This window comes from Salmo trutta, chromosome 17 (genome assembly GCF_901001165.1).
Source record: "Salmo trutta chromosome 17, fSalTru1.1, whole genome shotgun sequence".
Lineage (NCBI taxonomy): Eukaryota > Metazoa > Chordata > Actinopteri > Salmoniformes > Salmonidae > Salmo > Salmo trutta.
The window spans coordinates 30,101,454-30,172,950 of record NC_042973.1 but is presented as its reverse complement, the minus strand read 5'-3'; the positions used below and the strand labels follow the sequence as shown (position 1 = coordinate 30,172,950).

Genomic DNA, 71,497 nt, shown 5'->3' with positions numbered 1-71,497 from the left:
ACCTGTTTTAGCAGTGGTGGAAAAAGTTATAAATTGTCATATTTGAGTAAAAGTATAGATATCTTAATAGAAAGTTACTCAAGTAAAAGTAACCCAGTAAAATACTACTTGAGCAAAAGTCTAAAAGTATTTGGTTCTAAATATCCTTTTTTTTTAAAATCTTTATTTTAACAGGGAAAACAGACTGAGACCTGGATCTCTTTTACGGCTGTGCCCTGTGTAAACATGTTGACATGTACAGTTTTAGGCATACAGACAAGAACATTTCAAACAACAAAGACACAATTCAAAAGAAACAATTCAACAGAAACAATCACAGACAACCTCATATTGATCCTCCATAACATTTTTGAAATGGGCAAGGGACACCAGAGTGTCTAACTTAAGTTGGATCTGCAGTTTGTTCCATAAATAAGGTGCAAAGGAACTAAAGGCAGTCCTACCCAACTCTGTGGAGACCGCAGGAGTCTCTAATGTAATCCACATCTGTGATCTGGTTTTAAAATTAGTATATCTAGTGGAAATTAATGATGATATATATGGAGGTAATTTTAAAAGAAATGCTTTATAAATAAACAAGAGAGCATGTTGCTCTCGCCTCACAGATAGAGATACTTAAGTATCAAAAGTAAAAGTATAAATAATTTCAAATTCCTTCTATTAAGCAAAGCAGGTGGCACCATTTTATTGTTCTTTTTTTATTTATGGATATCCAGGGGCACACTCCAACACTCAGATATCATTTACAAAAGATGCATTTGTGTTTAGTGAGTCCACCAGATCAAAAGAGATGACAATGTGTTTTCTTGATAAGTGCGTGAATTGGACAATTTTCCTGTCCTGCTAAGCCTTCCAAATGTAACAAGTACTTGTGGGTGTCAGGTAAAATGTATGGAGTAAAAAGTACATTATTTTCTTTAGGATTGTAGTGAAGTAAAATGAATCTGCTCATCATGCTTCCTTATGTTTGTGTTAGCCTTATTTGTCTTCTGATGTGTTATTTTTTCTGTCAATCAATGGAATTGTAGACTTGTTAAAATGTTAAATAGGCAATACAGTGGCTTGCGAAAGTATTCACCCCCCTTGTTATTTTTCCTATTATGTTGCCTTACAACCTGGAATTAAAATAGATTTTTGGGGGGTTTGTATCATTTGATTTACACAACATGCCTACCACTTTGAAGATGCAAAATATTTTTTATTGTGAAACAAACAAGAAATAAGACAAAAAAACTGAAACCGTGAGCGTGCATAACTATTCACCCCTTCAAAGTCAATACTTTGTAGAGCCCCCTTTTGCAGCAATTACAGCTGCAAGTCTCTTGGGGTATGCATGTCTTTATAAGGTTGGCACATCTAGCCACTGGGATTTTTGCCCATTCTTCAAGGCAAAACTGATCCAGCTCCTTCAAGTTGGATGAGTTCCGCTGATGTACAGAAATCTTTAAGTCATACCACAGATTCTCAATTGGATTGAAGTCTGCGCTTTGACTAGGCCATTCCAAGACATTTAAATGTTCCCCTTTAACCACTCGAGTGTTGCTTTAGCATTATGCTTAGAGTCATTGTCCTGCTGGAAGGTGAACCTCCGTCACAGTCTCAAATCTCTGGAAGACTGAAACAGGTTTCCCTCAAGAATTTCCCTGTATTTAGCTCATCCATCATTCTTTCAATTCTGACCAGTTTCCTAGTCCCTGCCGATGAAAAACATCTTCACAGCATGATGCTGCCACCACCATGCTCCACTGTGGGGATGGTGTTCTCAGGGTGATGAGATGTTGGGTTTGCGCCAGACATAGCGTTTTCCTTGATGGCCAAAAAGCTCAATTTTAGTCTCATCTGACCAGAGTACCTTCTTCCATATGTTTGGGGAGTCTCCCACATGCCTTTTGGCAAACACCAAACATGTTTGCTTATTTTTTTCTGGACACTCTTCTGTAAAGCCCAGCTCTGTGGAGTGTATGGCTTAAAGTGGTCCTATGGACAGATACTCCAATCTCTGCTGTGGAGCTTTGCAGCTCCTTCAGGGTTATCTTTGGTCTCTTTGTTACCTCTCCAATTAGAGAGGTGAGTTTTGGTGGACGGCCCAACGGAGTTTTGGTGGATGGCCCTCTCTTGGCAGGTTTGTTGTGGTGCCATATTCTTTCCATTTTTTAATAATGGATTTAATGGTTATCCATAGGATGTTCAAAGTTTCTGATATTTTCTATAACCCAACCTTGATCTGTACTTCTCCTCAACTTTGTTCCTGACCTGTTTGGAGAGCTCCTTGGTCTTCATAGTGCTGCTTGCTTGGTGGTGCCCCTTGCTTAGTGGTGTTGCAGACTCTGGGGCCTTTCAGAACAGGTGTATATGTACTGAGATCATGTGACAGATCATGTGACACTTAAATAAAGTCCACCTGTGCGAAATCTAACTAATTATGTGACTTCTGAAGGTAATTGGTTGCACCAGATCTTATTTAGGGGATTCATAGCAAAGGGGGTGAATACATATGCACGCACCACTTTTCAGGGGTTTTTTTTATTGAATTTTTTGATAATTTTTTTTTTCATGTCACTTCACCAATTTGGACTATTTTGTGTGTCCATTACATGAAATCCAGATAAAAATCCATTTAAATTGCAGGTTGTAATGCAACAAAATAGGAAAAACGCCAAGGGGGTGAATACTTTTGCAAGGCACTGTAGAGCAACAATGACATGAGGTGTCCATCAGGAGGCCTACCATGTTCTGCAGGTGTCTAGTAAGACCACATTCAATGCAGTCCGTCTCTCCTGCATCTTGCGCATGACCCTCTGTACACAGACACAGTTCTCTGGACGGTATGGTTGTGGAGCGTCTATGGCCACCAGATAGTTTCTCCCTAAACGTTCGTACCCATGACCAGCATAGTAGAACAGGGCTGTGGGGGATATCATTGTGTTAGTTGTATATTTTGTGTGTATTTCATTTATACACCAAAATAACTATTAGTTATTTAGCATTGATCGCTGTTAATTAATCAGATTAAAATCAAATCCGTGGCAAACGCATGTTACATGGCGTGAACAGGAAAAGCAGTCTCTCATAGGCATAAGAGTAAATTCAGAGCACCCGAAAAGTATACTTCAGCTCAGCGAGAGGTACAGATCTAATATGGCATCTGTCAAACAAGGCTCCATGTTTCATTTTAGCAATCATATACTGTAGAATATCACACAACACTGACCCTGTCCTTTATCAATCAAATATTATGTTGCTTGTGCTCTATATATTATGTGTAGGGTTGCAAAGGGAGGGTATATTACTACCAGTCAACTACCAGAATTTTGGTATCCTTCAAGGATTTTATGTAATATATCACAAAACATCTAGTGGCCCTTTTGGGTACTTCAACTTTGTACAGGCGTCTGTAATTATCTCTGTCCCTCTGTGTGGCTTTATCACTTAAAATGTTAATCAAATAAAATATAGAAATATATGTATCATCATGAAATATCCTTTATTTTTTCATACACTTTGATTTATTTTACTATGTCAGTATGTATTTGTTGTCGATGTTTCAGCGTCAAACTGGAAGCAGTTGTGAAAAAAGTCAATAGTTGGAAGAGTTAAAATAATAACTTCAAATAATGCCATTGTTGATAAGATGCTTTTTTCATTAATTAGGCATTTTCTCTTGAACCATATGGTGTATCTAATAGAAATGTATGGACAATATGGACACTGATATAAAAAAAAATGATACTATGTATGAATCATTTTTTTTTAAAGTTATTCAAGTATAAATCACCAAAGTTATGATAGATTGCCATAGATTTTCTGTTAATTACCAAAATGACTGAAGATTCCAGTAACTTTGGTAAACTACCGGAAGTTTTGCATCCCTGTGCAGCTGAGTTGGGTAATTTCATGTAGCATGTTTTGAATCTGTAAATTGTGCAGGTCCTTAAAGCTCCTAGAAAATCCAGATCGCTACTTTTCAGATTGGTTTTCATATTAAGCTGACCTCGTTTTCAATAACAGCCATACAACACACAAACATGGATTATTAGATGAGACAGAAAATGTCAAACTCTTACAAATGTTTACATGCCACATAAAATGTAATGCTCTTATTTGACTCAAATATTAAAAGCAATATAAGCTGACAGTTGTTAGGTTGTTAAAGGCCCTTTACAGGTGCTAAATAAATCTCCCAAGTAGAAGTGCTACAGGCCTCAGAAACAGCAAGTGGTGGAAAAAGTACCCAATTTTCATACTTGAGTAAAAGTAAAGATACCTTAATAGAAAATGACTCAAGTAAAAGTGAAAGTCACCCAGTAAAATACTACTTGAGTAAAAGTATAAAAGTATTTGGTTTCAAATATACTTAATTATCAAAAGTAAATAGAATTGCTACAATATATAGTATAAATCATTTTAATTATTATATTAAGCAAACTAGACAGCATCATATATATATATATATATATATATATATATATATATATATATATATATATATATATATATATATATATATATATATAGAGAGAGAGAGAGAGAGAGAGAGAGAGAGAGAGAGAGAGAGAGAGAGAGAGAGAGAGAGAGAGAGAGAGAGAGAGAGAGAGAGAGAGAGAGAGAGAGATTTTTTGTAACATTTACTGATAGCCAGGGACATGCTCCAACACTCAGACATCATTTAAAAAAGAGGCATGTGTTTAGTGAGTCAGCCAGATCAGAGGCAGTAGGGATGATCAAAGATGTTCTATTGAGAAGTGTGTTAATTAGACAATTTTCCTGTCCTGCTAAGCATTCAAAATGTAATGAGTACTTTTGGGTGTCAGGGAAAATATAAAAAGTTGTCAAAAATATAAAGTCAAGTAAAATACAGATACCCCAAAAAACTACTTAAGTAGTACTTTCAAGTACTTCACACCACCGGAAACAGTTATACATAGCAAGGCATCTCGCTCCAAACACTACAGGCCCAAGCTTCTCCTTTCCACCTCTTATCTGCCTGCTAAACCACACTCTCACACCAAGCTACTAATAAGATCTCTAAACAGCAGCATAGAATTATGCTAGATCAACCGAAACGGGCAGAATATGTTTAAAGGGAGCTTAACAAGACTACGATGTCTGGTTTCAGCTTAACAGAGAAATATTTTTGTATGCATTTACACATTTTCAGTGAAGTGTCATCGTTAGCTTTCTAGAGTCTCTGAAAAACCCTCATTCAAAATACATTCTCCCTTGAAATGTAACCACCAGAATACTGTACAGTATTGAACTCACCATACACGCCCCTGTCAAGCAGGAGAAGGAACTTGTCAATGGCCGCCAGCATCTCCTCCCTGGTGAGGTCCAGTAGAGACACCACTCTGAAGCCCAGCTGCTGCAGCAGGTTGGCCATCTCATGGACATCCATAGTGGGGGCCATCAAGTCCGGATGGTGGGAGTATTTGAGGTTACCAATAAGCAGGGCCACTTTGTCAGTCGCTGGACGAAAAGACCATAGTGGAATTTGTAATCAGGGTCACCTTACTGTACTTTGAGAACAGCTAATTAAATATACTATAGAAACATGGAACCACACATATCAGGAAATACTGGTACAACAGTTCCCCACTTCAATGACACAATGCTCAAACCACATTCTAAAAATACCTCAAACGGATACTATATTTCCACTGACCCATACCTGTGAGTTGATTAGATGGCACTGAAAGAAATGGAAAAATAATAAAAGGCAAAGGTTATAATCAGTGCATAACCTAACACTTCACACTTCAATCTGTTAACATAACAAACAAGATCGAAAGCAATATGAGAGTGTAAAAGGCCTCCTAGTTTTCATTCAAACTGGTTGGGTCAAATTCATAAGGATTTTGAAATATGAATGTTGTTGATGTGCCAACATGTAGAAAACACATACAAAGAGGAACCTACATCCAAAGGCTAGTTCCTTGACCACTTTTTAGAGCCTGAAAACTTCTAGTACAGTCTTTAACAAAGGGGAAGTACCTTAAATCGTCAGCGGAATGGAAAGACCCACTTGTGGGAGGGATGTGCAGAAATCTGAACTTACCGCTATTCCACTAGCTCAGTGAAAAGTGTGGAATTACTTTCCAGTGAATTATGTGGTAGACTTTGTCAGGGAATATATAAAACGCTAATAGTAAAGCTCATGCCACTGAAAACTTAAAATAATTGCTGCTAGTGCTTTGTCATGTGCTACTGTGAGAGTTTCATATTCCCTATTGCACATCTGTTTATAATTACAGAGCAGCATTCATAAAAGACTCGGCTATATGACATCATCATTCACATTATGTTCAATTCATGTAAACATGATTTCCTTTTTGTTGCCCAGATGCCCTTCAAGTAAGATCCCACTTACATTTACCTATTTCAACATCAGCTGCCTCTGTCCATCTCTCCTCTTGAACATTGGATACATAGCAGAGATATGTTCCTCTATGGTCTGACTCTGCATTCTCTATCTACAAGGGACACAATCAAATGCATTCACATCACTGGCTCTACTCATACACATAAGACTTCTCTCCTAGAATTTAAACCTCATGTTAAATATTAACTAAGTTATTCTAAATTACAATGTTTACATAGGACCAGTGGTGTAGTGGAGGGTAAACACAAGTAAACGCAGTTAACCCACTTTTTTTTTGCACGGCACTTATCACTCACTTTCTGGGGGAAATTGCATTGAAAATATAGGGAGAGTTACTTTTTTCGCCTCGACCAGAGTTTTCACACCAATGTTTTTACCACTACATCACTAAATAGGAGTGGTGAAGCATGGTATCTCAGCCAGCAAATGATATGACAGAGTAAACACGATGACCTCAGTGCAGGAGTAAATAAACACTGGTGTTACATGCAGTGTGTCCGTGGTCTTGCCCAACAGAGGATGTCCATTTCTGTACCACTGGTAGTGAGGGGTGGGAATGCCAAAGGCAGTGCAGCTGAGGGTGAGTCTCTCCCCTTGTCTGACAGTCTGGGGTGCAGGGTGTACAGCGATATGGGGCTCCCCTCGCCATGCTACTGGGAGACCTGAAGAAAAAAATTAAGAAAAAATGCAATAGCAATACATTATAGGCAAAATAGTGCTGTAAATTGATCAAAGAGGATTTAACAATCTGTATTACAAACATGTTATTATCTTAGAACTGGTAACTAATATAGTGGATTCCTATACCTGGTTTAGCAATGTCCAGGACCTTTACTTTGACCCATTCACTGAACACACAGTTGCAGAACTGGTCATTCACGCGACAAATGTAGAGCTGAGACCTCTGGGCTGGGACAATCAGATCTGCTCTGGTCCCACCAAATACCTAAAAAACATTAACCATTTCATTGGATATATACTGTGTTACTCTATGAATTGACAACATAATACTGTGTCAGACAAGAATGACAAAAAAATCCTCAACAACCACATACCTCCTCTTTACTGGACTTGAACCACTGGTAGTTCAGGATACCAGTTCCCTCTGCTCTCACACTCAGAGTCACCTTATAGTTCAGTGGTACATACACAGAAACAGGATGCTGCACAATGACGATGTCTGAAAATGTAAATTGATAAAGTGATAAGTGATTAAAGGGCCAATCCGCAGTTGAAACTATAACAAAGCCAACACCCTGCCTCTGTGTTGGTAAAAACCTGAGGGATGGGCCATAGACAGAGATATGGATGCAAGGGCTTACCATCCATGATATCAGCATTAGTGTTTTTAGGCTATGCAGTGTTTGTTAATATTTACAATGTTTACAAACATTGGAGTAAAACAACCTTATATTTTGGGTTCTGATGAGGTGTGACATTTGAACTAAGCTCATGAAGGTATATTCTTCAAGAATCACTATGTATACATCATTAATTTATAAGTCTAAAAATAGATAGCCCCTTTCACAGTTACTGTAGGTTAAGTTATATAACATAACATTATTTTGAATAACAAAACATAATATTATGTCAGTGTACTGATCAAATGGAACATAGTTAACTTGCACAATAAATAGGGCAAATACACACCTCTGATCATGCTTTTCATCACTTCAAGGTGAAATAAGAACTTCTGAACCTCAAGTATGATCTGTTCTGGTCATCACTGCACTGTGCTACCTATTAAGCAAAAGACAGAATATGAGTATCAGTTGTGCCAGAGGTGAGTGAACGGGTATCAACTAAAACAAGTCAAGATCCAGCCAAAAATAACAGGAACATGTCATGGAGATGACGTCTGCTAAGGGCCACATGGAACAAATGTGCATACAATGTGCGCACAACTGTTACTAATAGATTTTCTCCCCACTTCCCATTTCACAACCACGCATGTGACAAACACGATAACACAAGGAACAATGAATCTATTTCAAGAGAAATTGAGACTGATAGGTAGGTTAGCATATTTGCAAAACAATCTGTGCTTTAATAAAAGGTCAGCCAAATTGGACATCTTCCTGAAAATGGCTTACTACAGAGTAGTAACAATTATAGGCTACTATCAACATTTGCAAGTTTATCAATGGCTGTAAAATTAGGGCCAAATAATGTATTTTATAGTCTACAGCTCAAATTGTGACTCTAAATGATATGGTCTCTAATTAAACTAATAAGATGAATAGCCTATAAATGTCTAGAGCAGGGTTGACATGCCCACAGTTTTCCAGACATTTAGTTAATTTGAAAAAGATGTCAAGGGTGAAAAATGAGCAGGTTTTTGGGCTACTTCTAAATTCAACCCACGCCGTCATGGCATTTCTCAACAAAAAAAAGAACATTATTTCCCTGTGACCTGCAGCTGCTGACTACCAGGCAGTGAGGAAGGCTGTTGCTGAGTGTGTGAGCGGTGGGGAGGGGAGGGGAGGGCCGGAGGGGGGAAGGGGGGGTGTTGAGAGAGCACTGCAGCATGTCCTGACAACTTTTTACCAGTTGTAGACAGGCCAATTTCATTATGGAGACACGTATTTCCAACCCTTTTTCCATAAAACATACAGTGTTAATGTGCAAGAACTGATGCACATCAAGAAATAACTGCGACACAGCACTGGGAAACGACTTTAGGCGCACTAGTGCGCATTACATGAATTCGCTCAAAGGTGGTTTAAACTGCATGCAAGGAAAGGGTTTTACGCATGCTCAGTTCTTGGGTCTCGACCGCTGCGCAGTTGGAAATTTTAAATGGAAATTATGGAACTCCCTTGTGTGCTTCTGTTATGGGGAAAAGTCCACAATGAAACTCACAATAAACGTGGAGAATGATACATTTGCATCTGTTGGTCATCAAGTAGCCTATTAATGTCTATGCCATTGTAGGTTACTTGCCTACCACTTGATACAATAAATATGTTGAAATGACAATATCACTGGAGACATTGCTAGTTTTTATTGTTTTATTTCACTGTAGAGCCCTCAGTACCGCTCAAAATGCCTTAGATAGCTCTTTCGTCCCACTCCGCACACCTGCGAGACCTAACCTAGTTTAACTGATGCCACCAGAGACAAAATCTCTCTCATCGTCACTCAGCGCATAGGTTTACCTCCACTGTACTCACATCCTACCCTTGTCTACCCTTGTCTGTACATTATGCCTTGAATCTATTCTACCACGCCCAGAAATCTGCTCCTATAATTCACTGTCCCTAACACACTAGACAACCTGTTCTTATAGCCTTTAGCCGTACCCTTATCATACTCCTCTATTCCTCTGGTGATGTAGAGGTTAACCCAGGCCCTGTAGCCCCCAGTTCCATTGCTATTCCACAGGCGCTATCATTTGTGGACTTCTGTAACCATAAAGCCTTGGTTTCATGCATGTTAACATCGAAAGCCTCCTCCCTAAGTTTTTTTTTTCACTGCTTCAGCACACTCCGCCAACCCTGATGTCCTAGCCGTGTCTGAATCCTGGCTTAGGAAGGAAATTCTGAAATTCCCATCCCCAACTACAACATTTTCAGACAACATAGAACTGCCAAAGGGGTTGGAGTTGCAATCTACTGCAGAGTTCTGTCATGCTATCCAGGTCTGTGCCCAAACAGTTCGAGCTTCTACTTTTAAAAATCCACCTTTCCATAAATAAGTCTCTCACTGTTGCCACTTGTTATAGACCCCCCTTCAGCCCCCAGCTGTGGCCTGGACACAATATGTGAATAAATTGAGCCCCATTTATCTTCAGAGTCCGTAATGAGTCTGCAGTCAAACAGGTACAAAAGTATCTATATCCACAGTAAAATGAGTCCTATATTGACATAACCTGAAATGCCGCTCAGCAAGGAAGAAGCCACTGCTCCAAAACCGCCATAAAAAAGCACAACTACGGTTTGCAACTGCACATGGGGACAAAGATCGTACTTTTTGGAGAAATATCCTCTGGTCTGATGAAAAAAGAAATAGAACTGTTTAGCCATAATGATCATTGTTATGTTTGGAGGAAAAAGGGGGAGGCTTGCAAGCCGAAGAACACCATCCCAACTGTGAAGCATGGGGGTGGCAGCATCATGTTGTGGGGGTGCTTTTCTGCAGGAGGGGCTGGTGCACTTCACAAATAGATGGCATCATGAGGATGGAAAATTATGTGGATATATTGAAGCAACATCTCAAGACATCAGTCAGGAAGTTAAAGATTGGTCACAAATGAATCTTCCAAATGGACAATGACCCCAAGCATACTTCCAAAGTTGTGGCAAAATGGCTTAAGGACAACAAAGTCAAGGTATTGGAGTGGCCATCACAAAACCCTGACCAAAATCCTATAGAAAATGTGTGGGCAGAACTGAAAAAGCATGTGCGAGCAAGGAGGCCTACAAACCTGACTCAGTTACACCAGCTCTGTCAGGAGGAATGGGCCAAAAATCACCCAACTTATTGTGGGAAGCTTGTGGAAGGCTACCCGAAACATTTGACCCAAGTTAAACAATTTAAAGGCAATGCTACCAAATACTAATTGAGTGTATGTAAACTTCTGACCCACTGGGAATGTGATGAAAGAAATAAAAGCTGAAATAAATAATTCTCTCAACTATTATTCTGACATTTCACATTCTTAAAATAAAGTGGTGATCCTAACTGACATCAGTCAGGAAGTTAAAGACAGGGAATTTTTACTAGGATTAAATGTCAGGAATTGTGGAAAAACTGACTTTAAATGTATTTGGCTGAGGCGTATGTAAACTTCCGACTTTAACTGTATATAGACTTTTCTATTGTGTTATTGACTGTACATTTGTTTATTCCATGTGTTACTCTCTGTTGTTTGTGTCGCACTGCTTTGCTTTATCTTGGCCAGGTCGCAGCTGTAAATGAGAACTTATTCTCAACTGGCCTACCTGGTTAAATAAAGGTGACATTTTTTTTTTTTAAATACAATTGCAAAACAATGTGCCACTTGTGTTGCCTACCTGGAGCTGGAAAATTGATTTAATAAGTAGCCTATAACTTCAGTTTATTGTTGTTGTAGCCTTGTGTTATTATTCAATTATTAATGTCTATGTTTAGGTAATTCAATTGGAAGTTATTGTGACCATGGTCACAGCTCTATCAGCATTTTCTTTGGCCATTAAGCTGTTGTTAGAATGCATTAGATTGATGGTAACATTAAATCAGATTAGGCTACAGGTAAAAAAAAAAATGCTGGGTGTTGCTGACAAGCATATTCAGTTTATATTCATATTATTCATAGTTGATTTCGTGATTGAAAGACCCCCATCACAGTGGAGGCTGCTGAGGGGAGGACAGCTCATAATAATTTTGGCTGGAATGGAGTCTGTGGAATGGTATCAAACACATAATAGACGTGGTTTCCATGTGGTTGATACCATTCCATTGACTCCATTCCAGACATTATTATGAGCCGTCCTCCCCTCAGTAGCCTATTACAGTAGGCTATTCGTCAACACAAGCACTTCTTACCTCAAAATTGCCTCACTATTCATGTTGAAAGGCTGGTCATGGCTCACATCAACAACATCATCCCGAAAACCCTAGACCCATTCCAATTCGCATACCGCCCCAACCGATCCACACATGACGCAATCTCAAATGCACTCCACACTGCCCTTTCCCACCTGGAGAAAAGGAACACCTATGTGAGAATGCTGTTCATTGACTACAGCTCAGCATTCAACAACATAGTGCCCACAAAGCTCATCACTAAGCTAAGGACCCTGGGACTAAACACCTCCCTCAGCAAATGGATCCTGGACTTCCTGAAATGCTCCTGAGTGGCGCAGAGGTCTAAGGCACTGAGGTACCTTATTGCTATTATAAACTGGTTACAAATGTAATTAGAGCAGTAAAAAGTAATGTTTTGTCATATCTGTGGTATATGGTCTGATATATCACGGCTGTCAGCCAATTAGCATTCAGGGCTCAAACCACCGAGTTTAGAATTACAATTCTAAACTGGGTGGTTTGAGCCCTGAATGCTGACTGGCTGAAATCTGTGATATATCAGATCATATACCACGAGTATGACAATACATTGCATTTGTAACCCCACCTCTTTAAGGAATACCTGGGATAGGATAAAGTAATCCTTCTACCCCCCCCCCCCCCTAAAAGATTTAGATGCACTATTGTAAAGTGGTTGTTCCACTGGATATCTTAAGGTGAATGCACCAATTTGTAAGTCGCTCTGGATAAGAGCGTCTGCTAAATGACTTAAATGTAAATGTCTTCGTTGAAAATTAATGCTTGACCTGGCAACCCTGGTCAAGAGAATCACAACACATTCCTGTTTGCACACTCAGCCCATATGTTTTGTGTTATGGTGTATCAGCTCTTGGAAGTCAAGAAAATACATATATGTTATAAAACACAGAGGTATGCTTACATTAAACTAAAGTCAAACAGGCAAATAGTATGGTATTGGAAAATGTATCAACACATTTATATTGCTAGAGAGGGTTATTGTGTAGGCTACCTGTATCAATGTAGTGTACATACCTGAACTGCGACCAAACACCATGCACATGCCACACTGTCTGTAACAGCATTGATCCGATGGCATTAAACAAACTAGAGTAGAGAATGTAAGATGGCCTTTACAAACTATAGTAGAGAATGTAACTCTTGTAAATCCTCAAAACTTTATATCAACAAAAAACAGGACATCCTTTTCCCGGAACAATGATACCCACATATTACCGTACTGTATGTAGTATATGAGGCAAAATACTTTTGGATATCCTTCCGCAAAATTTGGGAATTGGAAATCTATTCTAAATACAGAATTGACTCCAGGGCACATTTTATACATTCACATACGCTTATAGCTAATTAAATATTTTCTGAAAGGCAAAATCATATCGTAATTCAATTAGCAGAAATAATGATCCAAAACCAGATCCATCCACAATTACGTGTGGGTCAAAATAGCATAGCACAGACCTTACGGTATTGCAAGGTGGATTAAAATTTGATTTCACTTATGAAGAAATTGCTCTCTTTTGGGGGGGGGGGGGGGGTGTTTTTTGTTGTTGCTGAAAACACCAGTATATATAGGACATATACAAACAAACCAACAAACAAACAGGAACAACATATATACGCTATATGCTAGGGGGTACAATAAATTACAGATTAGGCTATACACAGTGGTGGGAAAAGTACCTAACTGTCATACTTGAGTAAAAGTAAAGATACCTTAATAGAAAATGACTCAAGTAAAAGCGAAAGCCACCCAGTAAAATATTACTTGAGTAAAAGTCTAAAAGTATTTTGTTATAAATATACTTAAGTGTCAAAAGTAAATGTAATTGCTAAAATCTCCTAAGTATGAAAAGTAAAAGTAAAAGTATGAATCATTTCAAATTCTTTAAATTAAGCAAACCAGATGGCACAATTGTCTTGTTTTTTTTATTTATGGATAGCTAGGGGCATACTCCAAAACTCAGACATAATTTACAAATGAAGCATGTGTGTTTAATGAGTCCACCAGATCAGAGGCAGTAGGGATGACCAGTAGGGATGTTATTTTGATAAGTGTGTAATTTGGCCCATTTTCTGTCCTACTAAGCATTAAAAATGTAACAACTACTTTTTCAGGGAAAATGTATGCAGTAAAAAGTACATGATTTTCTTTAAGAATGTAGTGAAGTAAAAATTGTCAAAAATATAAATAGTAAAGTACAGATACCCCCAAAAACTACTTAAGTAGTACTTTAAAGTATTTTTACTTAAGTACTTTACACCACTGGCTATACAAAGGCCTTAAAAGACACATTGACTGTTTTTACAGCTTTCTTATTCAAATAATCTAGAATGATCTTAATGTACTATTCCAACTCCTTATAGAAAACATGGAAGTGTTTTTTTATTAGGTATTTTCTGAATATGACATTTTACCATTAGCACAATTACATTTAAGAGGTCAAATAGTTATCTTTATCCTTATTGTAGTTAAGGAAACCAAACAGCACATTCGCCCATAATAAACAAAAGTCATCAAGCATATTAACACCAATTGTAACGGCTGTCATATAGAGGGGACCAAGGCACAGCGTGTTGAGTGCTCATAATTACTGTTTATTAAACTCAGAACACTAAAGAAAATTTTAAAGAGAAAACGATCAGCTAACAGTTCTGTCAGGTACTGAAGACTACACAGAACACAACTACACAGAACACAAATAAACAGAATACAACTGCCCACAAACACACTAGAAAAAAACCCAACATAAATATGATCTCCAATTAGAGACAACGCGAACCAGCTGCCTCTAATTGGAGATCATCCCAAAAACCTCCAACATAGAAATAGAATACTAGAAAAAAACATAGAAATAGAAAACATCGACAAACCACCCAAAACACCCCCTGTCATGCCCTGACCACTCTACTATAGAAAATGACATCTTACTAGGGTCAGGATGTGACAGCAATAAATAAACAAATATCTTGCCATAATATTTTTTACCTGTAGACAATGCCAAAATAAATGCAAAACTGTTTCTGGATGCTCATCACAAAAAGTACAGTTAATGTTAATGTCTTTTTTGAGTTTCTTCAGATGTCTCTCTCTTTTATAACTCAATGCTCTCAACACTGTCAACAATGCTCTCACCAACCTGCTCACTTCTGAACAGGGTAAATTGATTACAAAAAAACTAACTGTAATAATCAGTTAAATTACCAGCTAAAATATTGAAATCGGATTACAGACACTGTACTTTTGAAAAACTAGATGATTATTTATTGGATTACTTTTAATTTCAGAAAGGATGTTTGCGAAGAAATACACTATGACACCTTTCTGGTTTCTCAATGACATTCAAATCAGCTGTAACGGTTGTTGCAAGGAGAGGACCAAGGTGCAGCATGGTACGTGTTCATCATTTTTATTAGTTCTGAACACTGAATCAAAAACAAAGTAGAACAAAGCGCAACAGCTCTGTCAGGTGAAAAACACAAGACAGAAAACAACCACCCACAAAAACCCTGTGGGAAAAGGCTACCTAAGTATGGCTCCCAATCAGAGACAACGATAGACAGCTATCCCTGATTGAGAGCCAAAACAAAGAAATACACAAAATATAAAAAATGGAACATAGAATGCCCACCCTAGTCACACCCTGGCCTAACCAAAATAGAGAACAAAAACCTCTCTATGGCCAGGGCGTGACACAGCATTGAAAAAAATAGCAAGTTTAAGTTTTCTCCACCTGAGCGAGTCTGACCACAAATCAGAGACCACTATGATAACACACCAAATATGTTTGCTGGATTGTTTTTGTCTTCTTCTAATGCCGCTTAAGAGGAAGTAGATTACATTGCTGAGTGCCTAAATACAGCCCTTAGCCATTGTACAGTATATTGGCCAAAATCCCTGAGGTTCCTTATTGCTATTATAAACTGGTTACCAATGTAATTACAGCAGTAAAAAATAAATGTTTTGTCATACCCATGCTATATGTTCTGATATACCACGCCTGTCAGCCAATTAGCATTCAGGGCTCGAACCACCCAGTTTATAATAAAAAATAGATAGGCCTGTTGCTTTTAGTCTTAAAATAAACTTATTTTAATGTTATGAAACTACAACTCTTGTGCTCATTAGTTTAGATTTGGAATTCAACAGCAATACAGTTAATTTATTTTATGTAATACCCCACTTTGCTGGTAGTCCTCTGTGACCTTACTGTGTAACCTAAGCAGGCAATCATATGTTTGGAAAATGAAGCAATGTGATCAGATGGCTGAATTTATTCTCAAGGGTGTTTTGGAAGAACTCTTGAGGGGCAGGCAGTATCAAGGGAGAGGGCTGTCCTGGGTAAGAACCAAGTATGCTTAGGTCGTCATCATCTACTTCATGAAATAAATCCCCAAGTATCTCTGGACACATGACATATCAGTGTTTTGCAATACGTCTTTCACCACCACAGTGTCCCACCTAGATGTGAGTCTATACTCCCTGCTGTCAACATGTTAAGAGGTTGTGTTTTTGACATGACCTTTCTTGGCCAACTATGGTAGTGTATAATGATCTGTTTTCTCTTGGTATTTCTATTTTAAATATTCTTCTCAAATTTGGAGAACATTGATTTGTTCTCAGAGCAAAATAGCCTTCTCTTGTTGAATACATGTCTGAAGGCTGGTTTCGGAAAATGTGATGTGCACTTGCACCTATTTGTAGGCCTGCTATAAATAGGGTCCCGCTGGCACCACAAGCATGTGTATGATTGACAATTGCAGTCAGAGCTTTGCCTCTGGGACTCTGAAAAGCCTATCAATGGTAAGTTCACAAAATCATCAACTTTTGTTTCAACCAAGAAGTGTTTGAGTTCAATGTTAACCTCTAAATTCTAAAATAATGTCTAAGGGTTCAGTTTGACCCCTAATAACCCTTGTAGAGCCTGATAACGGTTCATATTTATACCTTTTTCATTGCAGTTGCTTAGCTTGGTCAAAGGAAAGCAGTTGCCACTGTCTGAATTACTTTGGAGTTTTGATAATTGTTGCGTTGCTTGAGAAAGGTGCATACAGGTAATATTTTCTTCGAGGATCTATTCGAATGAGTGAATGGTTTCCCAGACTAACCTAGACCAACATTTAACAGTATTCACAGCTGTTTTCTCCTTTCTTTTCCAGCTACTCTTACACCGGTAAGACACTGCAACTTGAAACTGGGGCTTTGATCCATGACAAGCTGAGCATTTTTTACTCAAGGAGCAGTCTGCTGTAGTAGACACATTTCCTTTATATTTGTGGGAATATCTGTTGAGTGGACAATGACTTCCAGAAGACCAATGACCCGTTCTTACTCTGGCAATGGGAGGTCCGGCGGCAGCTACAATGAGGAGGAGGTCAGCTCTTCGAATGGCCGCTTGGAGAGCAGCAACTACCTCTCCAATGTTAGGCCTGAAAACAGGTAGATCACCTCTTCTTACTTGTTTCAGTGTGACGCTTGGAGTTTCAGTGCGACTTTGTCCACCACACACATTCCTTAGATATTTCAGCCATCTCAACATATCTGTGGATTGTTTCCTAAAGTCCAATATGCTACATGGCAAGTAATAACCAAGTAACAGGATTTCAGCATTCTTAAGAAAAGCACAACTCTTAGAATACCAGTAAGAATCTCTTTTGTAGCCTACTTTATAAATACAACTGAGTCCCATGTAAGAGAATCTAAGACACAAAACCACCAATATGTCTGATGGGCTGCCTTTATTTGCCTTCTCTCTGAATAGCTACTCAAGGTATTCTCAATCCAGGTCATCGAGGTAATGCATACTTTTACAACACCTATTCCAACTAACATCTTAACCACACGTCCCGGTTTACCCCCAAGAGTGAAAGAGCAAATCTACACCTGTTTTTAACACTGCTGTAAGTGAACCTGTTATATTGACTTTGATGTTATTGAACATTGACGTTGATATACAATTTCATTGATATGACATTGTTGAAAATATAACTTTGTAAGTACTTTTACCATGTCACTTTTTCAACTGCTGAGAAATGTTTAATGTTTGAGAGAGCATTCTCAATCTCCCTTCACAATCAGTAATGATTAGTAACTGCCTTCTTCCCCTGCCTGGAATAAACAATGTACAGAATAAAGGTTGGATAAAAGATCCTTGAAATATTGGTCTTCTCATTGGAAAGTACTTTAGCAGATGCCCTGAAGAACAGACACTCAAGCTAAAGCACCCTTTCTCTCTCCAGGAGTACATTGTTTGGTGTGATGGCTCAGCTGACTGAGGACACCCAGCCTGTATTTGAGACCACCGTTAAATCCAAGGCTGTGTCAGAGAACTGTAATGTGAAGTTGACATGTGTGGTTACAGGTACGCCTACCTCCTTCAGAGTTGTGAATGTGTGTTGGAATGCATTAGATTGTTCTGAGTTGAGGATTTGGCATTATGTATTAGTCATTCTGTGGTTAGTTTGAAACTAAAAGCAGAGAAAGAAACTAACTTCTAAACAGCGGTGCAAACATGAAGTGAGAATGGCGATAAATGATGAGAAATGTTGACTTTTGTTCTTCTTGCAGAAGACAATGCAAAGAGACAAGTTACTTCAAAATGCTTATGACTGCTTATGAATGCTTATACACCCCAAACCCCCTGACCAACGAGTTCAATGCTTCCTTCAATACTCCCCACTTGGCAAACAGTTCGACCACATCATTAAAAAACAATGGCCCATCTTGAGCACTGATCCACAACTGGAAAAGACGTTTAAATAACCCCCACGGGTAGTCTTCAGACGCGCCCCCAACACCAGTCAAATGGTGGTGAGGTCTGATCTTCCACCGATGCTGCGTAGCACCTTCCTAGACAATGTGCCAAACGATAATTACAGATGTAACTTTACGAACAAATGCAAAAGTTCAATCACCCTATCACGGTCAAGGCCATTAAGATTACGGCATCATTACGGGTTCCATAAAAAATATGGTATACGTGGTCAAATTTATTTGTGGTCTATGCTATGTAGGAAAAAATGAAATGAGCTCTGAAAACAAGGATTGCAGAACACAGGAGTAAAATCAGGACTCTTGATCAGAGAAACGCCTATGGCTGCGCATTTCATGGCAGCTCGTCACAACATCAGCTCTCTGAGATACATTGGTATTGAACATGTTAAGACTCCTAGGAGGGGGGAGATACTGATAATCTATTACTGAGAAGAGAATTGTATTGGATTCACAGTTTGTCCACCATGTTTCCTAAAGGTCTGAACCAAGAGTTTGATATCAGACCATTTCTTACAGGAATATGTCACGTTGATTAGTCCTGCCATCCAGGTCTCCACTTGGTACACATATTAGATTTTTTGTAACTACTACATGTGCCCATCTCATTGACATTATTAGAGATACACAAGTTGTTTTTAAAATACACTATATATACACAAGTATGTGGACACCCCTTCAAATTAGTGGATTCGGCTATTTCAGCCACACCTGTTGCTGACAGATGTATAAAATCAAGAACACCGCCATGCAATCTTCATAGACAAACATTGGCAGTAGAATGGCCTTAGCTCAGTGACTTTCAACGTAGCAACGTGGCACACAAGCCTAAGATTATCATGCGCAACGCCAAGCGTCGGCTGGAGTGGTGTAAAGCTCACCATTGGACTCAATGGAAACACGTTCTCTGGAGTGATGAATCACCCTTCACCATATGGCAGTCCAACTGACGAATCCGGGTTTGGTGGATGCCAAGAGAACGCTACCTGCCCCAATGCATAGTGCCAACTGTAAAGTTTGTTAAAGGAGGAATAATGGTCTGGGGCTGTTTTTCATGGTTCAGGCTAGGCTCCTTAGTTCCAGTGAAGGGAAATCTTAACACTACAGCATACAATGACATTCTAGACGATTCTGTGCTTCCAACTTTGTGGCAACAGTTTGGGAAAGTTCCTTTCCTGTTTCAGCATTACAATGCCCCCGTGCACAAAGCGGGGTCCATACAGAAATGGTTTGTAGAGATTGGTGTGGAAGAACTTGACTGGCCTGCACAGAGCCCTGACCTTAACCCCATCAAACACCTTTGGGATGAATTGGAACGCCGACTGCAAGCCAGGCCTAATCAACCAACATCATGGCCCGACCTCACTAATGCTCTTGTGGCTGAATGAAAGCAAGTCCCCACAGCAATGTTCCAACATCTAATGGAAAGCCTTCCAGAAGAGTGGAGGCTGTTATAGCAGGAAAGGGGGGACCAACTCCAACTTAATGCCCATGATTTTGGAATGAGATGTTCGACAAGCAGATGTCCACATACTTTTGGTCATGTAGTGTAGGTCACTGTAGTTCTAACTATGGCCACCACGCGTCCTGCGAGTAATGGTCGTATGGACGGGTATTACAATGTAATCTCTTTTTTTTACTGTTGCCTAGGCTTTAACTTCGACACATTTGTATGTATATAATCCGATATGACCATATGTACCTCTGTGAATAATTATGATTGACTATGCGCAAAAGTGAATTGAATTGTTTCCTCACCCACCATTGCATGTGCGTAATGGTCATGTGAGGTGAAATGTGTATATTTTGGGATGTGAGCACTCAGTCCGTTTGGGACCGAAGCGTAGTCAATAAAGCAGTAAATTGGGAGCATAAACAGTGTGCAGGCCTTCCTGTTCTTTACAAGTATTCTAAAGCGTATTCAATAACGTGAAAAGAAGAAAAAAAAGCTGTTAAAAAATAAAGGCAGCTGAGTCTAAATTATGCAATGGCATAATGTTGGTGCAGAGAATCAAGACAAAAATAGGTTTGAAAATCTAAGCAGGTTTTGCTGTTGCCTTCCCTCTGGCACTTGGGTTGGCTTCTTTTCAACCACAGCAGTAAAACTTGTGGCCTTGCGTACTGCTATGATGCAACAGTCTGAAACATGCCTTTGTTCTTGATACAATTTCCTTTCAAAACTTAGTTGATTTTTTTAGGATTAGTGGCTACTGTATGCAAATCTCAAGGGTAACTTGTAAATAAAAAAATGAGGATAATGAGGGCATACTCTTTATGAGAGATAAACATGAAACTATCAATATCTTATCAAAAATAGATTTATTTTAGTATTAAACCAAGTCATTATATTATACTGTATGTATGTGATGTACCATCTCCATGTGATGTCCATAGGTAACCCAGCCCCAGAACTGACGTGGTACCGAGACGACATGGAGTTGGACCGATACTGTGGTCTTCCAAAATATAAAATTGGCTGCAATGGTAAAACTCACACACTCCATATTTACAAGTAAGTAAGACAGAGAAAACCATATACCCGAAACCATTTACCATTTACACCAGATAATTCAACAATTACAATTTGGATTTTATATTTGTATTTGTGCACAATGATGGCTGCACAGTTCCCTAAATTATTTGAGTCTCTCTTTTTGCAGCTGCACAGTGGATGATGCAGCCATCTATCAGGCTTCAGCCAGGAACAGCAAAGGCATTGTCTCCTGCTCTGGGGTTCTGGAGGTAGGCACCATGAGCGAGTACAAGATCCACCAGAGGTTCTTTGCCAAGCTGAAACAGAAGGCAGAGAACAAGAAGAGGGAGTTGGAGGAGAGCAGGAAAAGGGGCAAGGAGAACGTCCAGAAGGAGCCTCGGGAACAGCAGCCTCTCCGAAGCAGCCCGATCCCCTCTCAGAGGAAACGCCGGGCCTCAAGCGTCCCCTCCTCACCACCAGATGGGGAGGAGATCACAGTTAGCCAGGGGGCAGCGGCTGTGGAGCAGCTAGTACCTGCTGTTGAAGAACCTAATGGGGTCAGTGCTAAAGTCAGTGAACCGGCTCCAGTAAAACCTACAGAGAATGGGAGCAACATTCCCAACAGAGAAACCAGAGAAGCCAAAAAGAAAATAAAGATTTCAAATGGTGTAGATTCTGGTGTTATCAGCAGTAGTCATACAGGACCGGGCAGTAATCATACAGGACCGGGCACTGGAGAAAATTCATATGATGGAGGGATAAGTTTGTCTCAATTTCTGGCAGATACCCTTCATTCACAGACTGCTGAAGAAAAGATCCCTGCCCAAGTGGAGGAAACATTGGCAGCGGAGACAATGGATACTACTACTGCTGCTGATCCTAAAACAGATGTGAGAGAGGAGAAGGGGAGAGAGAGGGAGGACAGAGAGGGGGCGGACAGAGAGAGGATGCTTGGAGAACAGGAAAGAGAGAAAATGAGAGGGGGAGAACTGTCAATTGAGACAGAAAAAGAAAGAGCAAGAGAGGCAGAACAGTTGCATAGGACAACAGCACATAGCAACACAGCCTCAGAAGTCAAAATGGTGGCTAAGACACATGCCCACAAGGAGGGAGATCATCACGATCACCACCACATGCAGGAAACTCTTTCCAATGTGTTCCACTCAGTCAAATACTTTTTCTTTGGTAAGAGCAAGAAGGATCATGCTTCTCATGATCATCATGTGAAAGGTCAGGAGAGCGAGAGCGGTTATCCAGTAGCCCCAACACAGCCATACCCTAGCCTTCCCCATCGACATCCACAAGAGCAAGATGGTCAACCAGAGGTGTATAAAAACCCCACAGAGGAGACAGTACCCATGGTGGTAGATGGGCCACAGGAAGCCCCGATAACTCTGTTACCACACCAGCAGCCAGATTCATTGGAGCGGTTGTACCCAGATGAACACAAGTGTGGATTTACTATTTCACACCCAGAAGAACCCCCTTCAGCTTCCAAAAGAGCACCAGAGAGTGTGCCTGATTCACTGGAGCATGTTGAGCAGAGGGCCATGGATGTATGTCTGGAGGTGATCAGCAACACTACAGAGACAGTGCCCATGTCTGGCCCTCCAGCCCTCAGTGAGGTAAGTTGTGCCTTGTTGCTTCTAAGATTACATTGACCGCTCAGTCGCACACTGCAGTAGGGAGCCACTTAAAGGCTATTTATAGATTGTACATTTGTGTAACAAGACTTGAGTCTAACCACTCCAGGCCAACAGCTAAAATAGTACATATGATTAAGCCACAGCAAATAGCTAGAGAAAGTCCAAAGAACATGCTGAATGCAGATGAATCATAACAGAGACTAGTAGTTTGTTAGTTGTCTGTTCGTAGCCACTGTACTGTCTAAAACAGACAGAACACACTAGCCCATTAAAGAAACTATCAGCACCATGGGGGAAAGTGTGTCAGCCAGGCTCTATCTAGACTCTTGAGAGTGTGGGTTTCAGTGCATCAGTATCACTCGAGAGCAACACCTCGAGCAATGTAGTGGGGGAAACAGGGAATCTGCCCAACTTGTATAAAAGAATGAGACCATTTGGGGCAGTCTGGTGTTGACTAATACAAATAATTCTCAGGGAGATTGGATAAGCTGAAAAAATTTGTATTTACAAAAACTCCTAGAAATTGAAATGAAAAACATTCTGTAATTCTCTGTGCACTGTTTTCATTGTGCTTTGATGGTAATGACAAAACTCTACATCTATCTCACAGTCAAACTCTTAGGGTTGTATTAGCACCCATTTGCATGTACTGAAGACATTAAGATAGGCGTACCCTACCATTATGTTGTGACCGTGAAATAGCATTAAATTTGAACAATTAACTCTGCTGGATAATATAATTATCTATCCACAATATTAAAGCTGAACTACCCCCCAAAAAATGTAAATAAAATACTAAGTGAAAAGTTTGGAAACACCTACTCATTCAAGGGTTTTTCTTTATTTTTACTATTTTCTACATTGTAGAATAATAGTGAAGACATCAAACTATGTAGTAACTGAAAAAGTGTTAAACAAATCAAAATATATTTCATATTTGAGATTCTTCAAAGTAGCCACCCTTTGCCTTAATGACAGCTATGCACACTCTTGGCATTCTCTCAACCAGCTTCATGAGGTAGTCACCTGGAATGCTTTTCCAACAGTCTTGAAGGAGTTCCCACATATGCTGAGCACTTGTTGGTTGCTTTTCCTTCACTCTGTGGTCCAACTAGGGCTGTTGCGGTCACCATTTTACCGCCACACCGGCGGTTACAAGTCATGAAGGCAGTCAAATTCCACATTACCGTTTGTCACGGTAATTAGGCTTCTCCAAGCTCTGATGCTACCAAACTTGCTAACTGCCTGGCACTCAGCACTCTATTACCCCTCTAATCACTCTAACATCAATGCAAATGTATTTGAAAATCTAAACAAACTCTTCATGAGGGCCCATGAGCTCATGTTGCGCAACATTTCTATAGGCTATGCAATTACGCAAGAAAACAGAGTGATGAGCACTAATAAAAAGACGAGGATCCCATCAGCTTTCTATAGGCTAGGACTGCTTTATTTAGGAGGAGCTGGCACAGGACGTACTGGGCTGTGGAGGCGCACTGGAGACCTGGTGCGTAGAACCGTCATCAATGGTACCGGTTCGATGACACACCTCGCACGGTAAGTGCGGGGAGCTGGCACAGGACGTACTGTGCTGTGGAGGCGCACTGGAGACCTGGTGCGTAAAACCGGCACACATGGCACCGGACAAATGACACGCTCCTCAAGGCAAGTGTGGAGAGCTAGCACAGACGTACAGGGCTGGGAAGGCGTACTGGAGACCTGGTGCGTGGAGCCGGCACAACTTTCACCAGACTGATAGCACGCTCCTCAGGACGAGTACGGAGAGCTGACTCAGGTGGCATTAAACCGATAACACGCTCCTTAGGGCAAATGTCGTGCATCCTCCACCAATTCAATAACTCTCTCATTTCTCTCTCCTCCAAATTCTCCCTTAACTCACTGACGGTATCTGATTCTCTCCGTTCACTCTCCTCCAGGTTTCTCCCTCTTCTCCCAGACTGGCTCTGGTTCACTCCACGGCTCCGCCGACCACCCATTGTGCCCCCCCCCCCCCCCCCCCCCCAAAAAAATATATATTTTCGGTCTGTTTTTTGGGCTTTCTATGTTGCCGCGAACCACGGCGTCGTCGCTGTCCTCCATCATAACCTTCCGTCTGCCGCTCCTGCCAAGGAAGGCGATCCTGTCCTGCCAGGATTTCCTCCCAAGTCCAGGATCCCTTCCCATCCAGGATCTCCTCCCAAGTCCAGGATACACTCTCCTCCTGGGCACGCTGCTTGGTCCTGTTGTAGTGGGATCTTCTGTCACGATCGTCGTAATGATTGGACCAAGGCGCAGCGTGAGTAGCGTTCCACATCTTTATTATAACGTGAAACTTCAGCAAAATACAAAAAAAAAACAATAAATGAATCAAACGAACCGTGAAGACAGTGAAGTGCAAACAGGCACCTACACAAAAACAAGATCCCACAAAACACAGTGGGGAAATGGCTGCCTAAATATGATCCCCAATCAGCTGCCTCTGATTGGGAACCATACCAAGCACACCAACATAGAAATAAACAACATAGAACACCCCCAGTCATGCCCTGACCTACTATACCATAGAGAACCAAGGGCTCTCTATGGTCAGGGCGTGACAACACCTGTTAATTGAAATGCATTCCAGGTGACTACCTCATGGAGCTGGTTGAGAGAATGCAAGAGTGTGCAAAGCTGTCATCAAGGCAAAGGATGGCTACTTTGAAGAACCTCAAATATAAAATATATTTGCATTTTTTTAACACCTTTCTGGTTACTACAGGATTCCATATGTGTTGATTTCTTCACTATTATTCTACAATGTAGAAAATAGTAAAACATAAAGAAATACCATTGAATGAGTAGGTGTGTTCAAACTTTTGACTGGTACTGTATATGTAATGGTTGTTTGATTATAGTCCTGCCCACAACTTACTGACATTGTTCAATGTAATGTTATACCATACACAATGCTACTATATGACACATCATAGATTAACTTCACTGGCAAACTGATATGGTTCTGTTTAATGGCTTTACTTCCCTTCCTGTTGAAATGCAATCTGACAGATTGTAATATAACTAGAATCAACATCTCTCTCAATGCCAGTGTGACACATGATGACACTAATTCTATTAGTCCCCTACGGTGCTAATTCCAATTAGCTTCGAGGTCTGCTGCCCATTGTGTTTATATTGGATTAGACCATTAGAACATGCAGTAAGGGCAGCTGCTCTCCACTCTTCACACAAACAATGGTTTTGTGGATATGTTTCTCTATAATGTGGAACTGCAACCCTTTTCTGTTGTGGCCAGTTAATGTTAGAAGTTGTGGCAAATCAATTGGAGGAACTCATAACAATCGACAGAACTTTGTTTGTGCACAAGCGTGAAAATTCTGTTAAAGAGGCCTTGTTCGGGCTAGAGTAACATTTTTTTTTAGACTGAACGTGACACCAGTTCCTCTTCATTAAACACAACTTGGACTCTCCTGTTCTAACATGTCATGGAACTGTGGGTGTCTGTTTGACGTGACATAAGAAAATGAATGTCCTGAGAAAAAAGCCAGGGGAAGTTGTAGATAGATTCCTCAAAATGATACACGTTATTATTCAGATATTTACACGACATACTGCTCTTCAAACAAACCTGTAATCCAGGAAAAATATTGCATTAGAATAAAACATTTCTGCATCTGATTGTTTTAATTAACATGGAAATTGCTTTAGCCACAGGCAATGTTACTTTTTAAAGGCTCCGTTTTTCAAAACAGAAGAAATGTTGATACAAATATAATTGATGACTTTTATGTTAAAGTGACGTGTTGTCCCTAATTCCCCAAAGACAATTACATTTTCTAAGCTTGTGCTCAGCAACGGCAAATGACTTTGAGCATTGGTGACTTGAGGTGGAATGATATTCCCTTGCCAACAGATAGGCACTCATTCATTCAGGTCACTGTACAAACAACACACCTGTTAAAGGACTGGGGAAATCCCCAGCTTCAACACAACAGGTCCATTTTCAGCATCCTTTATACTGTACCTGACAAGAAAACACCTGAATTATCCCAACACATGGTCCCCCTTTAAATACATTACTGCAAAATAGAAAAGCATTAAATAAAATAAAAGATAGAATGGTTTAATTTATTGCTTCATTCATTGCATCATCAGATCATATGATTATTTCCCTTATTAGACTGCCCTATGTAATACAGTAGCAGTATTTGGTTACAGGTTTTTTCCTTGTGTGGAAAAAAATGAGGAACCGTTTACCTTATCTGGTGCAGATAAAGCTGTCCGTTTTTAAACACTTGACATTTTCCAACACTTGGTTTCAATTAACCTTGAGCCTGTTCGATATGGGTAAGTGAGAGTTCATGAAAACTGACAGGTCCTTAAAAAAAATGGAAATTGTGCGTGGTCACACAAACATTATGTACACGTTTGCCGATTTAACATATTCACAAAGGTTATACAGTTCACGTATGTTGAAAACTCTGGGTGACACTTTATTTGGATATTCCCATATACAGTATTTTATCTTCAGATGGTCCTACTATCAACAGACTATTTGTTGATAAGAATCTGCTTGCTAAGGTTACAGTAAGGGTTAGGTTTAGACTAAGTGTTATGGTAAGGGTTAAGGTTAGGGTTAGGGCTAGGGATAGTAGATCGTTGAAATGTTGATGACAGTTATTGAATATCTACGGAACATCTACAAACCATCTATCTAAATAAAGTGTTACCAAACTCTGATATGGATCTTTAAATATTCTGGAATTATATTATATTTCTGGTCATTCTTTAAAACTGATTTATTATGGGAAACAACTTTCCTCAGTTTGAAATAAGCACTAAGTGTTCAAAAGTCAAAGGTGAACATACTGGCCTTGGTCATGTGGTTGGCCATAACAAATAGTTTGTCAATGATTTAAAACCCTTTTTCTTTGCAGATAATCATTATTGGTTTGTGATACTTCTCCAAAGCTAAGTGTCGATAAAGATTCATAGTCACAAGATAATATGATTATATCGGCTACCACTAAGGTAAATCCTAACATAGTAGTTATCATGGTGTTGTAATTAATTATGGTGTTGTTCAGGGCTTTCAAAATACCATGTGAGTGTTGATGTTATGTGGTACTAAACAGCTGTGTTTGTTTTTGCCTCAAGGCTGCCGAGGATCAGACCCAGGCAGACTCAGTCCCCCACACGGTTGTCTCAGCCCCACATGAGATAAACATCCAAGTGTTTTCATCCGGGACTGATCAGGTGACAAGACTAAATGATAAAACTGAAGATTTACACAAACAGAGTATATCTGACTCTACACGGAACCCAGACGCCAGCAGTGGAGCAGGTCCCCACATGTCAAACCTCACTAGTATGGATGACAGTGGGAGTGCTCCTAACAATAATGTCCTACCCACAGTCAGCCAGTGCCTCATCGAAAGTGAAAAAGAGAAGGAAATGCATGTGGATGAGAAGGGCATTGAAAGTGTCTATAAGAATCAAGGAGAGAAAGGTGATGTCAAAGCAGAGAATCAACCATGTCCCTCTTTAAATGTGAGTGCAGGGATATTTTATATCAAAACACCTGCTATAGAAGAGGGAATTGAAACATACAATTTTAAAACACAAGAGCAGCAGACTCTTACTTTGGATGATAAAGTTAATACACACGATTCTAAATCCCAAGACAAGTATATTGATACTTTGCAAGAGAATGTAGAGACAATTTCTTCAAAAGCACACATAGAATGCATCCCGGTTTTAGAGGAGAGTAAAGAGAAAATACATAACAAAGAGGAGGAGATACATTTCAAAAGATTGGAGGAATCTTCTCCCACTTTGCTGCAAAAGAGTTTAAAGAATAGAGATCTAAAAATACCAGATAAATACCCTCCTGTGGCAGGGGAGAGCATAGAAGACCATGATCTCAACACAAAAGGGAAATCTACCTTAGCTTTAGAGAAAAGCGTTGAAAGTGCCTTAAAAGTGGAATGTGCTCCTGCTTTGGAGAAAAGTTTAGTGGACTGTCCATTTGGCAACCAGAATGTGAGATTACAGAGACATGAGGTGCCAACCCTCACTATGGAGAGACGGGATGAAATGGAAGAAATTGTGACTGAGATAAAGGTAGAAATGCTGGGTGAATCTAAGAGCCACTCAGAGACACAGCCTGTGAGAGGCTCTGCCATTGTGTCCGCTGAGCAACCAGTGGCAGCATCAGTTACCAGTCGAAAGGCTAATGCCACTCATCTGGGTGGATATTCTGGAAATGCAACAGAGATTAGAATTGTAGATTCTGCTCTTAAAATCTCAGAAATCAAAATTATTGTGACAGAACAACAGACAAATGAAGAGCCAATGATTATACCAAATATAGAGATTACGGAACCAGAAGTCAAAGAGCCTACACAGCCATTAATACCTATTACACCCAATGAACCTACATCAGAGTCAGCCATTTTCCAAAAGTATGATGCAAACGAAGTTTTAGACATAATGATCACAGAAAAAAGTGCAGCTTTTACCCCAGTGATAATTGATGTGACACCCACTCAAGAAAGTAAGCAGAATAATATTATCATCGAACCAATGGAGGAAGTGCAGGAAGTTACACCAGTTGAAGAGGCAAAAACGCCTATGGCAGAGCAACCAACTAATAGTGAATGCCTCACAAAGATGGATACTAAGTTAATTCCTAAAATAAATGTTTCATATACTGATGATAGTGAACTAGACCATGAGCATCCACAAGTTAAGCCCCTCGTCTTAGATACAGGAACGCCAGAGGAAGTACACAAAGTGCCTCTGTTTGTGGTCCCTCCTATTTCTGTAATCTGCGAGGATAGCCCTTTTGAAAGCAAAGAGCTTCTTAAAAATGAGAGTAAAGAATCAGAATCCTTGACGGCTATGCTCAGGGGGGTCAAGAGTGATTTAGAAAATTCTTCTACCCCTGAAATTCCACAAAAACAGACTATAGAAACAAAGGAACGTAGCGTGATAGACAACATCCCCTCTGTGTCATATAAAACCTTAATGCCAACAGAAGAAACAACAATCCAAAAAGCTGAGGACATCAGTATTACTGAAACTGATAAGTTAAAACCACTCAAAGAGTCAAGGATAGAGTCCTACATCATTGGCGATGAACCAAGAGAAAGAAACCCTATTGAGAGGCTTGCTGTCAAACCCCCAACACCCCCCAGGAGTCCCAGTACTCTTCGCAGGTTTATGTCCAGGACTCCCCCTGCCATTACTGTGGATGACCCTGCTAACAGTGAGAAGGCAGGATTGGAGCAGAGTGGTGGAGACACCCCAACGTCCTCCCTGTCCTGTGAGAGCAGCCCCAAGATGAAAAGAAGGGACAGTCTGACCCTCATCCGCTCTGCCACGGCTGAGGAGCTGGCATCTGGAGCTCGCCGCAAGATCTTCATCCCCAGGGAGGGAGAAGGGGTAGTGGTGGCACTGGGTGTGGGTGGTAGCCCACTGGACACCCAGGTCAAGGAGGTGGCTCCATATTTGTCACCCAGTCAGGCTCGCAGGGCAGCGTTCCTGCAGGCCCCAGCAGGCTCACAGACCCCACCGCTGGAGAGACGCTCCCCTCTGCTGAGCCGTAGGAAGGCAACTCTGGAGGTGCCTAAAGTTGTGGAGACCAACACAGAGGAGCCAGAGAGCCCAAAGACTGAGGTCAAACCTCCTGAGAAGGAGAAGCTGAACCCCTTCAAAGGTAAAACAATAAAATAGGAAATGTATGAGATTAATCCAATATTGTTTCAATGTCCATCTCTTGGTGTTGGTGTCTCCTATCAGGAGGAGCTGATCAGGAAGCTGCCACTGAATGAAGTAGAAACATTAGAGGAAATCATGTACAGTATATCTTTACCTTGGTGTCCCCCCACCCAGCTCCTCAGGTTATCCGTAAAATCAGGGGAGAGCCCTTCCCAGATGCCTCAGGACACTTGAAACTCTGGTGCCAGTTCTTCAACGTGCTCAGTGACTCCTCCATCAAGTGGTACAGGGACGAGGAAGAGATAGTTGAGGTGAAAAGAAGGTAAATCCCTAGGGCATCTCCCATCCCAGAGTTTACAGTAACTGCTTGCAATACAATCTAGCGGTGACATGGCATTTATATTCACTCTGATCAAAGCCATCATGCAGTTACAGTATTAGACACCTGCCCTCTGAAAACAGTTGCTTTGTACAGTATTACTGTAAGCATTCATTAATAACCCCATTGATAAGTTCATCTGGGCCCTGTGCTATATTTAAAGAACTAATGTTCTGAAGATGAACAGCCTTTAATTTTAGCAGCGTATTTATCACACAGCCATGTCATTCTCTCATTCTCACTCTGGGAGGTGTCCAGTTTATGTGACGAGGGAGCCCACAGCTCTGAGCCTGACTGACACAGGGAGGTGAAGCTTTGGCCAGACACAGCCACTGAAAACTGAGACACTATTTCACTATTCAACAGGGGGCTTTAAAGTATAAATCTGTGCTAACGGCTGCTAGGTCAGCAAAATCTCCCCTCATGCAAGCATGGCACGCAGCACTACTGTCTGTCTGTCTCACAGTGACCTCTTGTAGAGGTGAATACATTATTGAATATGCTGTGAGCGTGTGTCTTGTGTCACGTCAACCTTTTTATCTTCTTTTATTTCCCAGTGGAGGTGATGAGAGCCAAGTAGCGCTGGCCATCGTCCAGACATCCAGTCAAGATTGTGGGGTGTACGGCTGCACAATCAAGAATGAATTTGGGACTGATTCAACTGACTTCCTTCTCAGTGTAGAATGTAAATTATGTTAACCTAATGGCATATTTCAAATCCCACAACATTACTTCAACCATTTATTCCATGAGTTACTAATTGTGTTTGTTTTTTTCTTTTTCTGCAGTACTTTCAGAGTACTTCCTGCGTGAGGATTTAGAAGGTAAGCCTCACAGGCTCTGAGGAGGTTTATACAGTATTATAAACTGGGTGGCTCAAGCCCTGCATGCTGATTGGCTGACAGCCGTGGTATATCAGACTGTATACCACGGGTATGACAAAACATTTATTTTTACTGCTCTAACTACGTTGGTAACCAGTTTATAATAGCAATAAGGCACCTCGGGGGTTTGTGATATATGGTCAATATACCACGGCTAAGGGCTGTGTCCAGGCACTCAGTATTGCAACGTGTCCAGGCACTCTGCATTGCGTCGTGCGCAAGAACAGCCCTTAGCCGTGGTACATTGGCCATATACCACACCTCCTCGGGTCTTATTGCTTAAATAACTTATACTTACTGTATTGTTGACTACCATATTGCTATGATATAACACAATGTTACTACTCCTGTGGAGTTTCTGACATTCATATTGCATCCTTTACAGTTGGAGAAGAGATAGAAATGACTCCAATGCTATTCACCAAAGGCCTAGCAGACCCGGGATACTGGGGGAAGAAGTTCTTTGGGCGAATCATGACACAAGAGGCCCACCTGGGAGAGGGCTGTGCACACAAGGCCTGCAGAGTGAAGGTCATCTATGGCCTGGACCCTGTGTTTGAATCTGGAAGCAACTGCATCATCAAAGTACAAAACCCCATTGCCTATGGGACCAATGAGGACAGCAACCTTGCAGAGAGAAACATGGAAATGACTAAGCAGGTGAGTCTTACTGTACATCACATCACGAGGACAGCCCTCCTGTAGTGTTTTGTATTGCTCTGACTTGGTATTGCAGCTTAGGAAGTCATCTGTACTGGGTCATATTCATTAGGCACCAAACAGAAGAAAATGGACTGAAACAGGGAGGGAAGGGACTACCTGAACTTGTCCAACAAGAAACGTTAATTACCGTTTTCTGTTGCAAAACATTTTCTATGGTATGCCCTAATGAATACGACCCTGGTGACCTCTGGTGGGATGACAGAATAACAGCATTCATGTACAGATTTAAGAAACTAAAGAGTCCAGGGTGCATACCAATGCATAATGGGCTTTGACTAGTTTAACATTGAAATGGAGATTGTAGAGAAAAAGCATATGGGAAAACAAATGTGACATAAATGCAATGCATCTTTGCATTTTGTCTCACCAGGAGTGCAAAATCCAAAACACAGTTCGGGAGTATTGCAAAATCTTTGCTGCTGAGGCAAGGGTGATTGAAAACTTTGGCTTTTCACTGGAGTAAGTAATATAATGACTTCAATTAAAATTTGGATCATTATCATTGATCATTATCAATACACTTATCAATGATCATTATCAATACACAATAGTATGAGTAAATCAATGACAAAAAAACGACAGAGTATGGTTATGTCATTCATTCCCTTTGTTTTTCTGCATGCTTACACAGAGTGAGCCCTCTTTATCTGATATACCGCCCTGCCAACTCCGTCCCATACGCCACTGTGGAGGCTGACCTGAAGGACATCTTCCTCAAGTACTGTATGATGGATGCCAAAGGCAGGCTGATCACCAGAGCCACCTCAGAGGTGGAAATGAAATGTTGCTCCTTCCAGCATTGGATCCACCAATGGACAAACGGCAACTTACTGGTCACTGGGCTGGAGGGTAAGAAAGACTAGCAGACAAGGTCATTCTCAAAAGAAAAAGATGAACAAAAGGCAGTTCAAACAACAAAATGATCCATGTTATTTGTTAATTTCAGGTGTTGGACCAAAGATCACCAAAGTTAGAATCGTCACAAAATTGAAGGGGTTTGTATATCATTATATATTTAGGTTGTCATATGGAAATACACATTAAGGCTCAGTGTTGGGGAAGCTACTCTGAAAATATAGTTTACCAAGCTACCAATTACTTCACACTGGAAGAAGTTAAGCTACATTACAGCTACCCTTAAGAGAAATCGAGTTCACTTAACTATAGTTACTTTGAAAAAGTAGTTCACAACTTCTTCTTTTTTTTATTATCATATGTGAATCTGAAATGTCAAACTACAAATTGCAAGAACAGATAACTCTGGGGTCATAAATTAACATAATGTGTAATTTAGCCTAATAAACATTTCAAGTGAGAATTAAGCAGGTCTGATGCCGAAAAAGAAAGGAAATGATTGCTTACTTCACCCATATTTTCTTATCTTTTTGCAAAAAAAAGGTAGTGTGTATTTCCAGTAGTTAGCTACACCGCTACATGGAAAAAAGGTAATTAACTAGAGAAAACACTACCTAGATATGAATTCAGTAAAACTACCACCAAGCTACGGCAAAATGTAATTAAATTACAGTTGAACTACATGTAGTTCACTACTCCCCAACTCTGTTGATGCTATTATTTAAAGCAGGCATATATGTGTGCTAATGTTTTACCAGTTGGTCCACATCATCTTATCCAACTATGAGGAAATTACTTCTGCATTGCAGGTATCAAGGCCTTACAGAGGATGGTTCTCCTAAGGTGTTTGAACAGTTCCTGACCCAGCATCAGTGTAACTACTACTGTGGGCTTCTCAGCCTGAGAACCCTGAAGCCCATGGACACCCTGCAGCAGCCCCCCAAAATCAAAGTCTCCCGGAGCCCCCTGCTCGGCAGGAAGTTGGGCTCGTCCAGCCCTCAGCTCAACAGGAAGTTGCGCTCATCCAGCCCCCAGCTACAGAGAAAAGGACTGAACAGCCCCTTGACAAACAGAAAGCCGACCTCCAGCCCAAAGGTGCCAAGAAAGACTGGGGAGACAGAAAACAAGTCCACAGCCAAACCCAATGCAGATGACAGACTCAAAGTTGTGGTATGAGGTAGAAACAACAAAAGGGAATACATATAAAAACATATAAAAACAGCTTCCCTTTTCTTTCACGCAAACATTCAACTTTGTTTTCCTGTCACCTATTACTGTATTTAGTTTGGTTGAAGCTAAGATGACCAGCATGGCCTTGAACAAAATGCAGCAGACTTTGTGCCTGAAAAGTCCTCATCCAAGAGAAAAACAGGGAGATTAGTTCAAATCTAGGGAATAGGTCAATGACCGACCATGTTGGATGGTTGTGTAACAATACTGTGAATTTCTCAATCACAATCAGTAGTAAGATACTCCCCCTTCTCCAGCTTACTGTTGAACTGCTGAACTGGTTAATTGAGTGGAGGTACAGTACTTTTAAGGTCTCTTCAACTTCCAGCACTAAGGAAATGGGACACAGTGATTCATCTCAGGTCCAGAACCCAGTGCTCTGTCCTCTGCAAAGGAGAAGAGACTTATGAAGTGGTTGAAACAATGGTGCTGGATGAAAAGCGGTGGCTGTAAGCAGCGATCTAATAGCTTGATGCAGATGCAAGGGGATTGGAGTGCACCAACTGCCTTGTACATCTGTGATGTACTGTATATGTCTTGGACATACAGTGCATTCGGAAAGTATTCAGACCCCTTGACTTTTTCCACATTTTGTTAAGTTACAGCCTTATTCTAAAATTGATACAATTATTTTTTTCTCTCATCAATCTACACACAATACCAAATAATGACAAAGTGAAAACAAGTTTTCAGAATTCTTGCAAATGTATTAAAAATAAGACAGAAATAGCTTATTTACATGTGTTCAGACCCTTTGGTATGAGACTCGAAATTGCATCCTGTTTCCATTGATCATCCTTGAGATGTTTCTACAACTTGATTGGAGTCCACCTGTGGTAAATTCAATTGATTGGACATGATTTGGAAAGGCACACACCTGTCTATATAAGGTCCCACAGTTGACAGTGCATGTCAAAGCAAAAACCAAGCCGTGAGGTAGAAGGAATTGTCCGTAGAGCTCCTAGACAGGATTGTGTAGAGGCACAGATCTGGGGAAGGGTACCCTCCCCCACAGATCTGGGGAAGGGTCCCCAAGAACAAAGTGGCCTCCTTCATTTTGAAATGGAAGAAGTTTGGAACCACCAAGACTCTTCCTAGAGCTGGCCATCTGGTCAAACTGAGCAATCGGGGGAGAATGGCCTTGGTCAGGGAGGTGACCAAGAACCCGATGGTCACTCTGACAGAGCTCCAGAGTTCTTCTATGGAGATGGGAGAACCTTCCACAAGGACAACCATCTCTGCTGCACATCACCTATCAGGCCTTTATGGTAGAGTGGCCAGACATAAGCCACTCCTCAGTAGAAGGCACATGACAGCCCGCTTGGAGTTTGCCAAAAGGCACCTAAAGGACTCTCAGACCATGAGAAACAAGAAACATGATAACTGTTTGGCCTGAATTCCAAGCGTCAAGTCAGGAGGAAACCTGGCACCATTCCTACAGTGAAGCATGGTGGTGGCATCTTCGGGACAAGTCTTTGAATGTCCTTGAGTGGCCCAGCCAGAGCCCGGACTTGAACCCGATAAAACATCTCTGGAGAGACCTGAAAATAGCTGTGCAGCAACGCTCCCCATCCAACCTAACAGAGCTTGAGAGGATCTGCAGAGAAGAATGGAGAAACTCCCCAAATACAGGTGTGCCGAGCTTGTAGCATCATACCCAAGACGACTCGAGGCTGTAATCGCTGCCAAAGGTGCTTCAACAAAGTACTAAGTAAAGGGTCTGAATACTTGTGATATTTCAGTCTTTTTGCAAAAATGTCTAAAAACCAGTTTTTACTTTGTCATTATGGGATATTGTGTGTAGATTGATGAGGAAGAAAAAAACATTTTTTATCAATTTTAGAATAAGGCTGTAACGTAACAACATGTGGGAAAAGTCTAGGGGTCTGAATACTTCCCAAATGCACTGTAGAAATAGTTTTTGTTGGTCAGTAATTGGATCTTGTTAATGTTAGTGAAATAGCATGTTCTAAGATGTTCTGTTATGGCAGTATTATGTCCTAAAACTATGCTTAAGTCTGAACAGTACAGTACACCGATCCCCTTACCCTGGTTCTTCAATGGATTGGCACTTGTCGTGATATGTAACTGACAAAGCTTTGAGTGTTGAAGAGTGGGAAGGGGCTTACAGAAATAAACACTAACTTTGTTAGTGCCATTTACACGCATGAGTCAACTTACAAAGTGAAAGACATGGCTATATAATATGAGAACCATGTAAAAACTGGGTTGGACCTGGCCCATGGTCACAGTAAAGCAGTAGCTCACCTGGTAGCTTATCTTTATGACTGAAAATGATATGCATTCACATCATTCACACTTCTCGTGTTTACTTATTCATGAACTGTAGATGACCGTGTCAAACATACTATAAGACAGTTGTGGTCTGATGTGACAAGAGAAAACTGTTAAATGTCTGTAATGGAGTGATATTGTCACTAGTTTGTAGTGAGTGAGTGAGTGAGTGAGTGAGTGAGTGAGTGAGTGAGTGAGTGAGTGAGTGAGTGAGTGAGTGAGTGAGTGAGTGAGTGAGTGAGTGAGGTATATGTGTGTGCTTGTTGGCAGAGTGCTACTGAAATTAATGTCCATGACACTATAATATTTGGTATGTTATGTGGTGCCAATGGATTTTGTAAAATAAAAGTGTACATACCATTCTTGTCAAACGTTCATGCTCATATTTTTACATACTGTATTTACAGATTTACTCAATGTAATAATCTACTCTTATAATTTACAATCAATATACATTTCAGTATTTCTTTACATTTATTTTCATAATATCTGTCTTCTGACACTGAATGAAAGGGTGAATCTTAAGAAATAAATATTTATCATTAAAGAAATAACATGTCAAAGGGCTGGTTTAATCTGTACATGCTTTATCTTCATTTTGTAATCTCGGGACAGAGTTTACTCTATATTACTTACAGTATAAATATATACAATAAAATGTGAATAGATGTTATGAAAAATATATACATACAATGAAAAAGTTAATCTACTCACTGGTAATCAACATAAGACTTACAGGATGGCCTAGTTACAAACGGTGTTATCAAAGAGGTCACAGCATTTGGTGAAGTACAAAGTGGCGTTGGTCACCGTGCTCCAGGAGCCGTCAAATGATATGGTCCCATTGTTCACAGTGCAGCAACAAAGCATTAGGTTAGATTTGTAGAATGATCTGTAGAGAAACATGTTATATCCTGATATCTACCAGCTCTTAAACCATTTTTACTGTTGTAAATGTTCAAACCTACCTTCCAAAGAGATCAGTAAAGCAGGTTTTTAGGTCTATATTCGTGGTGTTGAAAAAGGAGGTCCCAAAAACATTCAAAAGGTCAAGAGGAGGAACATAGAGAATACCTGGAGAGGTCACAATGAACAATGAAAAACAAAGCAAGCATGGTCCACTTCAAACAAATCGAAAAAATAAATGTGTCCTATATTACACCAAGGAGAGTCAGATGATGCGTTAACTGTGATATCAAGAATCGTTTTGAAGTGAAAATAAGCACTTACCTGCAATACAGGCATTAATCAGAGATACACAGGTACCTATGAACAGGCCTCTCAACACTAAAGAAGAGATATCGCTACTTCTGGATGGGCAAATGGAGGCTATAAACAACACAAGATATAGAAATGGGTTAAATACAGCGCATTCGGGAGGTATTCAAACCCCTTGACTTTTTACACATTTTGCTACATTACAGTCTTATTCTAAAATGGATTAAATTAATTGTATTCTTTATAAATCTGCACACAATACCCAATGATGACATACCAAAAACAGGTTTCTAGAAATACTTATCTAAATACCTTATTTACATAACTATTCAGACCCTTTGCTATGAGAATCGAAATTGAGCTCAGGTCCATTCTGTTTCCATTGATCATCCTTGTGATGTTTCTACAACTTGATTGGAGTGCACCTGCGGTAAATTCAAATGATTGGACATGATTTGGAAAGGCACACACCTGTCTATATAAGGTCCCACAGTTGACAGTGCATGTCAAAGCAAAAACCAAGCCATGAGGTAGAAGGAATTGTCCGTAGAGCTCCGAGACAGGATTGTGTCGAGGCACAGATCTGGGGAAGGGTACCAAAAAATGTCTGCAGTATTGAAGGTCCCCAAGAACACAGTGGCCTCCTTCATTTTGAAATGGAAAAAGTTTGGAACTACCAAGACTCTTCCTGGGAGCTAGCCGCCTGGTCAAACTGAGCAATCGGGGGAGAATGGCCTTGGTCAGGGAGGTGACCAAGAACCCGATGGTCACTCTGACAGAGCTCCAGAGTTCCACTGTGGAGGTGGGAGAACCTTCCACAAGGACAACCATCTCTGCTGCATATCACCAATCAGGCCTTTATGGTAGAGTGGCCAGACGGAAGCCACTCCTCAGTAGAAGGCACATGACAGCTCGCTTGGAGTTTGCCAAAAAGCACCTAAAGGACTCTCAGACCATGAGAAACAAGAATCTCTGGTCTGATGAAACCAAGATTGAACTTTTTGGCCTGAATTCCAAGCGTCACGTCAGGAGGAAACCTGGCACCACTCCTACGGTGAAGCATGGTGGTGGCAGCATCATGCTGTGGGGATGTTTTTCAGCGGCAGGGGCTGGAAGACTAGTCAGGATCGAGGGAAAGATGAAAGGAGCAAAGTACAGAAAGATCCTTGATGAAAACCTGCTCCAGAGCGCTCAGGACCTCAGACTGGGGCGAAGGTTCACCTTCCAACAGGACAACGACCCTAAGCACACAGGCAAGACAACGCAGGAGTGGCTTCGGGACAAGTCTCTGAATGTCCTTGAGTGGCCCAGCCAGAGCCCGGACCTGAAAATAACTGAGCAGCAACGCTCCCCATCCAACCTAACAGAGCTTTAGAGGATTTGCAGAGAAGAATGGGAGAAACTCCCCAAATACAGGTGTGCCGAGCTTGTAGCATCATACCCAAGACGACTCGAGGCTGTAATCGCTGCCAAAGGTGCTTCAACAAAGTACTAAGTAAAGGGTCTGAATACTTGTGATATTTCAGTCTTTTTGCAAAAATGTCTAAAAACCAGTTTTTACTTTGTCATTATGGGATATTGTGTGTAGATTGATGAGGAAGAAAACATTTTTTTTAATCAATTTTAGAATAAGGCTGTAACGTAACAACATGTGGGAAAAGTCTAGGGGTCTGAATACTTCCCAAATGCACTGTAGAAATAGTTTTTGTTGGTCAGTAATTGGATCTTGTTAATGTTAGTGAAATAGCATGTTCTAAGATGTTCTGTTATGGCAGTATTATGTCCTAAAACTATGCTTAAGTCTGAACAGTACAGTACACCGATCCCCTTACCCTGGTTCTTCAATGGATTGGCACTTGTCGTGATATGTAACTGACAAAGCTTTGAGTGTTGAAGAGTGGGAAGGGGCTTACAGAAATAAACACTAACTTTGTTAGTGCCATTTACACGCATGAGTCAACTTACAAAGTGAAAGACATGGCAATATAATATGAGAACCATGTAAAAACTGGGTTGGACCTGGCCCATGGTCACAGTAAAGCAGTAGCTCACCTGGTAGCTTATCTTTATGACTGAAAATGATATGCATTCACATCATTCACACTTCTCGTGTTTACTTATTCATGAACTGTAGATGACCGTGTCAAACATACTATAAGACAGTTGTGGTCTGATGTGACAAGAGAAAACTGTTAAATGTCTGTAATGGGGTGATATTGTCACTAGTTTGTAGTGAGTGAGTGAGTGAGTGAGTGAGTGAGTGAGTGAGTGAGTGAGTGAGTGAGTGAGTGAGTGAGTGAGTGAGTGAGTGAGTGAGTGAGTGAGTGAGTGAGTGAGTTATATGTGTGTGCGTGTTGGCAGAGTGCTACTGAAATTAATGTCCGTGACACTATAATATTTGGTATGTTATGTGGTGCCAACAGATTTTGTATCAAAATAAAGAGAGTCGCACACTCCATATAAACTCCCAGTAATTTATTAGGTATATACCAACATTTCGGCATCACTGTGCCTTCTTCATGGAAATATCATGAATAGTTGAACCAGGTTATGTAGACAAAGAGCGCAATTAGTGCAACCAACAATAATAGTGAGGGGTGTGTCATAATGATTAAGTTAATTAGAATGAATTAGTGAAAGACAGAAACATTTGTTTTTGTGGAGATGCTGACTAACGGTGAATAAACTATAAACTATCAAAATAAAGAGAGTCGCAAACTCCATATATAAACTCCCAGTAATTTATTGGGTATTTACCTACGTTTCGGCATCACCGGCGACTCCGGGATGCTGGCCTTCTAGGCAGAGTTCCTCTTTCCAGTGTCTGTGTTTTTTTGCCCAACTGTATCTTTTCTTTTAATTAGCCAGTCTGAGATAGGGCTTTTTCTTTGCAACTCTGCCTAGAAGGACACCATCCCGGAGTCGCCTCTTCACTGTTGACGTTGAGACTGGTGTTTTGTGGGTACTATTTAATGAAGCTGCCAGTTGAGGACTTTGTTTCTCAAACTAGACACTGTAATGTACTTGTCCTCTTGCTCAGTTGTGCACCGGGGCCTCCCACTCTTTCTATTCTGGTTAGAGCCAGTTTGGGCTGTTTTTTTAAAACATTTTATTTTACCTTTATTTTACTAGGCAAGTCAGTTAAGAACAAATTCTTATTTTCAATGACGGCCTAGGAACAGTCGGTTAACTGCCTTGTTCAGGTGCAGAACAACAGATTTTCACCTTGTCAGCTCTTGCAACCTTTCGGTTACTAGTCCAACGCTCTAACCACTAGGCTACCTGCCGAGTCCTCTATCTCTATCTATCTATCTCTATCTCTACGAGTCCTCTATCTATCTCTATGGTTACAACTAGGGGAATGATATGTGCTATCCGGGTTCCTTGGGACATCCCTACCCCCCATTGATGTATATATTTTAAAGATTCACTATTCATAAATCACTCCGTCATTTCCTGGTTGCTAAAATTCTAATAGTTCACCTCATTTCAGTTTATGTGACAAAAAAGCAAGTATAGTGTAGAGAATCATTGTACCATCTAAACTGCTGTGAAATATATTTTCCATAACCAAAAATATTGTATTTTCAGGCATTTGAACCTGGTGTACAAAACCATATGTAAAAGACCCCAAATGAAACTTAAAAACAGAAAGCATAGAAATAGCTCACATAAAATAGATCTACCACTTCTTAGACTTGCTTTCAATGAGAATGACATATCTATAATTCACATTTCTATGTTAATCTTAGATGGGTCTACCCAAACATGTGTTCCTCAGCGTACACATCACTGACATTTGTTCTTCAGCGTACACATCACTGATGATCTGAAATGGTCCACCCACATCAGGAGGCTGAAGAAATTTGGCTTGGCCTCTAAAACCCTCACAAACTTTTACAGATGCACAATTGAGAGCATTGTGTCGGGCTGTATCACCGCCTGGTACGGCAACTGCACCGCCCACAACCGCAGGGCTCTCCAGACGGTGGTGCGGCCTGCCCAACACATCACCTGGGGCAAACTATCTGCCCTCCAGGACACCTACAGCACCCAATGTCACAGGAAGGCCAAAAGGATAATCAAGGACATCAACCATCCGAGCCACAGCCTGTTCACCCCACTATCATTGAGAAGGTGAGGTCAGTACAGTACAGGCGAGGTCAAAACAGCTTCTAACTTAAGGCCATCAGACTGTTAAATAGCCATCACTAGCCGGCTTCCACCCAGTTACATAACCCTTCACCTTAAAGGCTGATGCCCTATATACATAGACTTGGAATCACTGGCCACTTTAATAATGGAACACTAGTCACTTTAATGTTTAAATAATGTTTACATGCTGCTTTACTCATTTCATATGTATATACTGTATTCTATTCTACTGTATTTTAGTCAATGCCACTCTGACATTGCTCGATCTAATATTTATATATTTCTTAATTCCATTATTTTACTTTTAGATTGGTTTGTATGGTTGTGAATCATTTTTAGATACTACTGCACTGTTACATATTATTGCACTGTTGGAGCTAGGAAAACAAGCATTTCGCTACATGCGCAATAACATCTACTAAATATGTGTATGCGACCAATACAATTTGATTTGATATTGCAGTTTAAGGTCAGCGTTAGGGTTAGGAAAGGGTTATGGTTAGGGTAGGGATTGGGGTTTGGATTAAGGTTAAGGTTAGGACTGCAGTTTAAGGCTAGCATGAGGGTTAGGCAAGGGTTATGGTTAGGGTAGGGGTTGGGGTTTGGATTAAGGTTAAGGTTAGGACTGCAGTTTAAGGCTAGCATGAGGGTTAGGCAAGGGTTATGGTTAGGGTAGGGGTTGGGGTTTGGATTAAGGTTAAGGTTAGGACTGCAGTTTAAGGCTAGCATGAGGGTTAGGCAAGGGTTATGGTTAGGGTAGGGGTTGGGATTAAGGTTCAGGTTAAGGTAAGGACTTCCCAAGGATCCCGGATAGCAGCACTGATCCTAGAGGAATTGCGTCAGGAAGCTGGCGATGCGCCATAAAGTCGCTAGCTAGAGCGCTCAGAAAAAATGTTATTCTGAGCGACTGTAAGGAATGCTACAGGAGAGGGGCTGTAGAATTTCCACATCATATTTACTGAAGCAGTTTGCATTGATAGCTTCCAACATTGCATCGATTTGTGACTTATCAATCAATTTTCACTTCAGAATCGCGAGATGACATATGTGTATAGCTCTCACGAGTTAGCAAGCAAGCAAGCAAGCATGCAAGCAATAAGCTAGAAGCTAGCTAGCTGTTTTGTTGTAAATTAAGAAATCCACCCGAAATAATGAGGCCTGGGAATCGGATGAATTATGGCTGCAACGCGTTAACTAATCGTCAAGTAGGTGAATTCTACATTTGAACTCATTAGGCTATAACGATATGCTCGACTATGTTTTTAATCTTAAAGCTAACCTTAACTAACTCGGTAGTAGATGATTTAGCGTGTCGTTTAACGTTAGCTAGCTCGCTAATTTAGTGCTAGTTGGCTAATGGTAGCTAGATCTGCGAGTGTCAAATATGCGAGCCAGCTAACGTTAGCTAGACAATTAGCAAGCAAACTGGCTAACATTTGCTACACACCTAGCTACCTTGCTAACTAACAGCTAGCATGATAACTCCGGCCTCTGTATTCACATGTTCTGAGTATTTACAGTTTAAACAGTTCTGTTGCAGCACAATGCGTTGTTTGGTGATATTGTATATCTAGTTATCAATTTTGATGCTCAACTTCAATTACACTTTGCTGTGGCTAGCTAGCCAGCTGGAGATGCAAGTTACTAGTTACCTAACTATCCACTTGGCTCATGGCTAGACGCAGTTATTTGACAGCTAACTTAGCTAGCCAGTGAAATACACTTTTTATCATTACAAGCTAGCTAGCTCACTGTATGTCCATAATGTACAAAAGGAAACCTAATACCTATTAATTGATCTCAGGTATCTGCACAGATGGAGCAGCTCATCATGACACCAACTGACAACCCTGCAGAATTTTAGCAACAAACATAATCGAGAGCCAAATGGTAAATAACTCTCCTCAACATCACTATCTGATACCCCAGTTTATGTGCTCATGTTTGACCTCTTTATGTTTTCCTCAGGTGTTTGTAAGCTTTCAAACATGGGTGACATGAAGACCCCTGATTTTGACGATCTTTTGGCTGCCTTTGACATCCCTGATGCCACCAGTTTGGATGCTAAAGAGCCCATCCAGGAGAGTCATGATGAGGCAGAAGGTCAGCTGAAACACACAGAGATGTGTATGGAGGACAGTGTATCTGTTCACCAAGCTATGGGTGCGTCTGATGTTCCTGCTGTCAGTGTTATAGTGAAGAACACAAGTCACCAGGAATCGCCTGATAGTGGTGGAGAGGACCCACATTTCGGATACCCATTGCAAAATGGGTTCAGGGGGTCAGGGGCCTCCATGGACTCTCATCAGATAGGCCACTGTGGTTCTAAGTCTTTTGTGTGTGCTTTGAAGGGAAATGGCTCAAGAGGACTCTTAGGGAAGACCCCCGTCCAGCAAAAACCTGAAGGAACACCTTCCTTCTCTCAGTCCTTTTCCCAGTTCAGCCCCATCTCTAGTCCAGAATCTGAAGACACCCCAAGCAATGGGGTTGATGTCCATCCAAAACAAGAGAGACCCTACTTCCCTGCTGCCTCTATATTTATGTCTGCAGAAACCCCAATGTCAGACAATCAGAAAAAACAGCTGTCTTACAGTATGTTTGACCAGTGCCATAAAGTAGACTGTGAAGAACTTGAGAACCTCCCAAGGAGCAAAGGAGAATCAATCAAAGCAAAGGATACCAGAACCGAGGTGAAGCCTGACAGTAATGCCAGTGACCAGAAGGACAAGGGAGATTGTCATAGTAGTGCAGTGCTCCCTGCAAATGATCATAACATTATTGAGTCAAGCAGTAACAATATAGTGGCAACGTCTAAGATGTCCACCTCTCATCCATGTGTCAAAACTCCAACATCCAAACTATCGTCTTGCCTTGAGGCATTAGTGGCACTGAATGCCAGAAGTTATCCCAGTGAACCACCAAATTCTGGAGACTTATCAGTGGCTCATGACGGCACCATGAATGTTAGTCCAAAAAGGCCCATGTCACCACAAAGTCCCCGGAGTCCCCCTGAAACTGTGAAGCGGTTAATGAAGCCACCTGACAGTCCTGTAAGCATTTGCAGTGATAGCAGTGGCAAGGGATCCCCAGCACTGGCATCTGGCTCACCCCCCGCCATACCGAGGGTCAGAATAAAGACCATAAAAACTACGACTGGGCAAATCCAGCGCACAGTTACCAGTGTAGTACCTGATTCAGAAAATGAGGAGGTCCTGTCTGTTGAGTCCTCCCCATCCCAGAAAATTATTGTTGAGGAGGCCTACTCTAGTTTGTCTCCCTATCCCTCTCATAATGTGATAAGCAATATCATTGTTGATATGCCCATCAAAAGTACACCAGTTGGTATTCTGCCATCAAAGGTTACTGATGACAAATTAAAGGGGAACTCCAAGAGGCCAAGACCAATACAGTCCCCAACTATTTTTCATAATACAAGTAGTCCGGTTATGAGACCTATGCCGGTTGCCCAGCACGGGCCTTCTACACAAAAGAGGATTTCATCAGTTCAAACAGGCAACTCGCCCAATGCAAGCTTCCTTCCTAAGGCAATGCACTTAGCTAACCTGAACCTAGTCCCTCACAGCGTTGCTGCATCAGTCGCAGCACGCTCCACCTCCCATCAACAGAGCCAACAACATGCACTTCCCTCCTCTATGGTGTGCAGCACTGTCCCATTGGTGCATCAAGTAAAAAAAGCTGCCCCTAATCCATGTGCTACCATTCCTAGTACAGCAGCAGGTACTTTAAACAGACTGTTAAACAATGCCAACCCTGTACCCACATTTGTACCCAACCTGAACCCACCACCTGAGAGCAACATCCACTTGCCACCACGCGGATATTGCTGTCTTGAATGTGGGGACTCCTTTGGGGTAGAAAGGAGTCTCGCCTATCATTATGGCAGGAGGAGTGTGCACATTGAAGTAGCCTGCACCCACTGTGCTAAGACCATGGTATTCTTCAACAAGTGTGCCCTGCTGGCACATGCACGGGAACATAAGAACAAAGGTGTGGTGATGCAGTGCACACAGCTCTCCATGAAACCCATAGCAGAGGGACAGATGTTTGTACCTTTGCTCGCTGAATCCTCTGTGCATGTGGGCTCCCATGTGCCCCCATTATCCTCACCTAAAAGCCAACCAGTCATGCCCCTCTATCCAGACAAAGTCATCCGCCACAGACTCCGCTGCCTGGAGTGTAACAAGCAGCTATCAGATTACAGAGGTCTCGCAGGCCATTACCAGAGGCTGTCGGATGAAATGGAGGGACTGGTGAGTAAAGATTGAATTGAAATGATAATAATTGCTGAGATGTTCACTTTCATAGGCCAGGTAATAATGACAGTATTTCTATGTTTTGCTTTGTGTTGTTTTGTCATGTATAGATGTGTAAGGTGTGCCCGATGCTGCTACCGAACAAGTGCAGCTTCCGGGCTCACCAGCGTATTCATGCCCACAAGTCCCCTTACTGCTGCCCTGAGTGTGGTGCGCTGAGTCGCTCTGTGGACATACAGAAGCATGTGAAGGAGAACTGTCTTCACTATGCACGCAAGGCTGGCTATAAGTAAATCTATACTAAAGTATATGCTTTTGTTAGGACCTTGAATGGGACTCGGTGGATACATATCACAAAAGTGTTCTATAACATTGGCCCCCTTTTCTAAATCCTTTGTTTTCTTTCAGGTGTCTTCACTGTGATATGGTTTTCATGTCATTTAATGTGCAGAAGAGTCACATTGAGGAGAAACACTGTGAGGTCTTCTATAAGTGCACTATCTGTCCTGTTGCCTTCAAGTCTTCTGATGGATGTCAAATGCATTTGACAACTAAGCACAATGCCAGCGTAGTGTCTCCTCAGTGAGTTTAACTAAATGCATGTTCTGAAATTGCATATTTGCTAACTCATCTTAAAGTTTGACATGATTATAATGCTGTTTGTTCTAATTGTTTATTTTCTGTTGCAGGTTAATCTTCAAGTGTTCTTGTGAGACAGTGTTCAAGAAAAAGCAGTTATTGCTTCAGCACTTCCATCAAAATGCCAAAAAGCTTACAACCTGTGTGTTCAAGTGTCCTGAGTGCACTTCAGTCTTCACCCAAAAGCAGTCGTTAATGCAGCATTTTAAGGTTTGCCATCATCCTAAAATTCAACCTTGTCACATTGACATAAAATGGGGCATATAATGTTAAGTTTTTGGTTTTGTCTTTTTCAATGCTGTCTGCCTATATTGCAGGGGGTGCATGGAGGAATCTTCAAAGAGGTGGAGAAAAGCACAAAACCAACAGAGATGACTGCACAGCACCAAGATGTTACCTCTGTATTCCACCAGCCAAAGGTAAACACTCCCATTAAACACTCTGATGCAACCAGAAAGAGGGCCAGCTTGGCCGCTCGGGACAGGAAGACCAATCTGAAAAATGCTGGTTGGACCTGTGGAGAGTGCCTACACTGGCTGCCTGACCGAGAAGTCTACGTCTCTCACATGAAGAACAACCATGGGAGGGTGAGGAGCAACTTAGTTATTCTATTGCTCATTCAAACTAATTAGCTGTAGCATTTATACTATAGGACAGATGATAATTTGGGGACCATTTCAGATGTGGGATTTTCATCTTTCAGGCCTTTAATGAAATGAAATAATTCCCAAGTCAGCTCAACCCTAATAAAGTCAATCTTCTCTCTGTGCTTTCTGTAGTCACTGAAGAGGTATCCATGCCGGCAGTGTGAGAGGTCTTTCAATTCCTCTACAAGTTTGAGAAGACACATTCGCAATGACCACGATGGAAAGAAAACCTTTACCTGCTGGTGAGATTTATCCTGAAATCTACATTACAAAGTACATTACTTTCTGAAAGGTTGGGTCGTATCTTGCAATGATTGGCCCCTGGGTGGCACTGCAGGAAATGGTCCAACGTGCAAAAACAAAGCTGTGGTTACCACATTTTCACTATTCTTTTGTATATGATATAATTTGTTCTTATTGTGCAGGTATTGCACAGATGAGAGGACAACATTCACCACAAACATCATGCTGAAGAACCACATCAGTTTGATGCATGGGATCAAAAATCCAGACTTTAGTCTGTCAAAATCAACCCCCCTGGATACCAGCAAAGCCTTGGGAGAGGTGATTTTAATTCAAATTTTTTCTGCATTTTACTGATTGTCAAAAATGACACTTGAAATCTAATCATTAACTTTGACTTGCAGAGGCTTGTTTCAAAGAGACCTGCTGTGGCATCCCAGAGGGAGGGGGAGGATGGTGCTGCCCTAGAAGGCTCCTCTACCAAAAGTCTGAAATCTCACTTTCGCTGCACTAAGTGTGGTTTCACCTCAGAGGATGGCACACAGTTCCAGCAGCACATACCTCAGCATAAAACCGATAAAAATTCTCCCCAATGCCTGCACTGTGGATTATGTTTTGCATCTCAGCTGTCTCTCAACAGACACCTGTTTATTGTGCACAAAGTCAAAGACCCCGAGGAAGAGAAGAAGGAAATGGACGTGGAGTATGAGAGCAGAAAGAAGCAGGAAGAGGACGTGGGGAAAACAGTGGGTGTGAATGAGGGACAAGACTTGCCACCTCCATTAGTTAAATCTGACCCTTCACGGGATGAGGATCCAACCAGGTTGCACTGTGAGACTGCAGTAAGACCATTGACCTTTAAATCCACATACAGCACTGACCTAGAGATTCATGGATAATCTTCAGGCATAATAGAGTCAATAAGAGCAATTTTGAACTTCTTAAAAGCTGCTATCTCCATTTCTTTGGTAAATAGTAGTCACGGTTTTCTTTTTTTTGCCTTAAAACAAAATGCTTTTTATGTTTCTCAAGCCCTTGGGACTGGCAGATGTTCCACATCAACTGAAAATATAAAATTCATCTTGTGTAATTTTGGGCCAAGATTATCATTAATTTACTTTCATTTTACCTTTTGAAGCTTGCATGTGTTATATTAAATGTCTTTAAGAGCCTTTGGTACATAACCACACCCACCTGTTAAGGTACACTGTTTGGTTCAGCAGTATTCTCTAGTGACTCCAGTTACTCTGACAAGCGACTCAGGAACGTCAAGGAGCTGTCCCTCAGGCTAACCTCCCATTAACTTTGATGTAATAAAAGCCTATAGACTTTGCTTTAGTCTAGCAGACATATATGTTTGGTTTCCTACTTAAGTACGTTATAATAGATGGTGCTTCAGGCAGGTCGTGACGATACTGACAGTATTGCAACTTCTATCATACTGTATGTATATGTTGAAATATTTATTCTGACCTAGGTATCACATAGCACAGAAGAAATATTTGATATCAATTCCACACCACGTGATATGGAATTTATTATAAAATCTGGTTAAACTACCAAAATAGCGCTTTTATACAAGATAGAATACAGGTGTTGGAGTTAGAGGCAATCAGCAGTTGCTACATACATTTATATGTACCCATTTGATTCTTGAAAAATATGTGAGCTTATTTCAACTGTCATACATTAGTAAATGTAAGCAAACATGTACAACATGGTTAAAGATAAATAATGTTGATATCATGAATGATCAGTCCTTTCATCCAGAGCTATGCCTATAATTTCTAGTGCTTACATTTCTCCAGCCCCATCTGTTTTTTACTGAAACGGGCAGGGAAAACGCTTTATTTCTTCTGCTGCTTTAAATGCCTTGCTAAAAGATATTACACTTGTTTTTACTGTACTCTTGCTTTTGTACCCTGATAAAAGTGAGCTTTCATTCATTTAAAATGCTCTTATATCTATGTTTAGAGTAGTGGTGACTTGTCTTAGCGATGTCATTGTTTTTCTTGGTTAATTGTGATCTTCGGTGAGTGTTCATTGAATGTGAGAGAGCATCTGTTTTGCAAGATAATGCAGGGTGTTAAATGGCTCATTTCTAACGGTGTACTAAGGCAATTGAAAGAGCAATGATTAAATGTAAAGGGTTATAGCATGTTTGAGTGCATGTGAAAAATGTGAAATAAGCTGAATATAAAGACCTGTGCAGCTCTTCCTTCCTACCTCCACGGTATATGGCAGTGATTGTTCAACTGGATGTTTTGGGAGATTTCACCTTTGGTCTTGCTGCAATGTAAAATGTATTATTATTCTCAAAATGTATATTATCTCCCACAATATTCAATTTTATAAATTACTTTGGAGATTGATATTTATAGTCACATTGACTTATTTGTGAACTTTCTATTTAAGTGCTGTATGAACTGTTCATTTTCTAGTGGTTATATGAATCAGTGTTCATACTTTAAATAGATCCAGTGTTAACTCAGTGGTTGATATGAAACTTCACATCTCAGTGTTTTTATAGCCTGTCAAGAGAAACTTTGTACTTTTGATATGTACAATATTAAGGACATGTAAGCTAACCCATGTACACAGTAGCTAATTAACCTTTTATTAACATGATTTCTTAAGCCATCACATATCTATTCAACCTGCATTGGCCATTGTGCCTTGCTGTAATGTTTACTTCAAATAATTGCAAATAAACATGTACATGACTGCATCAGCATCCTTTATCCTCAAAAGATCCCTTCTGCTATGACTGATATCCCTTCTCTGATGACAGTGTGCTTGAAAAAATACACCTACACCTAGGGCAATTTGTTTTCCCTCCAAAATGTGTTTTCACAGGCCAGTCAAACCAATTTGGCAAGTATCCCAGTGTCCCCAACCGTCTGAAGAATATTGCTGCGTTTACACAGGCAGCCCATTTCAGATCTTTTAAGTAATTTGGGTTTTGACCCCAGATCAGCTCTTTTGCCAATAATTGGTTAGAAGATCGGAATTGGCCTGCATGTGTAAACGCAGCCTATGATACGCCAAATCCAATCCATGTCAAGCAATACGCACACTGTAAAACCGGATAAATTGTACACATTGTTTTTTGGAAACTGATTACCTCAAAAAAGTTCCAACTTAAATAGCTGAAGTGAATCGTTATACCTTCATATGAGTAACACATGCAATGTTTTGAGTATACTAACATTTTTCATGTAAATCAACTTAGTTATTTTGATTTCTCTATTACATAAAAAACTAGTTAAATTAAATCAATATGGAGAAGTGAATATGACAATCTTTATAAGTCAGTCACTTAAGTATAAGTTGCAATACTTGAAATGTTTGAGTTTAACAAAGTTGAACCTTACTCAAAAACTATAACTTACCATTTCTGAAATGTAACTAAGTTGACAAACATTTTTTTGAAACTGATTACCACAATTTTATAAATTAGCATAACTCACATATAATCAGTAAATACAAAAGAGTTAACTAAACTCAAAAATCTGTAGTTCAGAAGAGCCTAGAGCTTAGAAAGAGCAGAGACCGGTCTTCCCCCATGTTGGCTTTAGCCTAGAGCTCAGAGAGAGCAGAGAGCGGTTGAGACATGAGACACACATTTACATAGTTTTAAGACAGCAGTGCCTCTGCCCCTCTCTCCCCTCTTTCCTCACTGTAAATCCCAATGTGGTGTCATTACTCAAAACTTTTGAGGAAACCTGTTGCACTAAATACAGTTGAAGTCGGAAGTTTACATACACCTTAGCCAAATACATTTAAACTCAGTTTTTCCACAATTCTTAACATTTAATCCTAGTAAAAAAAATATTTTAAGAATGTCAAATGTGAGAATAATAGTTGAGAGAATGATTTATTTCAGCTTTTATTTATTTCATCACATTCCCAGTGGGTCAGAAGTTTACATACACTCAATTAGTATTTAGTAGCATTGCCTTAAAATTGTTTAACTTGGGTCAAACGTTTTGGGTAGACTTCCATAAGCTTCCCACAAAAGGTTGGGTGAATTTTGGCCCATTCCTTCTGACAGAGCTGGTGTAACTGAGTAAGGTTTGTAGGCCTCCTTGCTCACACATGCTTTTTCAGTTATGCCCACAAATGTTCTATGGGATTGAGGTCAGGGCTTGGTGATGGCCACTCCAATACCTTGACTTTGTTGTCCTTACACCATTTTGCCACAACTTTGGAAGTATGGTTGGGGTCATTGTCCATTTGGAAGACCCATTTGCAACCAAACTAACTTCCTGACTGATGTCATAAGATGTTGTTTCAATATATCCACATAATTTTCCATCCTCATGATGCCATCTATTTTGTGAAGTGCACCAGTCCCTCCTGCAGAAAAGCACCCCCACAACATGATGCTGCCACCTGCATGCTTCACGGTTAGGATGGTGTTCTTCGGCTTGCAAGCCTCCCCCTTTTGCCTCGAAACATAATGATGGTCATTACTATTTTCGTTTCATCAGACCAGAGGACATTTCTCCAAAAAGTACGATCTTTGTCCCCATGTGCAGTTGCAAACTGTAGTCTGGCTTTTTTATGGCTGTTTTGGAGCAGTGGCTTCTTCCTTGCTGAGCAGCCTTTCAGGTTACGTCGATATAGGACTCGTTTTTACTGTGGATATAGATCATTTTGTACCTGTTTCCTCCTGCATCTTCACAAGGTCCTTTGCTGTTGTTCTGGGATTGATTTGCACTTTTCGCACCAAAGTACGTTCATCTCTAGGAGACAGAACGCGTCTCCTAGAGAAACTATTGTTTGTACAGATAAACGTGGTACCTTCAGGCATTTAGTAATTGCTCCCAAGGATGAACCAGACTTGTGGAGGTCTACAATTTATTTTCTGAGGTCTTGGCTGATTTATTTTCATTTTCCCATGATGTCAAGCAAAGAGGCACTGAGTTTGAAGGCAGGCCTTGAAATACATCCACAGGTACACCTCCAACTGACTCAAGTGATGTCAATTAGCCTATCAGAAGCTTCTAAAGCCATGGCATCATTTTCTGGAATTTTCCAAGCTGTTTAAAGGCACAGTCAACTTAGTGTATGTAAACTTCTGACCCACTGGAATTGTGATACAGTGATACAGTGATACAGTGAATTATAAGTGAAATAATCTGTCTGTAAACAATTTTTGGAAAAATTACTTGTGTCATGCACAAAGTAGATGTCCTAACCGACTTGCCAAAACTATAGTTTGTTAACAAGAAATTTGTGGAGTGGTTGAAAAACGAGTTTTAATGACTCCAACAGCGACTCTAACAAATGACTCCAACAAGTGTATATAAACTTCTGACTTCAACTGTATATAGATTTTTGATTTTACCTAGTTTTGTCACATAGCTATGGATTAACAATACATTTCTTTAATTGGCTCTAACATTTCCTTGCCCTGTACTTAAAACTTGGCCCGTGGCTCAACTTGACCCCTGGCCAACAAACAGATTTGTTGATTGGAAAGCCAGACGAAAACAGGAAAATCTTCAAAGACTGAAAGTATGTTTGTGTTATTTAAGAAATCGTAAGCTTGTAGAATCCAGTTTAACATTTTTTTTTTACTGAATCAGACAAGGCAAACAAAAGCTTAAATTATGGTTTGCTGCCATCCTCTGGGGCAAATGGTAAACTGGAGTTGGCTGTCTAGTTGTATCCTTTGACTATGTATTACTACCAAGGACCATTACTTTTACTCTAATTCCAGCAATTACTATATATAATTAAATTAGAACATTTTCAAACATTGCACTTGTGTGTAAAAATGTAGTACATTTTAATACAATTTGTTCGACACTGACAAATGAATAAAAACAAAGACACATTTTATTTGTATGTGCATTGCACAGTAAGCAACAAAAAGTAAGTATGAACATAATAATTATAGTGAATTTTTCTATTTACAGTGAATAAAACACTTTTTTCTCAGTTATCTTCCCTGCCAGAATGGCAGTCCCAAAAATTCTATCCCAGTGGCTGAAGAAAGGTGCATAGTTACTGTTGGGCTTCTGGTGGTGCATGTCATGCGCTGGTGCTCCTCCTAACAGACCAAATGGTACCAGGTGGTTAAGACCCCATGGAAGGTCATAGCCTATGTGGTCCTCCACTGACATCCAGATACTTAAGATGGTGACGCACCAGATGGTAAAAGGGTGGCATTTCAACAGGATGGGGTTCAGGTTGCTCCAGAATCCAACTGTTATCAGTTCTGGAATGCTGATTTGCTGAGTGGACCAGGAGAATGGTGCCATGTATTCATGGTGGATGGCATGGACCCACCGATACAGTTGTGGATGTTTGTGGTGCACAAAGTGCCACATAAAATACTGTGTGTCAAAAAGAAGAAGGACAGCCAGTCCATCAATGAGCACCTCTACCACAGTTGGAGCACTGGTAGGTAGCACCGCTGAAAGCATAAAGCAGTTCTGAATCAGCACAGCAGGCAGAACAAAGATCAAGTGGTTATATACAGCCCTTCCGATGCTCTTTGCCATCATCCGAATGGTTGGACGTCTCTCTTGCTGGATCTTGTAGCGGTGAATGGAGGAGACTTTATCTCCCAGGAGGTCTAGTACAGCAAAGGGGAGACTGGAGAAGAAGTAACTGGAGAAGCAGAGCATGACAGGGAAGAAGGGAGAGGAGATGAGGGAGTAGTGATTGAAAAGGGAATAGTCCCATAGAGGCTGCAAAAGCCTGTCTGAGGATCTGGAAAAGGTAGGAAACTGCAAAGTAAACTGAACCTTGGTGATGTTCAACATCCTGGTGACTCTGAATGCCTGTGATTGTAATGTGCAGAGAGAAGAAGACATTCTCCCTTTTTATAGTGCTTAGCTATGTACTTCGCTCCCACTTCAATGAGACAGCAGATTTTTCCCTCATAATACCCATTTCCAACAATAAGTCCTTTTCCGTAAGATTAACAAAATCCACCAGAAAACAGAAAGATTTCAACACTGAACAGTTTAAGTTGGTGCCTGGGTCGTTCCACTAATAGAGTACCTTTTGGGTAGTGTAACATATATATATATATATATATATATATATATATATATATATATATATACACACACACACACACACACACACACACACACACACACACACACACACACACACACACACACAGTACCAGCTGTTTTAGTATGTCAATCTTGGTGGGGCAAAAAAAAAAATGTGGGATGCATGACAGCAAAGCCACTACACAACGCTAAACCAAACAATTCAATAATTGCACTATCACGTGACAAACGGTGCCCACAAACTATGAAATAACACATATGGAATCATGTAGTAACCAAAAAAGTGTTAAACAAATTAAAATATATTTTATATTTGAGATTCGTCAAAGTTGCCACACAAAGTTGCCACAGTTTGCATACTCTTGGCATTCTCTCAACCAGCTTCACGAGGTAGTCACCTGGAATGCATTTCAATTAACAGGTGTGCCTTGTTAAAAGTTAATTTGTGGAATTTCTTTCCTTCTTAATGCGCTTGAGCCAATCAGTTGTGTTGTGACAAGGTAGGGGGTATACAGAAGATAGCCCTATTTGGTAAAAGACCAAGTCCATATTATGGCCAGGACAGCTCAAATAAGCAAAGAGAAACGACAGTCCATCATTACTTTAAGACATGAAGGTCAGTCAATCTGGAACATTTCAAAAACTTTTAACGTTTCTTCAAATGCAGTCGCATAAACCAACAAGCGTTATGATGAAACTGGCTCTCATGAGGACCACCACAGGAAAGGAAGACCCATAATTACCTCTGCTGCAGAGGATAAGTTCATTAGAGTTAACTTTACCTCAGATTGCAGCACAAATAAATGCTTCACAGAGTTTAAGTAACAGACACATCTCAATATTAACTGTTCAGAGGAGACTGTGTGAATCAGTCCTTCATCATCAAATTGCTGCAAAGAAACCACTACTAAAGGACACCAATAATAATAAGAGACTTGCTTGAGCCAAGGAACACGAGCAATGGACATTAGACCAGTGGAAATCTGTCCTTTGGTCTGATGAGATTTTTGTTTCCAACCACCATGTCTTTGTGGGACGCGGAGTAGGTGAACGGATGATCTTTGCATATGTGGTTCCCACCGTGAAGCATGGAGGAGGAGGTGTGGTGGTGCTTTGCTGGTGACACTGTCAGTGATGTATTTAGAATTCAAGGCACACTTAACCAGCATTCTGCAGCAATACACCATACCATCTGATTTGCGCTTAATGGGACTATCATTTGTTTTTCAACAGGACAAGCGCCTTATACCACCCACCACAGCGACCTGTATGCTCTCGTTGGCTGGCCCTCACTACATATTCGTCGCCAGACCCACTGGCTCCAGGTCATCTATAAGTCTATGCTTGGTAAAGCTCCGCCTTATCTCAGCTCACTGGTCACGATAACAACACACACCCGTAGCATGCGCTCCAGCAGGTATATCTCACTGGTCATCCCCAAAGCCAACACCCCCTTTGGCCGCCTTTCCTTCCAGTTCTCTGCTGCCAGTGACTGGAACGAATTGCAAAAATCGCTGAAGCTGGAGACTTACATTTTCCTCACTAACTTTAAACATCAGCTATCTGTGCAGCTAACCGATCACTGCAGCTATACATAGTCCATCTGTAAATAGCCCACCCAATCTACCTACCTCATCCCCATATTGTTTTTATTTACTTTGCTGCTCTTTTGCACACCAGTATCACTACTTACACACCATCATCTGCTCATCATCATCTGCTCATCTATCACCCCAGTGTTAGTCTGCTAAATTGTAATTACTTTGCTACTATGGCCTATTTATTGCAATACCTCCTCATGCCATTTGCACACACTGTATATAGACCTTCTTTTTTTCTAGTGTGTTATTGACTGTACGCTTGTTTATTCCATGTGTAACTCTGTGTTGTTGTATCTGTTGCACTGCTTTGCTTTATCTTGGCCAGGTCGCAGTTGTAAATGAGAACTTGTTCTCAACTAGCTTACCTGGTTAAATAAAGGTGAAAAAATTAAAAATAAAAACAATGACCCAAAACACACCTACAGGCTGTGTAAAGGCTATTTGACCAAGAAGGAGAGTGCTGGAGTGCTGCATCAGATAACTTGGCCTCCACAATCACCCGACCTCAACCCAATTGAATGGTTTGGGATGAGTTGGACAGCAGAGTGGAAAACCAACACATGCTCAGCATATGTGGGAACTCCTTCAAGAAATTTGGAAAAGCATTCCTCATGAAGCTGGTTGAGAGAATGCCAAGTGTGTGCAGTCTCAAGAGGTTCAATAAAACAAATTACTATAGTAAGTGCCTATTCAGTGCCAAATGAAGTAACAGGATTGACAATTTAATCTTAAATCAGCCATGAATCCCCTTGTAACAGGGGGAATGGAAGTTTATTGTGTGCAACAAGGAGGGGGAATTGAATGCAAGCTTCACAAAATAAATGTAATCGTAAAAAAATGTCTACCCTGTCTATCTATAGATAACAGGGTTGACTTGTTATGCATAACCTGCTCAGTTTTCCACACAAAAAAAAACAGAAAATAGCCAAAAAGTGTAGAAAAGTGTAGAACTCTTACACTATGATTTGACTATATTAGATATTAAATGTTTATTTCAAAAATATATTTTAAAAGGAATAGTTTCACCATATTAAAATGAGAGTTAATTTCATATGATAGGGTTAACCTTAAAATGAGGGACAGACAAAGGAATCACACTAATCCCATTAAATAAATAAATAAATACACATTTAAATGACTGTCAGAGAAACAAAATAACTAGGGCTTTACAATGATGTTGAAAAGTTAAAGAAATGTTTGCGTTAACTGGGTTAAAATCTTCCTAGAAGTCACGGAGGGGGGGGGGATAGAGGGACATTAGCAACAAATTCAGATTTATTGAATTTTACATGTGGGCTATACAGTGGCTTGCGAAAGTATTCACCTCCCTTGGCATTTTTCCTATTTTGTTGCCTTACATCCTGGAATTAAAATAGATTTTTGGGGGGTTTATATCATTTGATTTACACAACATGCAACATGACTTTGAAGATGCAAAATATTTTTTATTGTGAAACAAACAAGAAATTAGACAAAAAAACTGAAAACTTGAGCATGCATTACTATTTACAACATCCATCATTCTTCAATTCTGACCAGTTTCCCAGTCCTTGCCAATGAAAAACATCCCCACAGCATGATGCTACCACCACCATGCTTCACTGTGGGGATAGTATTCTTGGGATGATGAGAGGTGTTGGGTTTACGCCAGACATAGTGTTTTCCTTGATGGCTAAAATGCTCAGTTTTAGTCTATTCTGACCAGAGTATCTTCTTCCATATGTTTAGGGAGTCTCCCACATGCCTTTTGGCGAACACCAAATGTGTTTGGATATTTTTTATTTAAGCAATTTCTTCTGGACACTCTTCCGTAAAGCCCAGCTCTGTAGAGTGTATGGCTTAAAGTGGTCCTATGGACAGATACTCCAATCTCCGCTGTGGAGCTTTGCAGCTCCTTCATGGTTATCTTTGGTCTCTTTGTTGCCTCTCTAGTTAATGCCCTCCTTGCCTGGTCCGTGAGTTTTGGTGGGCGGCCCTCTCGACAGGTTTGAAGTGGTGCCTTATTATTTCAATTTTTTTATAATGGATTTAATGGTGCTCCGTGGGATATTCAAAGTTTCTGATATTTTTTATAACCCAACCTTGATCTGTACTTCTCCTCAACTTTGTCCTTGACCTGTTTGGAGAGCTCCTTGGTCTTCATGGTGGCACTTGCTTGATGGTACACCTTGCTTAGTGGTGTTGCAGACTTTGGGGCCTTTCAGAACAGGTGTATATATGCTGAGATCATGTGACAGATCATGTGACACTTAAAAGAAAGTCCACCTGTGTGCAATCTAACTAATTATGTGACTTCTGAAGGTAAATAGTTGCACCAGATCTTATTTAGGGGCTTCATAGCAAAAGGGGTCATTTTGGATTCATTTGTGTATGTCCATTACATGAAATCCAAATAGAAATCCATTTAAATTACAGGTTGTAATGCAACAAAATAGGAAAAACGCCAAGGGGGATGAATACTTTTGCAAGGCACTGTATAAAATGCCACTTCTACTTAAAATATCAAAAGGGCACTCTTTTCGTGGAATGACTGACTTGCAGCACCGTCTTCCCACTTGCAGTTTACCCCAGATCAGTTAGTTAATCTGCTTATTCAAAACGGTAAGTCAAATTGTACCGGATAGAGATCTGTTGGTCCCTGCTTGAGTTATGAGTTAATTATGCATCTTACCTATCACAAGTTAAAACAAAATTGCAATGCGTCTTTATCAGTATAATTTATTAAATGAATAATATCTACAACACCACAGCATTAATCAACATTACATATCTGTATATCAATTGGAGACCACCGGGGTGACCTATTCATATCATCAAAATTGTCAAGAATCATTATTTTGATTCTCAATATCATGTTTGGGCCAAGGTGGAATATAATTAGTTCAGAGTCCATGAAATCTGTTATTTTATATCTGTTATTTTACAATGTGGTCTTAATGTATTTTAGAAGATTAGTGAGTTAAGAACTTTCAGTCAAAGATTCCAATTTTATGTAATCTGACCTAAACATATTGTGTAGCCTAATCTTATGTGTAATCTTACCTAATCTTAAAACTTAATTAAGGTCAGGGGCTCAAGGGAGAAAACCACCGACACAGTTATTCAAATCAAATCGTATTTGTCACATCCGCCGAATACAACAGGTGTTGACCTTACAGTGAAATGCTTACTTACAAGCCCTTAACTAACAATGCTTTAAGAAATTTTAAGAAAAATAAGTGTTAAGTAAAAAATAGATAAGTAAAAAAAATAAAAGTAACAAATAATTCAACAGCAGCAGTAAAATAACAATAGCGAGGCTATATACAGGAGTACCGGTACAGAGTCAATGTGCGGGGGCACTGGTTAGTCGAGGTAATTTAGGTAATATGTACATGTAGGTAGAGTTAGTGACTATGCATAGATAATAAACAGAGAGTAGCAGCAGCGTAAAGAGGGGTCTGGATAGCCCTTTGATTAGCTGTTCAGGTGTCTTATGGCTTGGGGGTAGAAGCTGTTAAGAAGCCTTTTGGACCTAGAGGTGGTGCTCCAGTACCACTTGTGGTAGCAGAGAGAACAGTCTATGACTAGGGTGGCTGAAGCCAGTCCCATCGTTAAACTCAATAAATTCCCTATTTGGGGGACGTAGTGCTGTTCTGGACCGGTTCCAACTGTCATTTTGGTGTACAAAGTGCTTGTGTCTGAAAGCCAATTTTATTCTTCATCTGACAATGTGGTCCAGAGGGTGTGACGCAATTGTGGAGTCTCCAGAGGCTTGCGGGAAGCCAAATTGAGCTCCATATGGCGATGCCCTGTGCCTCCCAAATTGTATAACAATGCAGTGGGTTAGCGCCGTATTGACATGATTGGTTGAGGGTATGTGGGGGCGGTACATCCTGTATAAATACAAACTCTGCCGGCAGTTATATGAAATTGTCAAGCCTACTCCCGCTCCCTCTCTCCAGCGCACGTCTTCGCCGGTCTACTAACCACCGGCCCTGGCAACAATTATTACACACACCTGCTCCCCATCATTACGCACACCTACTCCCCATTATTACACACACCTGGTCATCATTATTTCCTCGATTGCTCCCCCTTTATTTAGCCCTCTGTAGACATCAGTTATTATGTAGTATTGTTTTCTCTCACGTTCTGTTCGCGTCTCATGTTTTGTTTTTCTGCATCGATTCATTATTAAACTCACCTTCTGTACCTGCTTCCTGACTCCTGGCATTTTACATTACAGAAATAGTGCCAATCTTGTACTAATATTGTTACCATATTTAGAAAGCATTTCAGAAATTTCAAGCCCTATTGCCCCACTTTTGTTGAATAGGAAAACTCCTAAGATTGTCTAGCTACCTAAAAGGCATAAAAAGATCACCCTTTGTAAATATGTTGGTTAAATTGGGAGATAATTGGAAAAAGTGGTGCCACTGAGGAGTCTATTGTAAATGTAGGGCATTACATTGATTAAACAAGGTACTTGGGGAGGCTTTTGCTGGGATCACTAGCGGTTCTGGGGGGGGGGGGGGCAGTGCCCCGTGACAACAATTTTGGACCCCCTTGTGGCCCCCCTAAATATGGAGTATGAAATAATTTTTACATAACAAATTTTTGCTATCGTTCTTTTTTTACATCCATTATTAATGTAACTGGCCCCTCTAACAGTACAACTGGCCCCAGCTTGGCCCCCCAGTTGAAATGGTCTAGAACCGCCACTGGCTGGGATAAGAAACATACTTTAAGGGCTCAGACACACCAATAGCGCTTGCTGGCAGAGAGGACTTAGCACCTCAATGTAATTTGGGAACCGAGTAATTTACAAACCCCACCGATTTAAACATTTTATGTGTAAAATCTAGTGATGTCTACAGCGGGTAGTCCCTTAGACACAGCCCAAATGATCAGCAGAGGAGCGCATTGCCAGAGCAAGCATAAATAGGCCTTTAATGGGAGTGTCTGCGATTACAGTGAGCTCAAGCACCAGGATTTACGTATGCCGTGCTGGAGAGTGCTCTGCTGCATGTTAACACCAGGGCAACAACAAGGCTAAGTGCTACTCCAAGACTAGGGGCTCTATCCTCACAAGAATGTAAACACTTCTCACCAATCACAACAGCTGAATAACATTACAATAATCACTTGATTTATTAGAAACAATAGGGAATTGATAGCAGTGGAGGCTGGTTGGAGGAGCTATAGGAGGACAAGCTCATTATAACGGCTGGAATGGAATCAATGGAATGGAGTCAAGAATGTGGTTTCTAAATGTTTGATACCATTCCATGAATTCCATTACAGCCATTACAATGAGCCTGTCCTCCTACAGCTCCTCCCACCAGCCTCCACTGATTGATAGGTTTGATCTTAAATCACATAGAGCAAGCCTGATCATCAATCAACCACTGTCTGCCATAATGTTAACATATTTGTCTTTGATTATTTCTTCTCACTGGCTGCTTAACGTTAAATGGTTTTGTTTGTGTTGATATAATGATGTTATATATGTGAACGGAGCAGAGCTGGAGCATAGCGAGGAGTGGAGCGTGCCCAATTTGACTGGAGCGTGGAGAGTTTCCCAAAGGCTGGCGCGTCGGCTTCTCGTCCACTCCAATTTAGCACCAGTAGTCCTCCAGGTGTGCTCACTTTACAAGCTCAGGGCATGCCCAGTCGATTAAGAGATTAATGAGTGAGCTAGGACGGACGTAGTCAATATAACTATTTGTTCAGGAATTTTTAAATGTACAGCGACAGAACATGGGCTGTTCTTACAGTATTCTCCCTGTACACCAAGTCAGAACTGTAGGATAAATAAAGGGGGCATATAATCAGACAATGAAAGCTCTTTCAATATCCGAAGGTAACGTTTCTCTAAAACAGGCGATAGGCTATATATGCACCACCAAGTCAGAACGGTAGGTAAAATTATGAGGGGAAAGGTAACAAATTATTAGGGTGAGGCACAAGGACTACTAACAGTTTACTTCACAACATGCACTTAGTGTTACTTTCTTAGCTGCGGTATACATACAGTTGAAGTCGGAAGTTTACATACATTTAGGGTGGAGTCATTAAAACTCGTTTTCATCCACTCCACAAATTTCTTGTTAACAAACTATAGTTTTGGCAAGTCGATTAGGACATCTACTTTGTGCAAGACAAGTAATTTTTCCAACAATTGTTTACAGACTGAATATTTCACTTATAATTCACTATATCACTATTCCAGTGGATCAGAAGTTTACATACACTAAGATGACTGTGCCTTTAAACAGCTTGGAAAATTCCAGAAAATGATGTCATGGCTTTAGAAGCTTCTGATAGGCTAATTGACATCATTTGAGTCAATTGGAGGTTTACTTGAGGATGTATTTCAAGGCCTACCTTCAAAGTCAGTGCCTCTTTGCTTGACATCATGGGAAAATCAAAAGAAATCAGCCAAGATCTCAGAAATAAAATTGTAGACCTCCAAAAGTTTGGTTCATCCTTGGGAGCAATTTCCAAATGCCTGAAGGTACCACGTTCATCAATACAAACAATAGTACGCAAGTATAAACACCATGGGACCGCGCAGCCATCATACCGCTCAGGAAGGAGACACGTTCTGTCTCCTAGAGATGAACGTACTTTGGTGCGAAAAGTGCAAATCAATCCCAGAACAACAGCAAAGGACTTTGTGAAGATGCTGGAGGAAACAGGTACAAAAGTATCTATATCCACAGTAAAACGAGTCCTATATCGACATAACCTGAAAGGCTGCTCAGCAAGGAAGAAGCCACTGCTCCAAAACCGCCATAAAAAAAGCCAGACTATGCTTTGCAACTGCACATGGGGACAAAGATCGTACTTTTTGGAGAAATGTCCTCTGGTCTGATGAAACAAAAATAGAACTGTTTGGCCATAATGACCAATGTTATGTTTGGAGGAAAAGGGGGAGGCTTGCAAGTCGAAGTACACCATCCCAACCTTGAAGCACGGGGTGGGGGGACAGCATCATGTTGTGGGGATGCTTTGCTGCAGGAGGGACAGGTGCACTTCACAAAATAGATGGCATCGTGAGAAGGAAAATTATGTGGATATTTTGAAGCAACATCTCAAGACATCAGTCAGGAAGTTAAAGCTTGGTCACAAATGGGTCTTCCAAATGGACAATGACCCCAAGCATTCTTCCAAAGTTGTGGCAAAATGGCTTAAGGACAACAAAGTCAAGGTATTGGAGTGGCCATCACCAAGCCCTGATCTCAATCCCATAGAACATTTGTGGGCATAACTGAAAAAGCATGTGCGAGCAAGGAGGCCTACAAACCTGACTCAGTTACACCAGTTCTGTCAGGAGGAATGGGCCAAAATTCACCCAACTTATTGTGGGAAGCTTGTGAAAGGCAACCCAAAATGTTTGACCCAAGTTAAACAATTTAAAGGCAAGGCTACCGAATACTAATTGAGTGTATGTAAACTTCTGACCTACTGGGAATGTGATGAAATAAATAAAAGCTTAAATAAATAATTCTCTCTACTATTATTCTGACATTTCACATTCTTAAAGTAAAGTGGTGATCCTAACTGACCTAAGTTAGGGAATTTTTTTACTCTGATTAAATGTCAGGAATTGTGAAAAACTGAGTTTAAATGTATTTGGCTAAGGTGTATGTAAACTATAGACTTCAACTGTATCTCCTTGGCATATTACATAATTTATGCAGCAGCATTCAATACATTTTTGGACTCACCTTGTTATGCTGTGCTGACTTGAACAGGAAGGTTGCATGGAGATCCATCGTGGGCAAATTTTGTCATCAAACTCTGGCATTCTCTAGATTTTTGGTGCTTTCAAGACAACTGGGAATGCTGAAAAAAACAAGGTCGAATCACGACAGTGATCTTCAGGTCGGAGCTCTAGAAAGAGGCCCGAGTACCCGACTTGGAATTCCGAGTTGGATGACTATATTCTCCTAGTTGGAGCTTGTTTTTTTTCTGATTTTCCAGTTGTCTTGAACTCACTGAAGTCTGAGTTTTCCCAGTTCTGAGTTTCCAGTTGTTTTGAACACGGCAGAAGTCATGCTCGATTGACAGCATGGCCAATGAATTCAAACTTTTATGGCCCATGGTGTTGAATGTTTATCCTTTTAAGCTTGGAAAAGAGACCCTTAAACCCAGACTTGGACCACACACCCACTCCACTGAATAGCAGTTAGCCACTGATTCCTTCCAAACCACTCATTGTTGAGTTTGCGATTTCCAACTTGTTGTGTAATGTTTATATCCAATGGTCGATGAGCACCGATATGTTTTATTTATAATTTATTTTCGTATGACAAGGATTGAAAAGGATTTGCCAATAGATTGTTGACATGATCAATCCAATCAAAGCTACGATAGATCTGTGGCCAATGACCTTGAGCCTTGGATGGGGACTTCTAATGTAACTATCACGTTTCTGGTAAGACCCAGATGCAGACAATGTCGAAGTAACAACAGTTTATAAATCGAATAGGGGCAGGCAAAAGGCGGGTCAAGGGCAGGCAGAGGTCAGTAATCCAGCACTTCTCTGCTTTTACAAACAGCTGGTTCTCCAGGAGGCGTTGGAGAACCTGTCGGACGTGGAGCACATGTTCTTTGGTGAAGCGGGAGAAGACGAGGTTGTCATCGAGGTAGACAAAGACAAACCGGTTCAACATCTCGCGGAGAACATCATTAACCAGAGCCTGGAACACAGCAGGGGCGTTGGTAAGGCCAAATGGCATGACCAGATACTTGTAGTGACCACTAGCAGTGTTGGAGTTGGTCTTCCACTCGTCCCCTTCCCATATACGCACCAGGTGGTAGGCGTTCTGTAGATCCAGCTTGGAAAACACAGTGGCCCCCTGGAGCGGCTCGAAGGCCGAGGAGATGAGGGGTAGCAGGTAGCGGTTCTTCACCATTATGTCGTTGAGACCCCGGTAGTCAATGCACGGGTGCAGGGTCTTGTCCTTCTTCTCCACAAAGAAGAACCCTGCGCCGGCAGGAGAGGAAGAAGGATGGATGAATCCTGCAAATAGGGAGTCCCCAATGTAGGTCTCCAACGACTTGGTCTCTGGTCCCGACAGAGACCAAGTCTCTGGTCGGTGCGGCGGAAGCAAAGTTGCCCGGGCCTTGTTGAACACCTCCCGGAGGTCCTGGTACTCCGTGGGAATGGTGGAGAGGTCCGGAGCAACTTCCGAGCCCCCCGGAAGACATCCCGGGGCAGATTGTGCTGACTTCAGGCAATGGATGTGGCAGAATAGGCTCCAGCCCATGATGGCACCAGTATACCAGTTAATGAGGGGATTGTGTTGCCGGAGCCAGGAGAAACCCAATACCACGGGAATCGGAGGAGACTTACTAAGCAGGCACTGGATAGCCTCGCTGTGGTTCCCTGACACACGTAGGTTGATGGGAGTGGTGCTGTGGGTGACCCGGCCTATAGAGTGCCTGTCCAGCGCTCTAACGTCAATTGGGAATGGAGAGGGGCTGAGTGGGGATGCCCAGCTCGGAGTGCAAAAAGCTCTGATCGGCCCCAGAGTCGATGAGGACCCAGAGAGATTTCGACTGGTTTCCCCACAGCGGAATGGCAGGAAACGGAGTGCAAGTAAGGGAAGCAGAAAAGTTATCCATATGGCCCACCAGAATACTCGCTTCTACCGGTAAGTCTGATCTTTTAACGGACAAGAGGACACAAAATGACCACAAGTCCCGTCCTTGCAAGCTCGTCCTTGACCTCCTCCGAGACTCCGTGTAGGAACATGTCGAATAGTGCTTCCTGGTTCCAGGCACTCTCAGCTGCCAACTTGCGGAAATCCAAAGCTTAGTCTGCCACACTGCGGGAGTCCTGCCAAAGCTGGAGAATCTTCCGGGCAGCCTCTCTCCCGGAGAATGGGGCATCAAACACCTTCTTTACCTGCTCCCATACAGCTGTAGCCCAGGCTCTCCATTGAAGCGTTCCGGTGGAGGTAAGTGGGGGAGGTAAGCTCCCGGGAAGGCGGAGCGACTGGTGAGGCGGCGCTGCTAACAGCCGAGTTACTGAGGGGCTGTGAGGTTACCGTCATAGTAGGCTGCCTCCTTGCCAACCCGCGGAATTGTTCCAGAAAGATGTCCAATGCCCAATCATGGCGTTCGGCCAAGGTGTGGACCCCCTCCATAAGGCCACAAAGCAAATCCTCGTGCCTACCACTGATGGTAAGACCCAGATGCAGACAACGTCAAAGTAACAGTTTATTAATCGAACAGAGGCAGGCAAAAGGCAGGTCAAGGGCAGGCAGAGGTCAGTAATCCAGATAGGTGGGGCAAAGGTACAGGACGGCAAGCAGGCTCAGGGTTAGGGCAGGCAAAGGTCAGTAATCCAGATAGGTGGGGCAAAGGTACAGGACAGCAGGCAAGCTCAGGGTCAGGGCAGGCAGAATGGTCAACACCCAGAAAACTATGGAACAGGAACAATCGAGAGAGGCACAGATGGAAAACCGCTGGTAGGCTTGACGAAACAAAACGAACTGGCAACAGATAAACAGAGAACACAGGTATAAATACACAGGGGATAATGGGAAATATGGGCAACACCTGGAGGGGGTGGAGACAATCACAAATACAGGTGAAACAGATCAGGCTGTGACAGAAACTCTATGGTAGAACCCAAGGGGCTTGAATTTTCTTTTTTTTAACGTAGTGTCCCAATGAGTGACAGAACACTGAGCCAATCACGGCGCAACTAGAGAACATTCCCAACCCCTACATTCCATATGTTCCACTGCCTGCTCCACCACTACAAAAAGCACTGAACTAGGCTGAAACACCTGCATTTTGGAGCTGCCTTACTCAAGAAAGCAAAAAAGACACCACGTTTCTATTCAGCTTTATTACCTCAAAGACATTGTTTCCATTGTTTGCAAAGTGATGTGTCACTTATTAATGCCCAAATAACATGCAAAACAGGCACAAATATATTTTTAAAAAATGCCCCAACTGCCCTGAATGACGGGTCGCTACTGGTGTCATTGTAGCAAAGTATTTCTAAACAAAACATCTGATCTCTTAAAAGTTTAGTTAATTTACTTTCTATTAGCTATACTATAGGCCATCATTGATTTTGACCAAATAGGCCTGGCATATTACCTCAAGGAGCTTTCCATTTTGATAGGGTTATTTTACCTAAAATCCTTCAGGCCTACCTACAGAAAAATAAAAACACAACTACGCATCTCTGCCCAGCCTAGCAAGAGTGCTGAGAGGGTTTTCTTCGCTACTGGCCTGCTCTCCAGGACTAAGGCCACAGACTCTGGCCAAACTCATGTTTCTAAAAAGGAATTCAAAGGTACTGTAGACTGAGCCTAACAAGGCATTTTTCATTTAATTTGTATTTCATTCTAAGTAAGTCACAGCCTACAGTGCATTTGGAAAGTATTCAGACCCCTTCCCTTTTCCATATTTTGTTACTTTACAGGCTTATTCTAAAATTGATCAAATTCTTTTTTTCCCTCATCAATCTACACACAATACCCCAAATGTTAGCAAATGTATTAAACATAAAAAACAGAAATACCTTACGTAAATAAGTATTCAGACCCTTTGCTATGAGACTCGAGATTGAGCTCAAGTACATCCTGTTTCCATTGATCATTCTTGAGATGTTTCTACAACTTGATTGGAGTCCACCTGTGGTAAATTCAATTGATTGGACATGATTTGGAAAGGCACACACCTGTCTATATAAGGTCCCAGTTGACAGTGCATGTCAGTGCAAAAACCAAGCCACGAGGTAGAAGGAATTGTCCGTAGAGCTCAGAGACAGGACTGTGTTGAAGCACAGATCTGGGGAAGGGTACCAAAAAATGTCTGCAGCATTGAAGGTCACCAAAAACACAGTGGCCTCCATCATTCTTAAATGGAAGAAGTTTGGAACGACAAAGACTCTTCCTAGAGCTGGCCGCCCGGCCAAACTGAGCAATCGGGGGAGAAGGACGTGGTCAGGGAGGTGACCAAGAACCCAGTGTTCACTCTAACAGAGTTTCATAGTTCCTCTGTGGAGAAGGGAGAACCTTCCATAAAGACAACCATCTCTACAGCACTCCATCAATCAGGCCTTTATGGTAGAGTGGCCAGACAGAAGCCACTCCGCAGTAAAAGGGACATGACAGCCCGCTTGGAGTTTGTCAAAAGGCACCTAAAGACTCTCAGACCATGAGATGCAAGATTCTCTGGTCTGATGAAACCAAGATTGAACTCTTTGGCTTGAATGCCAAGCATCACGTCTGGAGGAAACCTGGCACCATCCCTACGGTGAAGCATGGTGGTGGCAGCATCATGCTGTGGGGATGTTTTTCAGTGGCAGGGACTGGCAGACTAGTCTGGATCGAGGGAAAGATAAACGGAGCAAAGTACAGAGATCCTTGATGAAAACCTGCTCCAGAGCTCTCAGGACCTCAGACTGGGGCGAAGGTTCACTTTCCAACAGGACAACGATCCTAAGCACATAGCCAGAACAACGCAGGAGTGGCTTCGGGACAAGCCTCTGAATGTCCTTGAGTGGCCCAGCCAGAGCACGGACCTGAACCCGATCTAACATCTCTGGAGAGACCTGAAAATAGCTGTGCAGAGACGCTCCCCATCCAACCTGAACGAGCTTGAGGATCTCCAGAGAAGAATGGGAGAAACTCCCCAAATACAGGTGTGCCAAGCTTTTAGCATCATACCCAAGAAGACTCGAGGCTGTAATTACTGCCTAAGTTGCTTCAACAAAGTACTGAGTAAAGGGTCTGAATACATATGTAAATGTGATATTTCCGTTTATATATATATATATATATATATATATATATAAATGTGCAACAAAAAATGTTTAACCTGTTTTTGCTTTGTCATTATGGGGTATTGTTTGCTGATGGATAAAATATTTATTTTTCTCATAAATTTTAGAATAAGTCTGTAATGTAACAAAATGTGGAAAAAGTCAAGGGTCTGAATACTTTCCGAATGCACTGTATATGCAATTTATAGACTATAATGAATTAATCAAAATTAATCAAAATAAAACAAAATCTTGTTTATATTCTAAGTGCTTAATATCCCTGCCAGCCTAGTGTGGCGCCATCGCAAATGCTTCTTAATTTATTTATTTACAGGCTATAGGCTTGAAATAATTGAAATAATATTGCCTAAATAATTCATTTTTGTTGATTCTTAGGCTACCTGTCTTGCTCCTGACCAATTTAGAGTGCTTATATGCTGTTTAATACAAAACGTAGCCTATTTCAAATTATGATTAAAATAAACAATTGGAAATATTTCCAGCAGCTTACCACCCTGCATCCCACTGCTGGCTGGCTTCTGAAGCTAAGCAGGGTTGGTTCTGGTCAGTCCCTGGGTGGGAGACCAGATGCTACTGGAAGTGGTGTTGGAGGGCCAGTAGGAAGCACCCTTTCCTCTTGTCAACAAAAAATATATAATATAATATCCCAATGCCCTGGGGCAGTGATTGGGGACATTACCCTGTGTAGGGTGCTGTCTTTCAGATGGGATGTTAAAAGGGTTTCCTGTATCTCTGTGGTCATTAAAGATCCCATGGCACTTATTTTAAGAGTAGGGGTGTTAACCCTGATGTCCTGGCTAAATTCCTCATCTCACCTTATCATCCCCAGCTTACAATTGGCTCATTTGTCTCCTCTCCCCTGTAACTATTCCCCAGGATGTTGCTGTAAATGGGAATCTGTTCTCAGTCAACTTACATGGTTAAATAAAAATATATTTTTCTTTCAAATCATATGGTTTGAATGAAAAGCCAAATGGTACCCTTATAAAAAGATTGCAGTTTTGAAACTGCAGTAAAATTGCAGTAACTGTAGTCGACTGTGGTATTTTGGATGCAGTAATTGCAGAATAATTGCAGTGTACTGCAGTTGAACTGCAATTATACTGCACTCTAACTTCAGTTACATTACAAAATTACTGCCGTTATACTGCACTCTGACTGCAATCTTTTTTTGTAAGGGTAGTCACAAAAATATATGGGTTTAACACATGTAGACGTTTTTAAGGCTTTCATGGTTGGATCGAACACTGTGAACACTACGTCTACATGATGTGTACGTGTCACGTGACACGAACATGTCGGCAATTTGACGACTTAGAAAAAAACAAGGAAGATTTTAGGGGACTTCGTGAAAGTAGCTTCACGAGGCTTAATTCTGGCACTTATCACCCCCCATATAAACGAATCGGGAGGAAGTGGTACGTCCTTTACATATGTAATTTACTCACTGATCAATGTTTGTATTATTATGATACAAACACTGCTAGCACAGATAGAACAACGAGTTAGTTATAAAAAAAATTTGCTGCTAAAATGAGTTGAGGTTGCAACATCGGGTCACATGACCTCCAACTGGTTGGTTTTTGTCGTGCTGGCGCTCTGGTTTGTGGGAGTCAGAGAATCCACTCCAGTCGGGCATGGATTACAAACGCAGGAGTATATAGCCAGCCATTTTACAAATACGTTTTTACCATAATAATAGACAATACCTGTTTTAAACATGGGGCACTGTAGTATCACCTCATCAAAGACGGTGCTAGTTTTTCTGAACCTAATTTTTTGGGTAAGTCAAAACGACATCTTGTCGTTTGGGAATGAATGCGCAACATCCCTTCCTCAACCTTAATACGCAGCAAATTTGCAAGCAACCTGCTAGCCATTCAAGGCAAACTCGGCCCAGTGGATGTTTGTCTATCTTTAGCATCAATATAGCTAGCTAACGTTACTGTTTGAGAATTTGGGCTATTATAATTCAA

General features: G+C 41.0%; 5 protein-coding genes across 14 annotated transcripts in view; 3 read left to right on the top strand and 2 right to left on the bottom strand.

Annotated features, from left to right (window-relative positions):
- The window catches only part of LOC115152008 (mucosa-associated lymphoid tissue lymphoma translocation protein 1), a 22,106-nt gene extending 8,973 nt beyond the window's left edge, over positions 1-13,133 (bottom strand). Inside the window, exons 1-10 of one of the 3 annotated variants that reach the window (XM_029696438.1) lie at positions 12,941-13,133; positions 11,906-12,060; positions 8,030-8,119; positions 7,435-7,559; positions 7,187-7,325; positions 6,866-7,041; positions 6,368-6,470; positions 5,669-5,689; positions 5,263-5,466; positions 2,728-2,905 (exon numbers count right to left, since the gene is read on the bottom strand). In XM_029696438.1, the coding sequence (XP_029552298.1) occupies positions 2,728-2,905; positions 5,263-5,466; positions 5,669-5,689; positions 6,368-6,470; positions 6,866-7,041; positions 7,187-7,325; positions 7,435-7,559; positions 8,030-8,048 (965 nt within the window). In that variant the 5' untranslated portion in view covers positions 8,049-8,119; positions 11,906-12,060; positions 12,941-13,133. The remainder of the gene's footprint in view (positions 1-2,727; positions 2,906-5,262; positions 5,467-5,668; positions 5,690-6,367; positions 6,471-6,865; positions 7,042-7,186; positions 7,326-7,434; positions 7,560-8,029; positions 8,120-11,905; positions 12,061-12,940) is intronic. The other 2 variants (XM_029696440.1, XM_029696439.1) reach the window with 2 other exon arrangements.
- Positions 13,134-16,363: 3,230 nt separating this feature from the next.
- LOC115152007 (alpha-protein kinase 3) lies at positions 16,364-35,252 on the top strand. Of its 6 annotated transcripts, XM_029696432.1 has the most exons (17): positions 16,364-16,464; positions 16,629-16,727; positions 16,886-16,978; positions 17,084-17,363; positions 17,686-17,718; positions 18,164-18,285; positions 21,090-21,207; positions 21,356-22,793; positions 27,972-30,534; positions 30,711-30,858; positions 31,473-31,600; positions 31,704-31,739; positions 32,185-32,459; positions 32,893-32,981; positions 33,154-33,371; positions 33,469-33,517; positions 34,187-35,252. In XM_029696432.1, the coding sequence occupies exons 4-17, from the start codon at positions 17,224-17,226 to the stop codon at positions 34,551-34,553; spliced, it is 5,724 nt and encodes a 1,907-aa protein (XP_029552292.1). In that variant the 5' UTR covers positions 16,364-16,464; positions 16,629-16,727; positions 16,886-16,978; positions 17,084-17,223; the 3' UTR covers positions 34,554-35,252. The 6 variants fall into 6 exon arrangements, with proteins under 6 accessions (XP_029552292.1, XP_029552291.1, XP_029552294.1 ...); XM_029696431.1 differs by having other exon boundaries at positions 16,376-16,727; XM_029696434.1 differs by lacking the exon at positions 16,886-16,978 and having other exon boundaries at positions 16,376-16,727.
- Positions 35,253-43,356: 8,104 nt separating this feature from the next.
- Positions 43,357-50,812, top strand: LOC115152005 (zinc finger protein 592). 3 transcript variants are annotated; one of them, XM_029696430.1, is made up of 10 exons: positions 43,357-43,480; positions 44,092-44,165; positions 44,244-46,546; positions 46,660-46,838; positions 46,958-47,131; positions 47,239-47,398; positions 47,506-47,775; positions 47,968-48,077; positions 48,261-48,399; positions 48,483-50,812. In XM_029696430.1, exons 3-10 carry the CDS (start codon positions 44,264-44,266, stop codon positions 48,975-48,977), a joined length of 3,810 nt encoding a protein of 1,269 aa, XP_029552290.1. In that variant the 5' UTR covers positions 43,357-43,480; positions 44,092-44,165; positions 44,244-44,263; the 3' UTR covers positions 48,978-50,812. The 3 variants fall into 3 exon arrangements, with proteins under 3 accessions (XP_029552290.1, XP_029552288.1, XP_029552289.1); XM_029696428.1 differs by having other exon boundaries at positions 44,080-44,165; XM_029696429.1 differs by having other exon boundaries at positions 43,357-43,484; positions 44,080-44,165.
- Positions 50,813-53,989: 3,177 nt separating this feature from the next.
- On the bottom strand, positions 53,990-54,857 carry LOC115151312 (cholesterol 25-hydroxylase-like protein 1, member 1). The gene has a single exon (XM_029695250.1). The coding sequence runs from the start codon at positions 54,855-54,857 to the stop codon at positions 54,000-54,002; it is 858 nt and encodes a 285-aa protein (XP_029551110.1). The 3' UTR covers positions 53,990-53,999.
- A 16,251-nt stretch (positions 54,858-71,108) lies between these two features.
- Positions 71,109-71,497, top strand: part of LOC115152004 (tetraspanin-3) — a 17,690-nt gene continuing 17,301 nt past the window's right edge. The window contains exon 1 of the mRNA XM_029696427.1: positions 71,109-71,304. Coding sequence (XP_029552287.1) covers positions 71,242-71,304 — 63 coding nt within the window. The 5' untranslated portion in view covers positions 71,109-71,241. The remainder of the gene's footprint in view (positions 71,305-71,497) is intronic.

Bases quoted from the DNA above. Each gene is read 5' to 3' on its own strand.
- LOC115152007 (XM_029696432.1), top strand. From the start codon at position 17,224: ATGACTTCCAGAAGACCAATGACCCGTTCTTACTCTGGCAATGGGAGG. The intron at 21,208-21,355 runs GTAAGTAAGACA...CTCTTTTTGCAG, and splicing joins CACACACTCCATATTTACAA to CTGCACAGTGGATGATGCAG. The intron at 33,372-33,468 runs GTAAGAAAGACT...TGTTAATTTCAG, and splicing joins ACTGGTCACTGGGCTGGAGG to GTGTTGGACCAAAGATCACC.
- LOC115152005 (XM_029696430.1), top strand. From the start codon at position 44,264: ATGGGTGACATGAAGACCCCTGATTTTGACGATCTTTTGGCTGCCTTT. The intron at 46,839-46,957 runs GTAAATCTATAC...GTTTTCTTTCAG, and splicing joins GCACGCAAGGCTGGCTATAA to GTGTCTTCACTGTGATATGG. The intron at 48,400-48,482 runs GTGATTTTAATT...TTTGACTTGCAG, and splicing joins CCAGCAAAGCCTTGGGAGAG to AGGCTTGTTTCAAAGAGACC.
- LOC115151312 (XM_029695250.1), bottom strand. From the start codon at position 54,857: ATGTTGAACATCACCAAGGTTCAGTTTACTTTGCAGTTTCCTACCTTT.